General features: G+C 33.8%; 3 protein-coding genes across 3 annotated transcripts in view; 1 reads left to right on the top strand and 2 right to left on the bottom strand.

The window, feature by feature from the left end:
- Nucleotides 1-1903, bottom strand: part of LOC111985900 (transcription factor MYB119) — a 2380-nt gene extending 477 nt beyond the window's left edge. The window contains exons 1-3 of the mRNA XM_024017543.2: nucleotides 1446-1903; nucleotides 1197-1323; nucleotides 1-384 (exon numbers count right to left, since the gene is read on the bottom strand). The exon at nucleotides 1-384 is cut by the window's left edge and continues 477 nt beyond it. Coding sequence (XP_023873311.2) covers nucleotides 1-384; nucleotides 1197-1323; nucleotides 1446-1903 — 969 coding nt within the window. The remainder of the gene's footprint in view (nucleotides 385-1196; nucleotides 1324-1445) is intronic.
- Nucleotides 1904-23987: 22084 nt separating this feature from the next.
- On the bottom strand, nucleotides 23988-26979 carry LOC111985897 (uncharacterized). The gene is made up of 3 exons (XM_024017540.2): nucleotides 26758-26979; nucleotides 24983-26569; nucleotides 23988-24415 (listed from the first exon to the last, which is right to left on the bottom strand). The coding sequence occupies exons 2-3, from the start codon at nucleotides 26419-26421 to the stop codon at nucleotides 24163-24165; spliced, it is 1692 nt and encodes a 563-aa protein (XP_023873308.1). The 5' UTR covers nucleotides 26422-26569; nucleotides 26758-26979; the 3' UTR covers nucleotides 23988-24162.
- A 28032-nt stretch (nucleotides 26980-55011) lies between these two features.
- Nucleotides 55012-59323, top strand: LOC112026087 (binding partner of ACD11 1). Its single transcript, XM_065774938.1, has 4 exons — nucleotides 55012-55049; nucleotides 55653-55872; nucleotides 55991-56086; nucleotides 56723-59323. Exons 3-4 carry the CDS (start codon nucleotides 56075-56077, stop codon nucleotides 57197-57199), a joined length of 489 nt encoding a protein of 162 aa, XP_065631010.1. The 5' UTR covers nucleotides 55012-55049; nucleotides 55653-55872; nucleotides 55991-56074; the 3' UTR covers nucleotides 57200-59323.
- Nucleotides 59324-72089: the final 12766 nt, after the last annotated feature.

Raw genomic sequence — 72089 nt, 5'->3', positions numbered from 1 at the left:
TGAAGAGTCATCAGTGGTGGACTCGGAAGGTTCAGGAATGTAATAGTTCAAATGGTTTGATGGGTCTTCAGAGAGGGTAGAACTCGAGGTGTTGGCTGTGGTGGTGGTGCTTTGGGTGGGTGTGGTGGTGATCATGGAAGTGTTACTCATATTCTTGCTTTTGATGTAGTCTTGAAGCACAGATGAGTGAGGCTTTCCCTTTTGCCTATCTGACTGTTTGTTTTTTCTCCTTGAATTCTGCCTTCTTTTGGTGGCATTCCAATGGTTCTTTATTGAATTTTCAGTTCTTCCTGGAATGCACTTAGCGATCTCTGCCCATCTGTTCCCAACCTTTGTATGAGCTTCAACTAATATCCTCTCCTCCTCTTCACTCCAGCCATCCTTCTGAAATAAATTCACCAACCAGAACAATGGGCATTGAGCTCTATCATTGTCTAATCTAAAGAGAACCAAGCTAATCATGTTTATTCTAAAAATAAAATAAAATATTTTTATTAAAAAAAAAAAAAAAACAATAATTGAAAAGCCTATGTCACTTAATTTTCATATAAAGGCATGACCTTTTCGAATGATAACAATGCATTGTCCAGATCTAAAATCACATGAAAGTGAAGACTAGACTAAAGTGGTAGAAAAAATGTGAGGGTGCAATCCGACACTAGGACCTATGCATGTAAGATTACTGATATATGAACAACAAAATATGTACAGTTGTTAAATGTTAAGTATTTTTCTCACACAGATTTTTCTTTTATTAAGAAGAAAATAAAATGATAAAAATAAACAAATTTGGAAAGAGTATGTATACGGAACACGATCTTATATGAGCTTTATTTGTATGTCAGGGCGTTACCATATAAATCTAAACCTTAGGATTTTGATTATTTTCTGGTTAAAATTTTACTTGCCATGGATAATAAAAGAAAGATCTAAAAAGATAATCAAACAGATTTCTTACATAGATCCTTCACAATCGGAATTTAGTGTAGATTACAACGCAATCTATGGTTTTTTCTTGTCGAACTAGACATTATTTATGTTAAATCTGAGAATCTAAGACAGGTTTTCAGTTCTTAGATTACCATAATATTAAGACCTTAAGTTCCAAAATAACTACTATTTGTTAATCACAACATGAATGAAAGGTAAACTAAATATGCAAACCCCAATAAACTGCATAAGGAGAGGAAATTAACCTTGATATCAGGGCGCAAATGATTATGCCATCTCTCGCGACACTGCTTGCCAGCTCTTCCAACCAACTTCTCAGCTATCTGTGCCCATTTCCTCACTCCATATTGCTTTACCAGCTTAAGCAATTTCCTTCAAACCAAGAAAAAAAAAACCCTAAAGTATTTCAGTCTAAAGAAACAAGAAACAAACATGTATATACTGGTAAAAATTTAGGTAAAAGCAAAACATATATATCAAAATTTTTATTTGACCTGTCTTCTTCATCTGTCCATTGGCCCTTGATTAGAGTTGCAGAATTGGCTTTTTTAGCTTTCTTTCCCAAGCCTTTCGAACTCTTCACTACAACTTTCGATTCTTCGTTGAAACCCATGTTAGTGTTTCTCTCATACGTCCAATTGAGAGGCTCTCGATCCACAAAAAACTCGTCAACAGAGTTAACCTCTTGAACTCTCGGCCATGAAACCCCACCAACAATTGCACCCCTAGGTGGGGGAAAATTGCACAAACCGTTGTCCAAAACAAGTACATCTTTGTTCCTTGCAATATTGGTGTGAGTCTGTTGGTGAGAGAAATGGTTCTGACCATACAAGAACCTGTCTATGGCTGTTAAGGGTGGACCAAACCGACAAATGGGAGGGTTATTTTGTGAATTTGCATGCCGACAAACACCTCCACCATTAACACCACTAGCTTCTCCTCCTTCTGCCATGAGAGAAGCTTAAAAGAGATAGAAAACTAGAAGAGAAAGGTGTATTATAGGCTTGAAGTTTAGGAAAGTTTTGTGGGTCTTTCTCTTAGCTCGTAGGAAACTCCATAACTAGAGCTAGACAAGAAGCTTATAGTAAGCCTTGTAATGAGCCACATGCTATAATAACCGTTGATGATGGGGTATATCCAACGGCTGAGAATCAAACTTGAGTGTAACTCCTGAGCTTCCTCCCTAAGACAAAAGTGGAAAGAATGGGGAGAGATTAGTGGGGTGTTATTAAATCCATAATTATTGTTAATTCAATTATTAATATTTTTTTAATGAATATTTCAAATGGTGAGAAATTGGGATTATATTAACTCAAAGGCGGCGAATTGGGCACTCACAAAGTCCGATTATTGTTAATTTTGGCACCTGAATTTGAAATGACTAGTATGGCCTTTTTTAAAACTGTTTTGCTACTTATGAGTTAAGGATGATTTTGACATATCAATGCCATAATACTAGAAGGAATTTTTTTTACAACATAAAACAAAAGGAAAACGTGGCAGCTATTTTTATTTATGAAAATTAATTGTAATTTATTAGGGTGATGAAATTTGGGATAAGCAAGCTCCCTCAATTTTCTTCCCCATTAATCTTACACGTGGGTTTAAACATTTTTCTTTTTGGAAACAAGAAGGATATATAGGTTTAAACAGCTTAATTAGTTTTTTTTTTTTTAATAAAAAAAAATTAACAAATGCTCTAAGGACATTGATTTAGGAAATTTTTAAAAAACATTTTATGAGAAAAGAAAAAAATAACTGATTTTTCTTACTATTTTTTATATATCTCATGAAAATGATATAAAAAAAATTTTCTAAAATGATCCATTAACAAATATCCTAAAAACACCTATTAACCGAACTTTTTTTTTAATAATGTTTAAAAAATTATCCTAAATCTACCCCACCCCTACCCCCAGGTTTTGAACCACATACCCCCTCTTGGCAGCTTAATTAGTATGTTGACTCAAGGGAGTGGCCGGGTCAATATATTAGAATCAAAGAGATAACTAAGTTAATAGCAATAATGATTTATTTTACTCATATTCTTAAGCTTTTAAAGTGCCAACGAACATAAGTACACAACCGTTATTTTGACTAATATTCACTTATTTATATTTTTCCGGAATGACATGGTTTAAGGTGAGTGGGACTGAATTAGTAAGGGCCAATTAGATGCTACCTTTACCTGCCTAATCAAGAGGCAGTGCACAAAAGTCTTTTTCTTTTTTTTCTTCCTCCATCTCCTTTCATCTCAAGAACTTTTATTGAAAAGGGGAAAATAAATATTTTAGGCCTGTATATATAATATAATATAAACTTTCCCTAGCTACAACTATGCATGAAGCTTTTTATTTTTCATTTTTTTAACCATCTTATAGTTTTTTTTTATAATTCAATAGTTACAAACAAAAATTAGATATTTAAATTTTCGATGTCATGGACATACTAAAAGGTATCAACTAATTGAGCCATAAGGTTCTTAACTTAATTATTTAATAATTAAAGAAGAGAAGATTTCAATTCTAGACATCTTTGTTAAAAACACCAAAAAAAAAAAAAAATTGAGCTACAACACACTTTCGCTCAAAATGTTAACATCAATTTGTTGCCTCTTTGATCATAACTCATATATTATTTGATTCGAGCAAAACCTATGGTTAAACTATTAGAATTATAAACTAGTTGATATTCTAATAAAATCAAACAAACAATAATTTTATGGAAAAGAAACCAATCGAATGGGTGGATGTTTTTAAGAAAAATATTTATATAATAAAAAAACCATATTGGTTCAATCAAACTAAAATGATCCTTGAAAGAATTATGATGGTTGCCAAGATGTTTTGAACTTACAACCCATCAAGTGATGGTTTTAGAAGAATCCTAAAGAGAAAATCAACTCATTTACCGGATTGAAAAGATCCTTTAAAAAGTTATGTTTTTTTAACCATGATTATTTGAACTTATATCCAAAAAATTTATTGACCAATGGTATTATTTCTTTATTTTTATATACAAAAATAGAAATTCTACTCTAACCTAATCTAATTGTATGTGTACGAAGCTCCTTCCTTAAAATTTAAACCTCAGCCTTTGTCCTCTATGCCTCACAAAAACTTTGTAATTATGAAATGACTATTACACCAAGAGTGCATGCTGATACCAATTGTATTACTTTTGAACTCAAAAGATTCTTAATTTAAACATGTTATTTTTTTATATTTATTTCATTTAATTGTACTTATATTTGTAATTACTACTAGTATTTAATAAATATTGTCAACAGTTAACTATTGACCTAAGGATTGAATCCATCCTACTAGGAACCAATGACCATACGAGTCGATTCTTGATAAGGTTCAGATAATTATGGTTGGGAATACTTGCCTACAATTTTTCTCGCTCTTTAAAGGTTGTGCATGAGTTATATGTTTTTTTTATTTTATTCTTATAATTTGATAGTTACAATGGAAATGGGAGATTTAAATCTTAGATGTCATGGACATACCAAGTGCATAAGTTGTATGTTAAGATGACTAAGTAATTTTCAAATAAGGGAGACCCACCACCATTTGTACTTATTAATAAATTATGAAGTCAAAATGTACAAACTTTGAGCTCAAATTTTATTAAAACAAAGCTAAGCCCTTAATTTTGATCATATCTTAGGGGCCAAGAAGATTCAGAAAAGGAAATCTTTCCTACGTGTTATTAATTTTTTTTTTAAGAATACTAAGTATTTTTAACACACACACGGAGAGAGAAAATAAAATTTTTAAAAAAAACTTACAATAGTATATATCCTAAAAAGCCTTACTCTTGGATAATGTGGTCGACAAATATTAAGTAGTTTACATTTTAACATCCAAACTTCAAAGTAATAGAACCCCCAAAATATTAAAGATGATATCTAGAACAATATCTAAGAAAATGCAACTTTTTTTTTTTTTTTTTTTGAGTCAGAAAATGCTACTTTTTGAAATCATATAAAAGCTTCTTAACACGATGCTACAGCTATTTCGCTTCTTCAAAAACGATCTACTATTATGCCTTGTATTTATTTATTTTTTTTGGTTAATGATGAGGCCATATCGTGTTTATATAAGCATACATTTATTTACATATATGTACAGAATTGAGTTTTGCGGCTTGTTTTCAGGGATATCGGATAGGAATCCAGTGAGCTTAAACAAATTAAGAACTATGTTGAGTCCAAGTAAGCCCAAATTCGGTGCATCCCCTTCCATTTAGGCCCATATTGAGTCCAACTCTGATTATGCAACAGAAGTACGGCCCAGTTCCCCAAAATTCATCAGAGAGTCAGTCTAAAGAATCTTACAGCCCAATTCTCGCTTCCCTGCAATGAATATCTTAGGAAAATAGTTTACCTTCAAACGAATCTGGAAAAAAAATATTCCATTAATCTACTATGTGACAAATTAACAACTGATAAAGCTATGCACAAGTATTTTTAGTCATATATTTATTTAGTAAGTCATGTGACTTGTTTAAATATATAAGTTGAATAAATAGTCTTACAAGTGGCCACATAATAGGGTTGTACATGATTCTTAGTCCTTTAGTACGGCCCAGTTCCCCAAAATTCATCAGAGAGTCAGTCTAAAGAATCTTACAGCCCAATTCTCGCTTCCCTGCAATGAATATCTTAGGAAAATAGTTTACCTTCAAACGAATCTGGAAAAAAAATATTCCATTAATCTACTATGTGACAAATTAACAACTGATAAAGCTATGCACAAGTATTTTTAGTCATATATTTATTTAGTAAGTCATGTGACTTGTTTAAATATATAAGTTGAATAAATAGTCTTACAAGTGGCCACATAATAGGGTTGTACATGATTCTTAGTCCTTATCTTGAAATCAATTTTATCTTGGTATTTTGTTTTTAATTTTTGTGTCATGAGGACTGCATGGTTTTGTAAGTTTCTTTTCTTTTCTTTTCTTTTTTTATATAGAAAAAGTTACTTTATTTTATTTTTGTACTGAACACGGAATGGTGTTGTAAGTTATTAGCTCTAACTAGGAGTGTTCACCAAACCGCAAAAGCCACACCAAAATTGCCCGCAAAATGGCATAATCACACCACATCATAAGTAATAGTGCACCGCACTGCACCACACTGCATGGTGCAATGCGGTTTACGATTTTATAATAAGAAAACCGCACAAACCGCATCGCACCGCACCACACTCTCTCTATATATTAATATATTTATTTATTTTTAATATTAAATATATTATTAATAGTTTAATAACCCTAGTTTTCAAAAAAAAAAGTTTAATAACCCTATTAAGTGTTGACTAGAAAAGCTAACCCAAAATAAAGAAAAACTAGTTCAATAATTTAAAACTTGGCCCAAAAAAAGGGAAAAATTAGTTTTTGACTGAGTAGGAAAAGCCCAAAATTTGAAAAATATATCAACTTCAAACTGCATCTTATACATAGTATCGCACATGTGACCGCAAAAATAAGGTGCGGTGCGGTTATGATTTTGGCTAAACTTTAAACCGTAACATACCGCACCGCACCGCACATGTGACAGCAAAAATAAGGTGTGATGCAATTATGATTTTAAATAAACCGCACCGCAAAGTGCGGTACTAAAAATGGCCCAAAACTGCACCGCACTGCGGATACCCCTAGCTCTAACGATTACAATATTAGAGTTCAAGTGATACTATTATAACTTATTATTAATAATCTTTATGGTGCCTCGCGTTTATAGTTTGAATGTCATCTCTTCCTCTCCTACTATTAGTTTATTTGAAAACAAAAAAAAAAATTTTAAAAAAAACTCTCTCTCTCTCTCTCTCTCTCATGTATTAAAAAGAATATGTTCTTTGTATAAGTAGATGTATAAAAACACATTTTAAATATTTTAAATATAAAAAATAAAAATAAATAAAAAAATGATTGGGGGCCAAATTTCACACACACATATAAATGTATGTGTTTACTTAAAAAGTATATAAATTCACGCTTTATGAGAATGAGTAAACCAATACCATATGAAAATTCTAAATTAAATTTTTTTTTTTTAAATCTAGTTTCTTTTGAACTTCTTAATTTTATTTTATTTTTATAAGTAGCTTTCATAACGTTATGAGTTTTATTTAGATATCATTCTTTTATATTATATAATTAAGATTGTATAAAGTTTGATGGGAAATTTTCATACTAAATTGAAATTCGCCTCTCATGTTGCAAAAACCATAATATTGGGAAGTGGATTGCATTTCAAATTTGGAAAATTAAGAATTCTCAATCCATATAATTGGGAGTTTAGGGCGGTGGAGACACTGGCAGCTCTACTTGTATCTGAGGGTGGTCTACCCTCACTTGTCAAAAAAAAATTTATATATGCAAAATAAAAATTATATAAATAATTATTTTAAATTAATATGTTCCGGGACCACTTTGACTTGAAAATATTGCATATATATACTTTAAAAATATATATTATTTACTAGATTAACCTATTTTAACTACCCTAATAAAAATGTTGAACACTTTTACTTGAGACTCATAAGAATTTGAGTTCAATAAATATAAGAGTTTTTTTTTTTTTTGAGAGATAATTACAACATGCTACTAACCCTGCAGCTTGAACCCTTCCCCCCTAGAGTAATGCTACATCCACAATATTTTCACAATAAATCTTATGTGGTAAGCTATTACTAATTTTAATTCGGATTCAATATTGACATGTTTTACCCACCAATAACAAGCTAACAACTTGTTGCATAAGATTTGTTATGAAATTGTTGTGATCACTTTATTATTCTCATATTAGTATTTTCAATTTGAACTTTATCTTTTATTGGTCTATTTTTTTTCTTATTCTCATTGTTAATACAAAAAATTGTAATATTTCATGTATTTGTGTGTGTGTGTGTGTGTGTTGGGAGACATGGGAGATGGGAGTAGCTTGATAATTGATAACTGATACTGATAATCACTTTCTTCTCTTCACGTGAAAATCCGTCATTTTCTGCTTGGCCTAACTTTACCCAAACACCATGGCGGGATGCACGCGCTTAACACAAGTGTTTGTCAAAGCTCCCTACTCTCTTCAATCATGTACTATATATATTAATATCATAATTTGTATATTGAGTTGGGCTTGACTGATTGAGGTTTTGCCTTATTTATATAACTTCTTTGGCGCTATGAAATATTCCCGATCGAACAGCGAAAAGAACAACAAAAAAGAAGACAATTTCATATCAACTATTTTTGGAGGGACATTAATTGTAGTAATTGTTAGGGCATGTTCATGTGTGCATATACACGTCTATGTATGTCATGTCAACCTACTAAGTTGGTGACATAGGAGCTACTCAATTAATTACCAAGATTATCATTCTAGCCAAAATGGGCATTTGTCCATTTCGCCCAAAATAATTAGCAAAATGTCCCTGTTTTAAAACTATTTGCTATATGCTTTTATTTTAAACTCAATTTTCTAAAAATCGAGTTTCAATGAAAAACTTGATTTTAAAAAAAATCGAGTTATAGGCAAAAAACTTTTTTTAAAAAAATTACATGGAACTCGAGTTCCATGTAACATTTTGCAAGTAACTCGATTTTCATTAAATCGAGTTTCAAAACATTAGCATTTTGTTAAATAGTTTTAGAATATAGGCATTTTGCTACTTATTTTAAGCAAAATGGACAAATGCTCATTTTGGTCTTATCATTCTGGTATGAAAAAGATCGAGTAGTGCTTTTTAGAGCTCATGTACTGCAGCTTAATTCTGTGAGAGTTGATATATAGTGGATGTATATCATGGACATGGAGATCGATGCTTAATCCTTAATTATTTTCCAGTGATTTTTTTGGTAGGAAAAGGGATATGACAAAATCTATAAAACAAAGATTGTCTTAATATTTTAGTGACATGCCTTTGTTGAATCTTATAGGCCTTAATTTTTCTTTTTCTTTTTCTTTTTCGACTGGGAAGCAGGAAGGAGTGGGCCTTCTTTACAGCTAAGGTATCGTGCTAACAAAACAAGATCTATGAAACAAACTAGTGTCTTATGGTTTAATGATATCCATTCCTAAATTTGAGATTTAGTTCCGAGGTGGAATCCCTTTACTTACACTCACTTAGAAAATATATATATATATATATATAAAATAAAATAAAAACAAAAGGTAAAGCCATTATATATGTATCATGGACTCCAATCTTCAACCAGGATTGCTTTGTTTTGTTTCTGGTTGCGACATGAACTCCTGTACCCATTTAATGATGTATATATTACTAATTAGACGCTAATACACGCTATGCATGAAAACTTACTTAATCTACTTATTTGTGAGGTAAACTAAAATAATTTTATAAAATCTTAAATTGATTAAGAAACTACACAATTACATGATTTGCTCTTTTATAACTTCAATGTGTTACAATTTGATGAATAAGTCATTGCTTAAACGTGTAATGGCTTACAAAAAATTTAGCAGACAATTTCAGATACTGCAAAAAAATAACTCAAAAATTTGAATATTAAAACTTCTGAAAGACCAAATAATATTAAAGAATCAGATAATTCATTGCTTAAAAATTATTGAAACAAAACAAAATATATATGACTAAACAATAGAAAAATATAAGAAGAAAAATGGGTTACATTCAAAAGAGTAATTTCAATTATTGCAAGCTTTTTTATCTTGTAAAAAATGGCTAAAAACAATTTGGTGGTTTATGTACGAAAATTATTTTTTAAAAAATACATAAAAACCATAAATATATATATATATATATATTAACAAAGTAGAGGAGAAGAGAATAACATAAGAATAACTCATACCTCTACTCGACTTAAAAATAAATAAAAAAAATAAAATTTTGAGATTTGCATTGCTTTTATAGTGTTCATAATTAACCTCACAAAGTTTTTTTTTTTTTTTTTATCAACATTTGAATTTGAGTTTAAGTTAGACTTGTTAGAGAATTGTGGAAATTTCAGAGGTTTTAGTTTTATATATGTGTGTGTGTGTGTAGATTAATGCATTTTGGAGGGGTTAAAATACACTTTGCAACGCCAACAGCGTTGTAGCTAAACTAATACATAGTGTTTTCAATAGAGACATCTAATCAAATATCAAAACATGTAACTTACACCCTTGACAATTACAATGACGTCAATGTAATCATTTTCTTATTATTTGTGACATTTTTCGCATTAACAAACCAAAAAATGACGTTGTTGTTTATATTTCCTTTGTCAAAATGTCAATTTTGGGTAAATTAACGCAAAGTCCTATTGAATTTTGACAAAGAGATACATCATAAACTTTTACAATTAGAGAACCATCTTTGAAGTGAACTCTAACTTAATGGATATGTGTTTTCAATAGAGACATCTAATCAAATATCAAAACATGTAACTTACACCCTTGACAATTACAATGACGTCAATGTAATCATTTTCTTATTATTTGTGACATTTTTCGCATTAACAAACCAAAAAATGACGTTGTTGTTTATATTTCCTTTGTCAAAATGTCAATTTTGGGTAAATTAACGCAAAGTCCTATTGAATTTTGACAAAGAGATACATCATAAACTTTTACAATTAGAGAACCATCTTTGAAGTGAACTCTAACTTAATGGATATAAAGAATATTCTAGTCCTTTTTTTACCCTCCAAAATCTTAATGAATGCAAAATAATAAGAGATTATTTATTGCGACAAAGTAAGTCTCGACTAAATTCTAAAATTATAAGTGATGACAATCAAATTCTTCCATGTATATAAAATTTAACGAATGTCCTAAATGTATTAGTTTAAGAACTTTTTTTAGATAATTTTTATTGTAAAAAAGTTATTGTATTTTTTGACAGCGTTTTATATTTCATATAAAAAATAGTATACATTTTTTTTTTAAATTGCCAATTTACAAATATTCTAAGTGTATTCGTTAATCATGCCAAAAAAAATTGTAAAAATATTATGATATTTTGTCGTATTTGTGCTCCTAACATTCTTAAAAAGAGAATGTGCACCCTTAGTGCGGTGGTCACTCCACAAGTATAAATGCTTATAAGATATGGAGGACAAGGACCAGAGTTCAAGTTTTTAAGATAAAGTTTTACACATATATACGCAATCTAAATTAAAATAGAACGAATACTAAGAATAAAAGCATTCCTAAAAAGAAAATTGTTTATCAAAGACCAAAAAGAAAAAAGGGAGGAAAAAACCATTCGTGGGCCGTGGACTCGTGGGCTGTAAACCTCATCATTTGTATTCATTAATTGTAAACTTTTCCTCAAAATGTTGATTTTTTAAAGCTTGATAGCAGCTTTAACTGTGTTTTGCTTCGGAACCTTCTTCTTCGTTCTCCTACTCAAGTTTGGCTTTGAATCTCTCTCTCTCATCTGGTTGTTGTTGTCCTTTGCAAACTAGTTGTACTTTGTTTTATCCTCAGCAATAGTACGAGTTAAAGAAATCACATAACTATTCTAAGTAAAGATAATGAATGGCGGACATGACTGATTCATTATCTTTTTTAAGTCATGTCCGCCATTTTTTTTTTTTTTTTTTTTTTTGGGGGGGGGATTAATATAGATTTTAGCTTTTTAAAAAATGGCCAAAGAAATGGTGGACCTCTGTGCACTCCATTTTTGTTTTTTTTTTTAAAAGAAATTTTATCTTCTTATTTTCTTTATTGCTTTGGAAATATATATTTGGCATGGGTTTTTAGCGCAAAGAAAAAAATTAGCAAAGTATAGGTGGACCACCATCCACTCATTTCTTTGTTTTTTTTCAAATAAAATTTTATTTTTGTAGCTGTATATATATATATATACTGGTTGTTAACAAAAAAAATAATAATAGTTATGTGAAAAATTATTTGAATATCAAAAGGATTTTTTAGATAATTTGTTACTAGCCATGAACACAATATAATAAACAAAATTAAATGAAAATCTCACAAACAAATAAGAAAATTTTCAAAAAATGTTATAAAAAAAAATTTTAGATGAATAACTCACAGCTGAACAAGAATTCTTAAAAACACTAAAGATTTTTGCATCTAAACAAGTAGAAAAATAGATTTTTTCAACTAAAAAATATCATTTAATTAAATTTAAATATATAAAATGCCTTAATTAAGTTGTCGTCTTAACCCCCAAAATCACTTGGGCTGGCCAAGCTCATGTGTTGTATTCTCTTTTATAGTTTCTCTTCTTAATGTGGATAAAAAGACAAATTGTTCTATAATGTCATGATGTTTGGATGCAATAGTCGCCAATTAAAAATTTTCTTCCACCAAATTGGTTGTTCCATCACTAGTTTTCAACGCTATGATTGAAGGGGCTAGATTGTCATGACCTATCAAATCTATGGTTTAAAATGAAAAATAAAAATAAAAATAAAATTAGGGTTTAATATATCACAAATGACAACTCTAAGAGGTTTTTTTCTCGATTATGTGTCACTCCCAACTCCAATAATTTTTTTTTTTTTTGAAAATAATTTATAGGAAATAACTCATTTATAGAAAATCTCCCAAATGGGAAAATGCATCATAAATTTTGAATATACCAACAAAAAAAAAATCCCTAAGAAGCAACTGGTTTGAGCAAAGAAAGTCATTTGAAAGGGAGAAAAAGAGAAAATTTTCCTATTGAAGAGTTTCTTTATGGTATAGAGTTTATTTGTAATGATTTATTGTAATTGCAAATTCCGGAAAAACGTTTTCTTATTGTATTGACCATCCTATAACATATTTTTTATTGGCTCGCGTTTTTTATCCTATCGACACCCAAAAAATATAAAAACTCCGAATCGAATCAATTTGTATTTTCTTTCCAAGTCATAAATGCCACGTTTTTCTTATCAGACTTTTTAATTTTTTTCAGACTGTTTTCTTAGAAGGTTCTCATCAGACTCTTTTTTTTTTTGAGAAAGAGGTTCTCATCAGACTTGATTGAAAGGAAACCAAGTATGTTAAAAGAAAAAGTGTATAATTAAAGTTTTGCTTGCAAGTTTGCCAGCATATTTAGAAATCAATCTTAAGATTCAAATTTTTTTTTTTTTTTTTTTTTGAGATTCAATTATTGTATTCAGGACCGAATACAACGTGACTGATTCAGCCAAAAAGAAAGAATAAAACGTGACTGGAAAACTTCTACTTTCCCAGGAAAAAGAAAATTGATCAGAGTCTTTTGAACTTTGAAGCATCCTTTATTTATGAAGTATATATGAACAGATGCCTCCCCATGATAAACGAATGTATCCCACTGCACGTTTAAAGATAAACATCATAATTCCAATGAAAGAGAAATTTCTAGTTGCACACCACAGCCTACCCATATTTTAAAAATAATAAAACTTAAAACTTAGATACAGTACTTTATATGTTGTTCCTTAGGTTATTCTTTTAAATTTAACTATGTGACTACATAACTAAAAAATACATTTCTATTCTATGAGAAAAAATCCACATGACAGAATTTTAAAAGGAACCTAAAGAACAACACCTAAATACAATACCTAAGTCTTGCCCTTTAAAAAATAATCAAAAATTAGAGAAATTCGTACACAACGAGATGCTAGAAGGTTCCTTGCTATTAACTATTAAGGCTAAATATGCTTTTGGGGTGATTTCATGCCCGATAAACTTGTCTTGTTTGTTTTATTATTTTGATTAGAGTGCAAACTCATATATTTAAAGTTAATTGCTTATATAAAAATAAAATAAAAAAGTTTGGAATAATTTTGATTTCATCCCTGAATATTTTCGAAATTTTAATACTCTTCCTTAATATTAGTGTTCTTTTGAATTTGCTCCCTTCTATTTATGCACCATGACAAAATATCCTATTATGTGTCATGATCATGATCACAACTCACAACAACCTAGGATGACGTAGTATTAATACCCTAAAACTAGGCCAAAATGGGCACTTGCCCTCACCTAATTCAAGTTCTATTCTAACTACTAGCAATACTATAAATCATTAAATCGATTAATGACTTAATCAAATATTCAAATGTACATGGAACTCTATCTAGCAAATGCCCTATTTTAAAACTCAATTTTTAAAAAACGAGTTCAATGAAAAACTCAATTTAATAAAAATCAATTACTTGCAAAATTTACATGGAACTCGAGTTCCATGTAATTTATTTTTTTTATTTAAGTTTTTTGCGCTATAACTCGATTTCTAAAATCTAGATTTTTATTGAAACTTCGATTTTTAGAAAATCGAATTTAAAACAGTGGCATATTGCTAAATAATTTCAGAACATGGGTTATTTTGTTACTTGTTTTAGGCGAAATGGCAAATGTCCATTTTAGCCCTAAAACTATGTCATTTTGCCCAAGTCTAATTCTGGAATAACTAGGATTGATGACTAGGAAAGCTTTGGAAGTTTGAATGACTGACTTCGCTGAGAAATCTGAGAAACTGTGAAGTAAAGGAAAAACGTTTTCCTTCAAGGCTTTATATAGGGAGGTCAGACAATGAGTGGCAATTACCCGGCCCAAATTCTGAGGGAAAATGTTGTCCGTTGGATCGATGGCGCACCGGTGGATACCAAAGACATAGCGCCGCCCAGAGTAATTAATAGCGCTTCGTAAATACCGAAACATCAGTAGATAATGATGGAGCGCCTAAATCTATGCTCGCACATGTAAATTCAGGTACTTTTCATATTCTTAGCCATTATTTTCTGTGATAAGTCAAAATCCTACTTTTTCAACTTGGATGCGAGGAAAAAATTAAAATTTTGAAGGGCTATTGTGGGGGTAAAAGCCCAACTTTATATATTGGGCCTAGGGCCCTACTTAAAGACTACTGTGTGTCCGAAGAGAAGAAAGTAGTTGAGAAGGAATCTGTGTGGAAGAGATATACCTGAAAATGAACGAGGAATATAGTCCGAAGAGAGCACCAGTGGTCCGAAGAGTTCATTCTCCTCGGATACAAGAAGTCTTAATCAAGCAAGTATCTGGAAAGTTCGAGTGATCTTCCTAACTACTTCAATGAGAATGATAAGCTTTAGGCATGCTTTGAGATGATAAGAACAGAGAAATATCTAAAAGAAAAAGCTGCTACCACCGTGTTTAATGCACTGCAGCAACTTTCCTGACCACATTTATGTGGAGAAGACCCCTAAACAGTGTAATCTCAGCTACCACCACTCACGGAGAGCTAAAGAAGATACTTGACATGACATATACTCAAGTGAATACGTAGATGAAGAACAAGTGGACAATGGAGATTATGGGAAAGGATGCTATATAAATGGAAGAGGCCTTTAATAATATGGAATCGGAAAAAAGAGAATAAGAGAGGAAGAAAGATTTTACTGTAGCTCTAAGAACTGTTTTCACTGTTCAATCAATAATATTCCTCTTCGGACATCATTTTGTTTAGTTTAAGTGCGTTTTTATGTTGGTTCATTCCCGATGACTATAGTTAACAATTGCTAAATTCACAAATAACCCAGCTCTTTTCCACTCTCTACAAATTCATTGTTTTGGGTTTAGGCTACAAATCCTGACCCTACATTGGCGCCATCTGTGGAAGAGCTTGAGTGAAAGTGGAAGCAACAGTTGATAATGGCTGAACCAGGGCAACAACCAGCAGAATCTAGGGCATCCCAACACGTAAACCCTTTCTCATTTGGAACAGAGACAAGATCGTAAAGGTAGTGTGCATACTACGCATACTGATCGAAGCCAGCCACATGGTAGAAGTCACGTGTCTCATGCATAGAAAAACAGGATATACAACTTGAAATTGAAAGGCTAAAGAGGGAGTTGCGCCATGCAAAGAAGAAATGGATTTCTTCACATTCTGATGAAGATTCCGGTGGCGAACAGGGCGTCACTTACAAGCAGAGATCTCGGACACCATCAGTGAATCCTTTTCCTATGAAGAAGAGCATCATCGCAAGAGGCAACCTCGAAGCCCATCACGTGGAGGCGTAGGGAACATTGCTATGAGCAAGGCCTTGAATTAAATCTCTAGGTCACACTTTACGCACAGGATTGAAGAAGCGAGACTTTCTCAGCGTTTTAACCAGCCGACCTTTACCATCTATAATGGTAAAACAGACCCTATGAAACATATGAGTCACTTTAATCAAAGGATGGCTGTCTATTCTAGAGATGAAGCTCTGATGTGCAAAGTTTTCCCTCCAGTCTTGGACCGGTTACAATGAGATGGTTTGACAGCCTAGAAGCAGACTCCATCGACTCCTTCAGAGAGCTCACTCAAGCATTTGGTTCCTGTTTTGTCATATGCCAAAGAGTGGCTAGGCCCCTGTCTTCACTACTATCCTTGAGCATGCAAAAGGGTGAGACCTTGAAAACGTATTCAGATAGGTACTGGGAGATGTTTAATGATACAAGGGCAATTTTGATGGAATAGCCCTTAGCATGTTTAAGCTCAGCCTCCCCACTGACCATCGGTTAAGGAAGTCCTTAACTGGTAAGCCAGTTACTAACATGCGTCAGCTCATGGACCGTATCGAAAAATATAAAAGAGTTGAAGAAGATCAACAGTAAGGGAAGGGAAAGGATAAGGTTATTCCTCAAGAGATGAGGGATTTCAGGTTGGACCGTTACAATAACAACAAACCACGGAAAGATTTTGCTGGGCAGTCAGGATCAACAAACCTTCAAGCAGTTAACACTGTATTCAAAGAGCCAGTACACCAGGTTTTTGACAAGATTAAGAATGAGTTATTCTTTAAGTGGCCAAATAAGATGGTGGGGAACCCTGAAAGGCGTAATCATAATCTNTGTATAATTAAAGTTTTGCTTGCAAGTTTGCCAGCATATTTAGAAATCAATCTTAAGATTCAAATTTTTTTTTTTTTTTTTTTGAGATTCAATTATTGTATTCAGGACCGAATACAACGTGATGATTCAGCCAAAAAGAAAGAATAAAACGTGACTGGAAAACTTCTACTTTCCCAGGAAAAAGAAAATTGATCAGAGTCTTTTGAACTTTGAAGCATCCTTTATTTATGAAGTATATATGAACAGATGCCTCCCCATGATAAACGAATGTATCCCACTGCACGTTTAAAGATAAACATCATAATTCCAATGAAAGAGAAATTTCTAGTTGCACACCACAGCCTACCCATATTTTAAAATAATAAAACTTAAAACTTAGATACAGTACTTTATATGTTGTTCCTTAGGTTATTCTTTTAAATTTAACTATGTGACTACATAACTAAAAAATACATTTCTATTCTATGAGAAAAAATCCACATGACAGAATTTTAAAAGGAACCTAAAGAACAACACCTAAATACAATACCTAAGTCTTGCCCTTTAAAAAATAATCAAAATTAGAGAAATGTACACAACGAGATGCAAGAAGAGGTTCCTTGCTATTAACTATTAAGGCTTAAATATGCTTTTGGGGTGATTTCATGCCCGATAAACTTTTCTTGTTTGTTTTATTATTTTGATTAGAGTGCAAACTATATATTTAAAGTTAATTGCTTATATAAAAAATAAAATAAAAAAGTTTGGAATAATTTTGATTTCATCCCTGAAATTTTCGAAATTTTAATACTCTTCCTTAATATTAGTGTTCTTTTGAATTTGCTCCCTTCTATTTATGCACCATGACAAAATATCCATTATGTGTCATGACTCATGAGTCACAACTCACAACAACCTAGGATGACGTAGTATTAATACCCTAAAACTAGGCCAAAATGGGCACTTGCCCCTTTCACCTAAAACAAGTATCAAAATGTCTCTATTCTAAAACTATCTAGCAAAATGACCCTATTTTAAAACTCAATATTTTAAAAATCGAGTTTCAATGAAAAACTCAATTTAATAAAAATCAAATTACTTGCAAAATGTTACATGGAACTCTATCTAGCAAAATGGCCCTATTTTAAAACTCAATATTTTAAAAATCGAGTTTCAATGAAAAACTCAATTTAATAAAAATCAAATTACTTGCAAAATGTTACATGGAACTCGAGTTCCATGTAAATTTTTATTTTTTTTATTTAAGTTTTTTGCCTATAACTCGATTTTCTAAAAATCTAGTTTTTCATTGAAACTCGATTTTTAGAAAATCGAGTTTAAAACAGTGGCATATTGCTAAATAATTTCAGAACATGGGTTTTTTGTTACTTGTTTTGGGCGAAATGGGCAAATGTCCATTTTAGCCCTAAAACTATGTCATTTTACCCAAGTCCTAATTTTTTCTCTTTTTATTTTTCTGTTTTAATTTTTAATTTTTCCTTTTTCTTCATCTTATAAAATCACAATTTGCTTGGAAAACTAACACAGTAAAAAGCTAATTTACATCTCTCAACTTGATTCTCAATTGCAAAACCAAAGCAATATTCAAATATTTTGGTACTCAAACTTCATTCTATAAGTAATAAGTAAAAAATTTCATACGTAAACCTCATCCTCTCAATTTTCATATCCAACCTAAAACTTTTGGGGATTTCCTTTAAGATTCTACTCTTCATGCTTTGAATCTTTAGAATGATTCGTGTTGGTAGGAAGTATTGATTTTGTGTATGAGATATAGAGTTTTGTATTTGAAGAATGAGAGTTGGAAGTGACCTGTGGAGACAATGCTAGATGACCAAATTGCCCATGCCTAAGCTCAAACCCCAACCTTAGATAGCGTTGTTAAGCGCATCCAACGTCAACTAGCCCCTCCGACCCTATTAGAGACATTACAGAACCTTCTAGAGTCTCCTCGCCAATCTGATGATGATAGGCCTACATCAACAGCCGGGATTCTATAACATGGTATCATTTGGGGGAACGAGCGTGAGAGAAACAAGGAAAATGATTAGGATATTAGATTTTTGGATCAAAATGGTTTCTAACATTGATTTGAGACATTTGTGAGAAAAAAACGCTACGTGTTTCAGTTCAGTCTTTGCGTTTAATTGGAAGCTATTGTAGCAGTGGGTCCCACAGATATACAAACGCCAGACGCAAGATGTGATTCTGATGCGAACCCAATCGACACGCTTTGAGACCCAACAAAAATATTGGAATACTTGCTTAAGAAAACTAAAATTCAGATTTTTGATTGAAACTGACCCAACGTTTATAATTGAAACGCAAACCAAAGGTATAAGTGTAACACCTCGACCCAATGATTATAATTGAATCACAAACCAAAAGTATAAAGTTTGAACGCCACAAGGAAGAATCCCTGATAAGTTCACAGTTCTTGAAAACCAAAAAAAGAGTAAAGCCTCACATTTTCTGATTTTTATTCAATAATTATCTCTATTACAATGAATGCATGCTATTTATATGACATGAATGGAATAGAAAATATAAAAAACGTACTAAATAATAAAAGCCTAAAATTAAGGTAGATCTGGTCCAAAATTAGATGCTCTAAATTAGGAAAAATATCTATTAACTGATATGGAGCTTAAAAATCAATCAGTCATTAATCCACGCCATAAATCACGCCCAATTAAGTTAGATTAGCCCTCAATAGCTTGAATTAAATTTATTATGTCTTCATCTTCCTTTGGGCCAAGCTTGGAATGTCCTCTTTAGAATTAGCCTAAATCTTTTGAATCAGCCCATTAAGTGCTTCTTTGATTTTCTTGGATCTTGTTTTAGTAATAGACCCTATTGGAACATGCAATGGATCCTTGAATGCTTGTTGATTCTCATCAGACTCTGTAGACGCTATCCAAACGCATATTAAGTGACAGTAAGGACTTTCTCCGAAAAAAAGAAAAAGAAAAAGAGTGACGATAAGGATAACAATGAAATATAGTTCAAAAGAGCAAGGACTAAAGGAAAAAGACTAAATTGCAAATACACCCTAAAGTTTTGGATAATTTTGATTTTCCCTTCTAAAGTTTCAAAATTTTGACATGCTCTCCTACTGTTAGTATTTATTTGGATCTGCTTCCTTCCATCCATGAGCTGTGATGAGGTATCCGTTAAGTGGCAACTCTTGAAAGCCATGTAAGATATTATTTTGGAAAAAAAAAATCTATTATTTTATTTTGATTTTTACAATATTATTTTTTGCTTTTCTTTTAGGTTTTTTTCTCTCCTTCAGATCCACAGTCCGNTGGGTTGATCAGTAGTGGGTTTAATGGATTTGATATGGGAAGTTGGTGATCCTGGGTGAGGTTGAGATTGGTGATGGGTTTGATTTGCATTTGCTGGGTAGATCCGTTTGATAGGTTTGATTTGGTTTTGGTTTCATATGGATTTGATGGGTTTGATTTGGTTTTGGTTTCGTATGGGTTTGATGGGTTGATCGGTTTTGATTTTTTTTTCACATGGGTCTGATCGGTTTAATCTCAGATTGGTGGCTTTTATCTTGGTTTTGGTTTCACTATTTTGATCTTCTATTTTGATGGGTTTTCTTGGTTTTAAGAACATGAATAGTCATGTTCTTCCCATTTTTGGGAAGAACATGAAGAACACGAAGAACGGTATGTTGAAGGAAAAAAAAAACGCTACGTGTTTCAGTTCAGTCTTTGCGTTTAATTGGAAGCTATTGTAGCAGTGGGTCCCACAGATATACAAACGCCAGACGCAAGATGTGATTCTGATGCGAACCCAATCGACACGCTTTGAGACCCAACAAAAATATTGGAATACTTGCTTAAGAAAACTAAAATTCAGATTTTTGATTGAAACTGACCCAACCCATTAAACCCACTACTGATCAACCCATCAAACCCATCGCCGATCAACCCATCCACCACCACTGACTTCCCATATCAAACCCATTAAACCCACTACTGATCAACCCATCAAACCCACCACTGATCAACCCATCCACCACCACCGAGCTAAGGCTACTTCAGTTTCTCTTTCATGTGTGTCCCAGTTCCCAATTGTCATTCATTTCAGTTTCAAGGAGTACTGTCATGGGTGGGAGAGGAGTGAAATTGGGGAAGATGGTGAAATGGGTTTATGGAAGGAAGAGTACACTAGAGGGAACTCGATCTTCACCGGTGTCAGACTGGGTTATCTTCCTCAGCTCTACACTAGCATCAGACCAATGTAGGTCTTCCTCGTGGATTTCTCTGGTGGGTGTGGACCTCTCTTCTCGAAGACACAAGCGTTAGGGTGGGTGAGGAGTGAATAGAAGGGGGAAAAAAAAAGTTAAAAACGCGACCCTTAAATACTTTCAACTGAGCTACAGTACTTGGACACAAAAATAATCAGCTAGCATTTTTCACTTATTTGCTACAGTATTTTCAATTTTCAGTAAAATCAGGGATATCCAAATGGACCCTTAATTAATGGGTGTTGCTACCATAGTTAATGAAATGCTTATGTATCACTTAATTGCACCAAGAACAAAAAAAAACCATAAACAGATAAAAATAGCTAAGTGACTGTTCACATAAAATACCCATGTTAAATACCATATCTTTCTTCCTAAACTTCAAAGGAAAAAAATATCAAGAATAAAGATGAACTCAAATAACCTTTATTCTAGCATCTCTATTGATTGTTAATCTCTCAATCTTGTCTTCCTTCTTTCTCTAAGTACTCCATTCTCTCTTTTTTCTCATCTCGTCACATTACCAATCATAGAGTGGCCCATAACATGTGGGGGATTTTTGTAGTGGTAAAACTTAAGGTTTGAAAGCAACGACAACTTAAAAAGGCATGAGTTAAAGGATAAGGGTCGACATGAAGATTTTATGGTAAACTATTTGATTTTGATGAGCTATGAGAGGTTTATAGGGAATTTTTTTTTTTTTTTTTTTTTTAAAGAGGGTTTTAACCTATGGTGTTTACTCTTGATGATAGCTTTTTTTTTTTTCCATAAAATTAAAATACCAATCAGTTTTTGATGTGGACGAAAATTGAACCTTAAATCTCTTATTTAACTATAAAAAATTTTACTAGTAAAACTAACTGGAGCCCACTATAGTGAGATTATTGATAAAGAGAAAAAGAATACTAACATTTATATACATTTTTTTTTACCATTTAAGTTGTTGACATGATTTTTTTTCATCATTAGTAAGTGACAAATAAACACTCTATTAGCCATATCAACAACTTATTAGTTAACAAGGATAACAATAAAAACACATTTTTTAAAAAAAGGATTAAATTAAAACAAAACATTTTGTGAAAGCCAAAATGAAACCATTCCCAAAAGTTGAGGATCAAAACCATATTTAAGCTCTTTCTCCAAAAAAAAAAAAAAAAAAACCATATTTAAGCTTGCTAAAATTGACCATATTGCTCTTTTCTGTTTTTCTAATTTCAAATTGCATATATTAACAAGAGGGTAATTAGTAATGAAAAATGATATGTCTACAACATTTTCACAACATTTTTACAACAAATTCTAAATAGCATGTTGTTATTAGTTATTATTTGGGAAAAAAAAGTAATCTTAGTATTAGGTTCAAATTTAAACAAATAACAACTAACCACCTATGATTTGTTGTGAAAATATTGTAGATGTAACATCTCTCGTTAGTAATTACACTTTTCCAGGTGATTGTGGTTAGAGGTGTCAATTCGGGTTAACGTGTTGGGTTTGTGTCATGTCCAGGTAGGGGTATTCGACTAAATGACTCCACCCTAACCCGACCCATTTAATAATCGTGTTATAATCCTTCAACCCTAACCCGACCTGTTAATAAGGTGGATTGATTTGACCCAACCCATTTGACCCGCTTAATAAACGAGACATGTTGGGTTGACACAAATATAACACAACCCATTTCAACATGCATAATATTAAATATAAAATCCATCTAGAAATAATTTTTTTTACATCCCAAAAGCAATGCATACACTTCAAGTCTTCAATCCACATTCAAAATAATATAGTTCAATAAAAATATAACATTCATCTAGAAATAAGTTCTTTACACTCCAAAATAAATGCTTACACTTCAACCCAAATTCAAAATAACATAATTTAACAAAAATAAAATAACATAGTTTAATAAAAATATAATATCCTTAGAACTCGTCAAATGCTAAGTATCAATATTGAAAGAATTTGAGCAAATAGTAAGCTAATCCCGACTATAACTACAATCATCATCCATAAATACTAGTTTATAAACTATTTCAATAAACCCACTGCAGACGATGTCCAACACTAATACAAACACCAAAAAACACACACGGCACAAAACAAAAGCTATAACCATGGCTTTAATCAACAATTAATATATCTCATATATTAATAATAGCACATGGGTTCAAGGTATATAGAATAAAAACATTATACAGAAAAAATTACTGCAGAATTTTTGAAATATCAAGAAAACGGTTTTCTTTAATTCCAAAACTCACTAAACACATGTGAGAGAGAGAGAGAGAGAGAGAGAGAGAGAGAACCAATTTGAGAGTTTGAGTTTGAGAATTGGGTATGAAACTATAAGATAGTAGGGTGAATAGTATGGCTGAAATAAACAGGTTGTGTTAAGTGGGTCATTTCGAGTTGACACAAATAAATTGAAGTGTCAAAAGTATCTATTGTAGGTTATGCAGGTTGACTTGCTTATGACACGTTTCTTATCATGTCGCTTTTAGGTTGACCCGTTTATAACCCAAACTCATTAAAGCCCAACTCTAACCCGCAAAAATTCGTGTTGAGTTCATGTCGTGTTCACAAGTTGAGTTAAACTTTGACACCCCTGATTGTGGTGTCACCAAAAAGTTAAAAAATAATCTGTGCAAAAGAGAGCAAAAACCCGATGCAAGCAAGCATTCCCATTGGTCCAAGTTCCACCCATACCCCCCAAACACACTGCCATTGGTTCCGATTTGCAATGCATGTGCCCAATCCACTATTGGTCACGTGCACACACTCAATTGTAAATGGTAAACAATCACTTTCATATAAAATTACTACTAATACCACATATATATATATATATATATATACACTTCCAATCGCCACCGCTGATCACCAACCCAACCCCAAATCCCCATTCCAATCACCCAAGAATTCCCCTCACAAATAAATTAATAAAACAACAAAGAGAAAACGCCAAAGAAAGAAAAAAACATGAAATATTCTGTGTCATATTTTTTTTTCTTTTTTTTCTGTGCAGATTTTATTATTATATCCGAGTTAAGAGTTGGGAAACAAAACCGGGGTGGTGGAGGTGGTATAGTATCTGAGAAACTATCCCTCCTTCTCTCTTTTTTTTCATTTTTTTCTTTTTTCAAATTTAATCTTCTTGGGTGTTGTTGTCTAAGGAGCCAAGAGGGAAACAAGTGTCTTCAGCACCAGTGTTCCAAAGGAAGTGAGCATAATTAGCTGCATAGGAAGAGTTGTTTGGATCAGCATCGATGGCCTGTTGAAAGGTCTCCTCAGCAGCCCATAAGTCATTCTTCACTCTCCACAAAAAGGTTGCATACTTGTTGTATGCCTCTGCATCTCGTGGCTCAACCCCTACTGCCTTCTTGAAATACTCTTCCGCTCTGTTTTAACATTTAATAAACAAACAAAATCATAGTCAGCACACCAGCTAAGCCAAAAATCTCATGTGGGTCTACTTTTTGTAAGATTTCTCATGCTAATCTCATGATAATCTTATCATAGTCAGCACAGCAGTCAGCAGCTAAGCGCACTCGTGATAATCTCAGATTTCTCAAAAAAAAAAAAAAAAACACGCCAAACAAATCAAAGTCAACTTTTTGTAAGATTTTTATAATAATGCAAAAGAAGATCTTTCCTTGTGAGAAGCGCGTGACGAGGAACGTGTTTGAATTGAATAGTGATTATTTTCCTAGAAAGGGAAACTAGGACACCACATATTTCCATTGACAAATACAATACGAGGGCGACAAAAGTGAATCGAAAATGCCAGGTAGGTCTCTCTAAAGTCTAAACAGTAACTTAAGCATAGCTCTGTTCCAAAACTAAACATACATCGTCAAATCTTAATCACCCACCAACTTAACTAAAAACGGAGATTGCAACGCATGAACAACTTCTAATAAAGAGCATAAAAACATAAAATTAGTATAATGAAAAATTATATGTACCTGTCGTAATCATGGGCAACGACGTAGAGGAACTGAGCGTAATTAGCAAGAAGAAGAGGATTGTTGGGGTCTTGGGCCAGACCCACCTGATAAAGCAGCCCTGTTTTGAAATAATCAGCGTAATCATTATCTGCTTCAATCCGAGCAATCACAGGCGAAACGAATCGTTGCATAGTTTCTTGATCGAGAGCTTCGTGTCTCAACGAGGACTGCATTTCCGAAGCCTCTTCCACGACAGAATTCCAAAGGTTCGCCTCTTCTTCTCTGGTCTCTGACTCTGCCGCCTCTCTTGTGGTCCCATAAGAGGACAATTGAGACGAAGAAGAAGAAGAAGACCCATCTGGCAAAATCGTACGATACTGATTCGACACGTCAAACCCACCATCACCGTCGGTCCCACTAGCAATTGGCCGTACCTTCCCTCCACCGCCACTGTTTCCCCCAATCGAAGTCATTTTACCACTCGAAGACGAAGCTGAGAAAGTCTTAATCGTTGATGAATCAAATTTCTGGTCTTGAATTTCGACCATCGATTCCATTTGAGACCCAACTTGTGGTAGTGAAGCTGCAATCGCAGCGTTATGGCCCATGGAATGGACAGTGAAATTCGCTAATAGAATCATCACGTACATCATGAGAGTTGGTGTATGAGAAAACACTTGCTGAAATAGCCACACGAACGAAGCGTGCATCTCCTTCTGAACACGAACGATAATTTCTTGCAAGTCTTCGTAGAACAAAAACTCTCTCATCTGTAAAGTGTAGCTGTGAAGCTCTCTGATTATAAAAACCATCGACGAGAACGCTTTCTTCACCGAAGAATAAGCCGATTCTCCCACATCTCTAAACCCTTCCTGCCATTGCATCTTTCGCTTTATGATTCGAAGCGAGAGCGGAAGATCCACGCTGTTCGCTTTTCGCTCGATACTCGCCGGAATAATCTCGTCTCTTCCGACCCAATCCGGTGGAATTTCCGGCCACGGAGGGCTCTGATTCTCTAAAAAATTGACGCTACTACTGTCGATAATTTCATCGGGAACGATCTCAGATTCGGAATCCAGAGAGGTACTTTCATAATCGGAGAGTTGGAATCTGAGTGCTAATTCTTGAATCTTCTTCGAAAATTCTTCGTCCGAAAAGGCATCGAAGCTGGCACTGGCACTGGCACTGCAAGCTCTTTTCAAGGCCCGAAATTTCGGTTTCTGATACTCGCAGGACCGGGTCCGGTGCAGATTGGTGAGTCCGGTTCCGCACAGAGCCGATCGGTCCAATCTCTGCACGTACCGGCACACGAGAGCTCCACCATCGGCACGGTGGCTTCTTCGTCGTCTCGAAGGAGATGAAACTACGGAGGCTAGAGCTTGATAAGATGAGGATGGAGAATGAGGAACAATCGGTTGCGACCATTGCAAACAGGTCGTAGCTACTTCCACTACCATTTTAACCAGAGAGACTGGTTTTGATTTAACAAAAGGAATTGAAATCCTAGAATTTCACTTTCACGAATCTGAAACGTCGATAATTCTCTTCAATCCGATCAGAAAATTAACAACAACAACAAAAAAGCCTCCCTTTAAATTCACTGACCTGAAAAATCAATGAAACGAAAAAAATAAGTAAACTATTCAAGCAATTAACCCAAAGAAAACCCAGAATTTTAATTTACAAGCAAACATTTCCAGCTCTATAATATACTTATAAAAAAGCTCATTTCCATGTCCAATGATTATTTTCCATGAAAATCGGATCGGAAAACAAAACCCAAGACCACTCACGCTTTGTGTGAAAATCGATGAGAAAGTAAGATCCCAGTGTGAAAGCTTCCAAAAATTCTTCACCGGTTTCGATGAAATTTTTTTCCCGGCTAAGCTCCGTCAACGATTTCAGACGAAACCTCAGAGCCAAGGTACAACTCTCTCTCTCTCTCTCTCTCTCTCTCTCTCAGGCGCTATATATACAAAGCGAGTTAACTAGTGGCTAGTGTGGCTCTAACAGTAAAATATCAGGGGTGGTTCGGTTGGTTAAAACGTTGAAAAATCAAAGCGTGCTGTGAACCGTGAACTGGAAGTTCCGGTAACCAGTGAGTTCCTGGGACTACGAGCCAGTTTGCCAACATGTGAGGGATTTGAGGAACTACTTGGAGGATTTGATTCAGTACGACGCGGCTATTTTCTCGGGACTACTTTTCGATCTGATCTGAGCTTTGTGCATGTGCCACGTGTTACACCGACTCAAACTCTATTTAAAAATCCATGTGCAATTTGTGACGCCACCGACCTCTCCCATTTTATCGATTGGCACGTGTCCGTTTCATTACTGTTGTGGTAAAATGCGTTGCTTTGTTTTGGACGCACGCGTTTTGTGATATTTTTCACTAATGCCACGTAAGCAAACTTGGCCTTTTGGTGATGACCTTATCATAATGGGGACTTAATTGTGGTTAATAATAGACTGGAAAGAGAAAGTGCACTTAATTTCCTATTGAAATGACCACAATACCTTGCTCCATAAGACAAAACGTTGTCCTTTTTCCTTTCCTAAAAAAATACTAATTACTCAATCATCACTTATTTGTTTTTTGATTATAAAAAATAAAGTTCATGCGATCGAGGGCTCTTAAAACGCTAGTTAAGAATCAAGTTAAATAAAATTTTTATAGAAAAAAATAATTAATATTTTGATATTTTTTTTCATTTCTTATAAAAGTGATGTTAAAAAAATTTTTAACTGGATTCTTAATCAGTACCCTAAGAGCACTTGTTAGTATTTCTCAAAAATAAATAAAAAAATTGATTTGTTTTCTGGTTCTATTTTAGTTCAATCAATGAAGTCTTTTTTATTATTTCATAAGAAATTTGAGATTTAATCTTTTATTTATACTAAAATCTAATTTATATTTTAGTTTGATAATATAGAGCAATCCTTAATAAGAAGCATCATAGGTTCAAATTATCTTTCAAAAAATAAAAACATTTTAATTTGATTTGTTTATGGGCCTAGGCTTTTTCTTTTCTGTTTCTTAGATACCTTTATCCCTTCTAAAGATTAATTTATAAATCTTTGTAACTCAATATTGTATAGGCCTCTTTATGAAAAGAATTAGTGGGCAAATTTACCACCCTTACTTGTAACAATCATTAAAAAAAATTATTTTTTAGAAATTAATATAAAATGTGTTTGGTTGAACTTGTTTAAATTAGTATAATTTAATTAAAATATAATTATAACTAAAAAAAAAAGTGACTTTGTATATTATACACAAGTTGACGGTGAAAAAAACTTGAAATTTTAATTTGAAACAAACAAACTAATAGGTACTATTGACAGTGGAGCAACTGGTATTTCATCTTTGGGGGACCAAAACACCCCCAAAAAAATTATTAAACCGTTTAAGAAAGAGAATTATACAAATGTTCAACACAAATTTAATATATGGAAAAAAGTACTTACATCTATTCAATATTAATAATATATATATATATATATAAGTGAAAAGACATAATGATCACTTTTAAAATATATTGTAATTGATTCATTTACCAATATATAACTTAATATTCTTTTAAGGACAAAACTTAAATAAAATATTTTAGGTGTTGTTCCTTAATTTCCTCTTTTAAGATTTAACTATATGACTATTTAACTAAAAAATACACTTCCATCAAATGAGAAAAAATATACATGGCGGAATATTAAAAAAAAAAAAATCTAAAGAACAGCACCTAAGTACTGTATCTAAGTCTTGCTCTTCTTTTAAATCTTGAAAATCATCTTTAATTGATTATGCACTATCTTCTCAAAAATTATAGTTTAGGTACTAAATTTAGTACTCATAAAAAAGGAAAGCTAACCAGTATACATATAAATTTTATTGATAGTCACATTTTTTACTATTTTTTTAGAAAACATTTTGGACCAATATTGAAGGTCACATTTTTTTTTATATATATTTTTTTTTCTAGTGTTATATGTTATACATTTAATGTGAGAGGGAGGGATTTTTTTTTTTTTTTTTTTTTAAGAATATGAATTATTTTTAACACACACACAAATGGGGAGAAGGGAGAAGGGAGAAGGTCTTAAAGAAACTGAAAGTAGTATATATCCAAAAGAGCCTTAAAAGGGAGGGATTCGAAGCAATATTTTCGATGAAAATATGTTTAAAAATTTGTCATTTGACCTAGGGGGAAATTATTGTCATGTCAAGATAAGAGTATTTAAATACATAACTCAATCCTAACTCAACACATTTAATAATCATGTTAAAACCCTCAACTGTAATACAACTTGTTTATTAAATAGGTTGACATGACCTAACATGTTTCAATATGCTTAATAGACAATCTAAGAAAAAATCAAATTCAAATAACCTATAACAAGTATTCAACCATTAAAATTCTTTAATTTACTCAATTATATTTAAAATTCAAACTTTTGTTAAATAAAAAATGAAATTTATTTAGATGAATCGAGTCATTTTGATTTTGAATTTTGGATTGATGGTAGGTTAAGTAAGTCAAAGCAGATTTGACTATTTATTCATATTATGTGTATCGACCTTATTAGATAATTTGACACAAAAGTCATTAACACTAAATATAATCCACACAAAAATCATGTAATATTTGCAAATCATGTAAAACATTGCCACCCTAATTTTTACCTAAGGCTCAGCTTGGGAGGAGGGAATGGAATGAAATGGAAATGAATAAAAAGAATAATTTTAAAATATTATTCCCTTCTCTTGTTTGGGAGTTTTAATAGAGGGAATAGAAAGTCCATTCTTTTGTTTGAGAATTTAAGTGAGAGTGAATAGAATGGGTAGGAGGGAACACTTATTCCTCTCTATTCCTTTAAAACCTTAAATTTTCATTCCCCCCAAAATTGGGGGGAATGAGATGAAATAAAATTAGATTTAATATTTTTTTTCACTAAAACTCCCAAAATACCCCTGCATATTCAACCATTTATTTTAAAATAGGGGTCTAATAGTAATATTGTCATAAAATGATTCTATTCCATTCCCTCAATGTTGCTCCCAAACAAGATTACTTACATTCCATTCATTTTCATTCATTTCCATTCCTTCATTTTAAAACATCCAATCAAGGTCACTAAATTTCATTCCATTCCATTCTTTTCCATTAATTTCCCTTACTTAAATACATTCTATTCATTTCCATTCCCTTATGATCATCTCATTCCATTCCATTTCATTCCTTTATGAACTCCAAGCAGAGCCTAAAGGTTATGGGGGTATTGTGGGACTAATTTCGACTTTACCAGTTTTTTTTTTTTTTTTTTTTTTTTGAGAATGTCGATTTTATCAGTTGAGCTAACTAAAACTCACTATTTCAAGCCACTTTGTATAATATAAACTTGTTGAATATTTTTTGTGTTGGATTATAAAATCATTACTCAGGGATTATTTTTATTTTACTTGTTTGAGGCAAATAACGACATTTGCTATATTTGTTAGGGTCCGTTTGGATAGCACTTATTGTTGCTGAAAGTTGATAAAAACTGATTGTTACTGAAAATACTGTAGCAAAATAATTTTTAAATGTGTGAATAGTGCCATGGGACCCACTTTTAATATTAAATATTGCGTGAACAGTGCGTGAACAGTACATAAACAGTATATGCACAGTACACGCACAGTAAATTTTGTCCCAAAGTCAGAAAAACCGGGCTAAAAAAAAAGAAAAAACGCAACTTAACTTTAAGCAGAAAAAAGTGCTATCCAAACCTTGCCGTAGTCAATTGTTAATTGAGTTTTTCTTATGTGACACTGGCATAGATGGTGGCCCTCGTGCTTCCATTGCCGTATGTTATTTATTTATAATATCTTCACTTTCTATTCTGAGAAACAATAATAATAATATTATTATATTATAATATCTTCATTTAATAAACAATAATAAATATCTTTCCTTTAGTTTATGCCCTCATCGTTTTTATTCCTATGTATATTTCTAGTCATTGTCTTTGTGATTTTGTAATTTGCTTGGTCCTCGAAAGCTGACAGAAAATTCAGAAAAACAAAATAAATATCTAGTTGAGGTGAGGAACTGACGGTCCAAAATGAAAGTTCAAGAGGTAAGCTGTGAAAAGCCAAATTAATGCCAACTTGCTCTCAATGGTGCCAGTGTCATTACAATGAAAGAAGGCGACTGGTGATGGTGACAACCGGGGACGATCGATCAAACGGCTGCCATTCTATGATTGAGATATTTTTGACGGCTCAGATTGATTGGTTAAAAATACTGTTTCTCATTTCTCAATTTAATATTAAATTTTCTTTTTCTCATTTCTCAATTTAATATTAAATTCTTGTACCTAAATTGTACCAAATCGCATCGGATTGATTACAATAAAGTTTAGACTAGTTTATGGAGTTACTATGTATGCGTGTCACGTCTGCTAAGGAAAAACTAGAATATATTGCTCATAGTCCCATACCTGAATATGACATATTTGCAGATCCATAAATAAAAAATAAAGGAAAAACCGTATTTGCAGTGAGTGAGGCAGAGAATTCGACGGTTCAGGTGCATGGAGCTTGTGTCCAGTGTACCAGACACATTAACATATGAACATGTTTAGACACATATTCGATGTATTGGATATAAAGTTAACTTCAAAAAATTATAAAGCCCGTTTGGTCAGATATTTGTAGTATTATTATTTAAGTGTTGTAAAAATATATGTGAATTAAAAAGTATTATGAAAATATGTGTGAGTTAAAAAATGTTGTAAAAATACATATTAAAAAATCTTATTTAAATAACTCTACCAAACACCTCCCATAATTGTTAGTGTAGAACGTTTGTTTGAACCGTTTCAAGTTCAAAAAGTAATTTCAGGCGCTAGCTTATTCACTTTGGTTAAAAGTAATTTTGGACCAATTTATAATTTGACAAAAAAAATTCACTCTTCACAAAAATGTCAATTTAATACTTTTTATTAAAATAATCTTTTGGAATCTAAATTCATAAGAACAAACAAATAGACCCAAATATTTGGATCCAAGTTTTCGATTAAAACTATTGGCCGAAAGTGTTTTGCCCGAATGACATTAATTAGGCAACATACTAGTTGAGGTTAAGGTAATTTCATGAGTCCTTTTTTGGTTTTAGCTTTCTTTCATGTCAATGTCAATGGTGACAAGTGAAAAACAGCTTAGCCTATGGAGCCTGGCATTCGGTGATAGACATCCATTTCCATTGTTTCAGCATTTAGCTAGGGAAGGCATATACTGGTTTTTATTTTATTTTAATTTATATTATTTAATAATTACAATAAGAGAGTGGGAATTTGAACTGTAAAATATCAAGAAGTAACAACCGTTTAAACTGCAAGACTCTTGATATATATTGGAATTTAGTATTAGAGTTTTTACTTTCATTCTCTCTTAATGAAAGTATCCATTGATAATTATATTATCATCTATAAGATTATTACTTGTTGAATTTATTGGACTATCTAATTTTATGAGGTAGCTACAGCCTACAGTAGTAGAATCCGAAAGCCACACCCATCATTTTTAGGTGGCATGACATAGATTAATAATGTTATAGATTATGATAGTTTCTTTGAAGAATTTATTCACTTGTTAATTACACTAGTTATACAGGATGGGCCAAATATAAGCAACAAAACAGACTCCATTCTGAGAGCTAGGTTTCACACATTGGCAAAAAGAATTAATATCCAAAGGAAATCAAATGCAAACTCAACTCCTCCACTTAAGTGCACCTTAACTTTCATTGAGCATATATAGGTTGAAAGGAATGAGAATATATATGAGACATACAACTGGTGCAAATTCTTGTACATAAAATTTTTCATTCTTGGTATTTCTTAACCAGGTTTGCTATTAGAATGTACGCCCAGCCTCACAATTTTTATTTTTATTTTTATTCTTTTAGAATCAACCTGACAAATTAATTGGTTTTTGCTTTGATTCCGTTCATGCTTGATAGGGTTTGGCTCGTTAGCATTGTACAATGTTTGAGGCGAGTACATGCACGCCATGTGATGTGGCTTTTGGCGTCCACAATATAGACAAGCTGGTACCTCCGAAAAGCTGGTACCCCCGAAAGCATGATGTAGTTACTTTTTTTTTTTTTTTTTTTTTATAATTAATATATATAAAAAGATTTGTGTCTATAATTCCAGCCTATTTGATCCTGACAAATTGCACGGTTTGAGACCACACGAGCAATATTGGGGTATGCCACTAATTGTACCCATAATTCTAAAACTCATAAATATGATGAGATACAAGAGTTTCTTGCCATTAAGCCATGCCTTCCGCTTTGAATAATGCATAATGTTGTTACTTGTTATTTGTTACTCAGTGATCATATATTTATACCTTTGAATCGGTTTAATTGGTTCCCATAACGAACTACAACTGGCGGCTATATATGCCAAACTAAGGATAAGCTTTAATTGACTTGTTATAAACTGTTTCCCCGTATGTTTTTCATCCCGACTTTTGGTAGATCATTTTAGGCTTTTTTTTTTTCTTCATCTTATCCAAGAATAGTTGAGGCACTACATGATATACTATAATAATATAATATAATTCATAGTTAGGTTAAAAGTCATGACTGTATTTGTCTAGCTTTGAATTATTGCAACTCGAAGTTTATAGTCCGACATATGTTATGATTTGTCAATTGAGTAATTAGAATTTTGTGGAGATCGTGAGAGGTATCCTTTGAAGAATGAGAAGGACAATTGTACATCAACCCTCTATTTACTGTATCATTTGTTTTTATTTATCCATGGAAAGTTTATTGATTATATGAGTTATTGTATTAAGTAATAGGAGATGCCATCTTGCATCAATTAAAACTGTGAAGACTTCAGTATTCATTTTGTCTAAAATATGTGATACAACAAGAAATTAACAACTTTACTAACTGTGTCAATTGACACTTCCAACATATTTCATTTATACAAGTTAGTCTAGTGTGTATATATATTTATCTTTCATTTTTATTGTTGATTTTATAAATCTCTTCTTTACTTCCTTATTTAAGTTGTCTTGCAATTTGACTTTTATACAGTAACATTTTTTTTTGTTGGATGGACAATTAGTCTCACTAAGAAAATATGAACATGTAAAAGGGTCAAACCTAAAATGTGAAAATATATAGCTCTAGCACCATATTTTCGCTCCTAAAAATAAAAAATAAATTTTTAAAAAAAAACACTGTATTTTCGCTGTTCCAGATCCAGACGCATTCCTACCAAGAAAAACATAATTGGCCTTCTTGGCTTGAGGACCTTCCGATAATAGTGCAGATGATACATGGATATCAACAGTGACAATGCAGACATCCTGACCAATTTGAATCTCAACCAAAGGGATTGTCGTGGAGGCTAGGAAATGTATGGTAAATCAGAGTGTCAAGGAACAGCAAAGAACAATGATAATGTAGGAAGAGAGCATCAAACAAACAAAACTGCAAAAAAGAATATGCCAATTTATACGCTGATTGGAGACATATATAATCAGAAGAAGGAATCAATTTTGAATGAAATCACAAATAAGAAACGACCATTTTTTTTCTATATATTCAACTAAAACACACAAACAAAGGAACATGCCAATGGTATAGTACAAGAGGCGCTAGTAAAAAAAAAAAAAAAAAAAAAAGAATGAAAATGCAAACACAACCATGAAACGCATACTAAATAATTGTGACAAGCAGCGGCAGTTTCTTAAGAATGATTATGCATTAGTGTTAAGTATATTCTAATTAAGTAGTTAAACGATTAAATTCATTACTAATCTCTTCACACCTGTTATGCACGTGATTACGGACTCTTTTTTTTTTTAATATAAAAAATATAGTATTTTAAGTTATAACTGGAAGTAACTAGTTCTTAATTTTTTGAAGTTGTGTGGGGTTTTTTTTTTTTGGGTAAAATAGCACACAAGCCCAAGTTAGAAAGCAAGGATCTTAGGCCTGATGCTTTATGCTTTAAGGGGCTGAGCTTGGTTCACCGCAGCTAAATTGGGCTAATTTCGAACCAAGTAGTGCACAAAGTGCGGAACCTACAACACATACATACTAATATACAACAAGCATATACGTATTGAACAGCAAGGAAAAGTAAAGAACGAAATAAAGAAATAAAAAATAATGTAAAAGACGTTAGGGGGTCCTTGAAATAACGTGAAATATTTCATTATTTTCTTAATTTTCATGATACATCATGCTCACTAGGACGTGTTACAAGGTTCAAAAATCACAAAGTTGGATAACTCTTCAGGCCTCTAAGATTTGTGAAGTTTGAATCCCCTTGAATCCAAGTGTGTTCTCTAGTGGCTATTTGAGGATCCCGAACACTGTTTTCCCTCTCTTTCTCTCCTTTTTGAATTCTGACAGAGTTTTCTCAAGTATCTTTACTCTAATGCACTATTGTTGAATGTTTTTCACTGTTGGCTGCTTACCCTTTTATAATGCCACCATAGGGTTCCTGGGATACTATTGATTCCCTCCATTTACTCCCCTGGGTACCAAAACTAATGTTGTGCCAGCAACATTGGTGGTTGGTCCCTTCCTCATTCCTCATTATTTTCTTCTTTTAAGGTTCCTTCTTCAAAAGCATCTAGTTGACTTTCCCATTCTAGGGGGTTCTAAAAGGCTAACCTTTGGTCTTTCCTTCTCCAAGGCTTTTAGATTCCATTTTTTCAGACCCAACTTTTGGCTGCTTTCCCTTTTTGTCATTTTTTCCAAGTGAGCTGATTCATTTCTGCCATACTGAAAGACCTCCGGCCACCTTCCTTAGTGGTTTTTCTTCCTAGGTTCCCCGAGGTACCAGACCCTTACTCATGGGTTGTTAGTTCCCAAGTTTTCTGATTCCTTTTCTGCATCATTGGGTAGCTAATAGGGACATATCTATTCTGGTTCCTTGTGTTTCTTAGCATGCCCCCTTGAACTGTCTTAATCCCAGTCTGGCCTTGCTACATGTCCCGAGGATCCCAGGCTCTTGGGAATCCCTAGGTATCCTGGCCTAGTTCCTTTCCTAGGCTCTCAACAATTTTTCTGACCTTTTGAGTGCTGGGCTGGGCCTTTTCTTTCCTTTGTTTTTATGAGGTCTGAGACTTGCCCATTCATGGATTTGGGTCCCTCCTTATGGACCCTTAACGGGTTTGGACCTCTTCTCATTTTTCTTTATTGGAAGCCCTAATGTTTTACTTTCATGGATTTCAATCCTTTGCATTGCTTTGGGCCTTGGTGCAATATTATGATTTTTTGGACCTCAACAAAAGTTTAAATATAGGGAAAATTACACTTAACCACTCTAAACTATACTTCAAATTACACTTTGCACCCTAAACTATTCGAATGCACAATTTGCACCATAAACTATGATCCTTATTACATTTTACACCCCTATGTTAGTTTTACAGCTAAGTTTGATGGAAATATGAATCATGTGACTTTCACACGTGCATTACTTAAGTGGCACAAATTTAAAAGACCAAAAATCCCTTCTTCCTAATCAATTAAAAACAAAAAAAAAAAAAAAAAAAAAAAAAATTTCCAGGTTTCTCATGTGCATGTGCCTGTGCGTATCAAATCCTCTCCCCTAAATCAAAATCCTTGCAACCCTAAATCCCCAAATCAAAATCATCTTTGACACCACTACCACTCCACTATCGTTATTCCTAGAAGCATCAGTCTCTGGACTTCATGTTTTAGATAACCTTCTGGAAAAAAAAAAAAAAATGATCTAGATTTCCATGCTCGTTGCAGCTTTGTATTTTTTTGCTGTTCTTATATATATAGTTGGTAGTGTGCTTCAAGGATGGGAAGTGTGTAGATATGGATGGCATTTGGGACGAAATGGCTAAATAACCATAAAATCCTAACAATATAATTAGTTGTCAACGTTTTCAAACTATTTTTTTTTTTAGCACCTCGAGTCTCAGAAAATCGAGTTATGCGCTCATACCTCGAGTCTTTGATGCTCGATTTTTATAGTTTGACCTGGCCTAGTTCCACGTGGCATCCCACGTGGAACTCGAGTCTCAGAGACTCGAGGTCTAAGCCAATATTTACCCCATTTCCCCCCAGAAAGAAATCAGAGCATGAAGAAAAAAAAAAAACCTGAAGAAGAAGAAAGAAGCCGAAAGCCAGAAGAAAAAAAAAGGAAAAACCCAGAAACAGGCGCGACCCAGAAATCAGAGCATCCGAAAGCCAGAAGAAAAAAAAAAAAAAAAAAAAAAANTGAACACATATATATGGTATTTCAGCATCTTTTTGTAGATTGTTTCTCTCTCTCTGTGATCTGATTTTTTTTTTTTTTTTGGTATTTTGGTTTGTGGATGAGAGAGTTGGATGCTGAAAATATTTTGAAATTTTTTTGATTTGGACCTCGAGTCTCTGAGACTCGAGTTCCACGTGGGATGCCACGTGGAACTAGGCCAGGTCAAACTATAAAAATCGAGCATCAAAGACTCGAGGTATGAGCGCATAATTCGATTTTCTGAGACTCGAGGTGCTAAAAAAAAAAATAGTTTGAAAACGTTGACAACTAATTATATTGTTAGGATTTTATGGTTATTTAGCCATTTCGTCCTGGCATTTGACATTCTTCGATCTTGATGCCTAGGTAAGGACAAGAAGATACTATTACGCGGTATTAATAATTGGATTATGTACAAAGCTTTCAACTGAATTTTGCTGTCGTCATTTGCTGTTCTTTGTGTTTGTGCACATATTTAGTTTTTTACAGCAATCTAGGAAACTAGCATGGAGGTTTATTCTAAAAACCATTACTCATTGCTCCACCGAACAGCTTTTCCTTCAAAACCATTCAGGAATTTTCACTTGCTATGCTACAAAATCATCGGCTTATCTGAAAGTTGATAAATAAAATGTGTTGCTCCACAATTAAGAGTGGTGTCACGGTGGTGGAGCAATGGCGTAGTGCTAAAGATGATTTTGATTTGGGGATTTATGACTGCAGGGATTTTTGATTTGGGGAGAGGGGCTGGTACGCATGAGAGGGCTGGGGAAAAAATTTAATTGATTGAGAAGATGGGGGGTTTTTGGTCTTTTAAGCAAGGAAGTCAATACCGTACCGGAGGCTGTACCGGTTTGGTCAGCGGTACGATATATTTCGAATACCGGTTAATACCGGTGTACCGTTTCGGAATTACCGCTAAATATATATATTCTTTTAAAAATTTTATATATTCTCATAAAAATATAAAATAATTTAAAGTCTAACCAATAATAATAATTTTTTAAAATATTAATAATTATGGTTGTAGTATAACTTTTTATTTTAAGAAGAGTTGTAGTTTAATAATACATGTGCAAACTAAATGCACTAATGAAAAAACAAAAGAAATGAGTAAAATGATTCCCCTAAAAAAAAAAAAAAATCAATCAATGAGTAAAAGTTAAAACTAGAACACGTGGTGTTGGAGATAAGTTTGAAATTTTGAAAGCCTTTGACTCATTAATGACTTCAGTACATTCACGTGGTAGTGGGACTCTAGTGTCCAAAACAAAACAAGATGTACAGGTGACCAGGCGTTCAAAACTAGGAAAACCAAAGAACAGAAAAGCTGAAGAGTGGAAGAAAAACAGAGAACGGAGAAGTGAAGAGGCGAGGAAGAAGAAGCTGAAGCAGGTGGGGAGACTGCAATTGACAAAATGGAAGTGGCTGGAGGCATGGGATAATTTTGAAAGCCTTTGACTCATTAATGACTTCAGTACATTCACGTGGTAGTGGGACTCTAGTGTCCAAAACAAAACAAGATGTACAGGTGACCAGGCGTTCAAAACTAGGAAAACCAAAGAACAGAAAAGCTGAAGAGTGGAAGAAAAACAGAGAACGGAGAAGTGAAGAGGCGAGGAAGAAGAAGCTGAAGCAGGTGGGGAGACTGCAATTGACAAAATGGAAGTGGCTGGAGGCATGGGAGTGACCGGCAACGTGGTGGTGAATGGCTGTGATGACAAAAACAGGTGATTTTTGGGTTTTTTTTTTTTTTTTTGGGTACCGGCCCGGTTTAGATTTACCGGCCGAAACATCTAATTTTCGCCGGTAAGGCCGAAACAGTCCGGTATGGGCCGGTACTCAGAACGGTACGAATCAAGGGGGGTTTCGGTAACGGTCAGTTCACCGGTACAGAAAAAACCGGCCTACCGGCCGGTACGGTACGGTATTAACTTCATTGCTTTTAAGTTTGTGTTACTTAAATAATACACATGTGTAAGTCACATATTTTATATTTCTGTCAAACTTAACAGTAAAACTAACGTTAGGGTGCAAAGTATAACAATGGTAATAGTTTAGGGTGTAAACTGTGTGTTCGAATAGTTTAAGATGTAAAGTGTAATCTGGGGCATAATTTAGAGCGGTAAAGCGTAATTTCCCCTTAAATATAAATGTTAAATTTATCAATTTACTTTTAAATCCTTAATTTTCCTTCTTGTATATTTTTCAATTAGATAATAGGGAGGGTTATCCATATTTCTCTTTGAAGTTAAATATTTCCTTCTAAAAAAGAAAAGTTAAATATTTCACCTACTAGTCAATCAATCTAAGTCTTTAACAAGAAATTCGCTTACATAAGCCAATAGAACCAACCAATTTAGCTATAGGAATACCAATTTACCACCAAATTCTTGTTCTTATTAAGAAAACGCAAGGCAACAATAAATGCAATTTTACTTTAAATGGGCAAGTTAAAAGGATTCCAAACATAAAAAATAAAAAATAAAAAAATAAAAAGAAGGAGGGACTTAATTATTTTGCATTTTTATGTCTGTTAGAGGAGTTGTTGGAAGATTGTGAGAGACAGAAAGAAAAAGAGAATAAATCATATTGAAGAAAAAATGTTGTCAAGCATAATGAAGAAATATTGTTGTTCGACCTATCACCAACGTTTACAATAAAAAAACACAAAGCAATTACATCTTTACTATAAAAATAAAAAAAATAAAAATTGTGCGCGCGCTACAATTAACAGTGTGGGTTATATAAATGGTATAGCTAATCCTATAATTGTAGCATTTACACTGTATGTTACAGTTAACTCAATGTAGAGTATATATACATGGTAGCTAATCCTATGGTTGTATTACTCACACTACTGGTAGGATGGTGATTAAGATGATGGTTTTATAAGTACATCTTACAATAAGTTTGGCCCACTTCAATATACTTCATTAACACCCCTTCAAGCTCAAACTCAAACTTAAAATGAAATTTTGAGTTTGGAATGTAAAAATAAAATGACAACATCGAGCAACAATTGTAACAATTTTCTGACATCAAAAATCAAATATGCTCTTCCACCCTAACAAACACCTCCCTTCTTTTTTATTTTTTGACTAGTAATGAATACTTTTAATTTTTATTCTTTTTTCCTAACTAGTAGTAACTCCTTCCTCGAACACTCTGTCGATCAATGCGAATCATGGCTGTACAAAACAACGTTAACGTTGTATGATGGCAGTAGCTAGCTTTCATCGTCACCAGAGAACTTCATGGTGATTGTGGTCACACACATAATGGTTCATGCTTCCATATATGTTATGCCAATTATTCCTTAGGTCACGTTTGGTGGGGGTACGAACTGTGGGTCAAGCCGCAATTCCTTCTTAGTTATACATGTGTATCACGAGTAATTAATATGAATAATTTTAAACATGTTCTTTATAAATAATAATTAAAAAAAGCACAGTATATAGTACTTGAGATGAATAATGTCCCATTAGGTATAAGGACTGCATGATACGAAAGGAAAAACAAAAAAAAAAACAAAACAAAACAAAAAAGGGACTACATGGTACCCCTACCATACATGCCCCTTTTTTGTTAGGTTAGATTCATCTTCTTCGCTATTTACTTTTCCAGCTAGAGAGCGCACTGCATGTGCTACGTACACCAAAGAATATATGCCTCCAGACTTTGTGGGAATTTAACGAAGACATGCATCATGCATGGTGTCACTCCACCATAATTTGGGGCCTTATATAATTAAATACCAATTAAATAAATTGATTTGATATGAGTGAAACTAAGTTTAATTTAATGGTTAAACTAATAATTTAATGAATTGTCGTGAGCTTTGTAACTCAACTAGTTAGTGTCTAAGAGAGAAATTTAGGGTTCAAATTCATCCTCTTGTACATTTAACTATCAAGAAGAAATATTAATGGAGGCAAGTCATTGGTGCATGGCTTTGTGCTTGTAATTCCATGAAGATTTTTTGGTTCTGAAAATCGTGTAAACCATGCACAAAATGTGGTTGTGAAATCAACATTGTTGAAATAAAACCAAACACGCCCCAGCTAGTAGCAAGCATATTTGATATTTGAAGGATCGATGTTAAACCGTTTAACTTGAACGATATAAGTTAGTGAACATGTGGAAAGGATATGTGGTGATGCCATTCTGATGAAATTTAGCATGATAATGAGGTGTATGATGGAGACTCTAATTTGCATGTTTAGGATGAGAAAAAGAGAGATATATAGGGAGGATTTTGCAAGAGACGTGATTGACTGATTGTTGTTTGGCATTAAATGGATATCAAACAGAGAGAAAACGCCGAGAGGGGCCTTCAATTCACATGGGTTCATAAGGGAACAGAAACATGTAGACGCCAATGCCACGCCAATCTTCTTATCTTCTCATCTATCTTCAATTTATTCTTCTCTCTACTGTCTCTCCCACCCAAAAATTAAAAAAGCCTTGACAGTTTCACCTCTCGCTCTCATTGTTTTTGTTTCAATTCACAGTTCAATGTCCAAAATGCCTTATCATCGTGTGTGTCTTAATTACTTGACCACATCCAGAGAAAGGAAAAGCAAATTAATACATGTTGATTATGTACATGTATATATAAACCTCACTTATGGACTTTAAGAATATTATTTATTTAATTAAAAGTAACATATATGGATATGGATTATGAGCATGGTTGTCAAAATCCTGATCTGGATCCTACGATTTTACGATCTCACCTGCTTAAAACGATCTAAATCTTTCAAGGATCTTAGCGATCGTTCAGGATCGTACGATTCTGACGATTTCAAACAATTTTGGTATCTTGTAATCTTCTTTAACTTAACAAAAGGTTCAATTGAACCCAAATGGAAAATAATATTTTAATAGATCAAGTTTTGCTATTCTAATGTAGCGAGATAGAGTGTTAGTTGAAAACAAACAAAAAATAACATCCCAATAGAGTGTTATGTTTTAAAATTTTTGACATCTTAAATGATGTTTACAAATAGATGTAATGATGTGTGGTAATTACATCAAATGGATGCAAATTTTTGATTTTTTATGAATGTATAATTTATGTGATTATTTAACATACCAATTTTTTTTTCTCAAATAATGTAGGATCTTACGATTCACGATCCAATCCTACGATCTACAATCTCACCTACCTCCTACGATCTTACGTACGATCCTGATTTTGACAACCATGATTACGAGGTATATGATACTTTATTTTTCTTGGTTTGAATTGTTGGGGTTGCACTCGATTAAAAGCAACATATATTGATGGATTATACAATAATTCTAATTATTTTCTTAGTTGAAGAGTTGTGCGGTTGGTGTTGAGGGAGAGATATTGTGAGGTTGATTATTTGCATAAATGGTGATGGTGTTATGTGCAGGGATATTTTGGTAATGTAAATGGAGAGTGAAAATATATAAGTGGCCGGCGTGTCGTTTTCGACATGCAAGTGGTCACTATCGCCGACGATGTCGTTTTAGAGGGGCCAGGAAGTGTGGAAACTTTGAAGTGATCCCACGGCACTGAGTCCGAGCACCTTGGCCATTCAAGTCCATACAAAGTATATATCACAAAGTCATCATGGAAGAAGTTCATAAGTGTGAAAGTTATTCGTTGATGTATATGCACATTTTTGTTATGATTTCATAACCATTATATGTACGGTCTACATTCACAGAAAGCTGAAATGGTTTGGAATTAGACAACCACTTAAAATGAACTAGTATCTAATTAATTTGTTCAAGTTTCTGAATTGTTATATTCGACTTTGCAATGAGAACATATGTGATGACCACTTATTTAGTTTCCAATTGAGAGCAAAGGCACAAGTAGTCAAGTAGAGCCCACTTCCTTATAAAGGGCTACATGTACACATCAAACAAGTGAAGGTTAATCTGTTTAAAGAATATTGAGAAAAATTATTGTCACTTTGAATGGGATGTGAAACTTGTTTGCATTATTTCATTTATCTTGTTTACATATGGTAGCTGATGTAACGGTACCAAAGAACAATTCTAACAGCTTCATGATGATGGAAAGGTTGCAATTCTACTCTCTATTACTACTAAGGCTAATAGGTAGCAGTTCAGGAGTTTCTAGATTATGATATAATAAATGTATATTGGGGGTTCAAGTGATAATATAGAAATAATAATACTTTTGTTGGTGCTTCATATTAATTCGTGGTTTGAAACCATTTTTCCCTTTCCCACTAAAACAAAATGTATATTTTGTTGGCACATATATATGTTGAGATCAAATTGTCAATGGCTAAATATATATCACCAGTCAGACTTTAGGTGGATTGGTGTCTCCCTAAATATTAGTGTGTTTGAGATTAGGGGAGGTCACGGGTTCAAAGTTCAAACTACGGGCCGGGGCAACAATTGGTAAATAACTGGATTTATACAAACAAGGCTTTTATTTGTTTGGACAATACATAAGTTAAGTTCTTTATATCAAGTGTGTTGAATTTGTTTAAGAAAATTGTCAAATCAATTAGATGTGAAGGTTGCTAATTAAAAAAATCAATTTATTTTAATGATTTTTTAAAATTTGATTCAAAATATATGATTTATAATTATAATGACATCTTAACTAGTTTTAAATTGTTCATGATATATAATAAAGTTTCATTAAGTTTGAATATTATTATTACTAACTTGTAATCCCATATATATGCATAGATACACTTAAAGATATACAATAAAATGCATAGTATAATTCACACACACACACACACACACACACACACATATACATATATAAAATTTAAATACTAGTGATTGTCATTCTTATATTTTGTTAACTCTTTAAAAATCCTTGTAAGAATATTATTAAGTATAAAATGTAAACTATTCATAGTTTTTTTTGTTTTTTATTACTTCTTAATTTTTATTATTGTGAAGCACTTTTCTTTTCTTTTTTACAATTCATTTATTCTAGACTTTTTGTTTTTTTGTACTCAATAACTTTCTTGTATGAATATTTATGATGTGGTTCCACATTTAAATCTAAAATTAGGAAATAAAAATCTCTCTAAAAACAATAATTTAGGACACATAGCGCAAAATTTGACTCTAATTTAAAATTTTAATTAGACTTTCTCTAAGTTTTACCTACTTATATATATATATATATATATTTGTATTTTTTTTTTTTGAAACTTATATATTCGTATTTTTACAAAATTTAAGTCTTGGTCCTTTTTTTTTTTTTTTTTTCTTTTCTTCCTTGCAGTTCTAATTATTTCTATCATTTCTTTCCTCTCTTTCCCCACCCCCCCAGCCCCCCGCGGGTGGAAGATCGCATGAGTGTTTGGAGGGATTTGATCATGGACCTTCACGAAATGCCATATCAAAGTTAGATTTCGAGTTTTAAATGAGCTTAGATAAGTAACTTTTTTTTTCCTTATGAATGGGCTTTGAGAAGCACTTTGTAATAATAAAAGGCCTTTCACAGTTTTCCCTCTTCTCGACCCAAAAAAAAAAAAAAAGAAGAGAAAGTATTCCCATTTCCCATGTTAAAAACGGTTATTTAGCAGGCAATAATATTCAATAGAACCATGGCATTTTCAGAATCATCAGGGCCCGGCCCCAGACATTTTGGGCTTAAGGCTAACGCGACAACTAAGATGAAACGTTTTTTTTTTTTTTTTAAATGTATTAATTAAATTAATATTTATATAATATTTTTAGAGATGATTTCAAATTAAACCCAGTGTAACTCTACAAAAGTTACATATTTTTTAAACTATAGATTTCTAAGAAATCTAATGATTAGAAAATCACTCTAATCAATATCATCTTTAAAATTAATTGCTTTCTATATGAGCTAACCTAATTAATTTGAAAGAATATTATATTATACTCTTTTTAACTTTTTTTCTCTCTCCTAATCAATTCTTCCCTAGCCTTACACAAAAGTATATTTTCAACGTTCTTGAGTATGAAAATGTGCACTGGATTGAAATGGTTGTCTAAACTCAGCCAATTAATTCTTCGTCCAGGCTTGCCTGCTATACAACTGAGATCAAGCTAGGTTCAAAATTTAGTAGCCAGAAGATTCATGCCTGAGCAGGTTTTTACTTGATTAGCCTTAGGGGTCTAAACATGCAGGGTTAAGCCAAATGGATTCTACATACTCGTGTTCTTGTAAATACTTTCTAAAAACTATCATCTGATTGTGAAACATGCCCAATCATTTGCGTGAAGAAGTTGTTTAGAAGAAAGTATACTTTGGGGTGAGCTGGCTTTTATTTTTTATGAACACAATCCTTGTTTCCCAATATTATGAGATTTAACTAAATTTTATATTATCAATCTGCCTGGTTTTCGTTAGAAATTTGTGGAGAATGTTAATCAGCAATGCCATAGACGTCACACTGGTGGTGCTTAGCTGTAGTTCTGACCATTGCATTGTTGCAAGATTTTCTGTAATTTAAGCCTAGCATTGGAGCTATTAGTGATGTAGCCCTAGGTGATTGTGAATGATAAAGGTTTGATTTTTTTGCACTTGATGAAGTCGTTCAATATATAAATTTGGTGAAAAATCCTCAGTGTCCTTGCTCTCAAGTGGATTTAGCGATGTGACATTCAAAAGCTATAATGGGTATGTTGACAAAGATTCCCAGCAAAAGTATTTGTTAATTTTGATAAATCAAGAGAGCAATAATTAATGCAAGGGTTTTGTTTGAATATGCAGACTTGGTCATTACACAATACCTGATCAATGGCTTCTTTAACAATTGAAAGTCCAGCACAACTGCCTCCATGCCCAAGAAAGTTGAAAATATGCATTTATGTAAGGTTATGGGTGAATTGATTAGGAGAGAAAAAGAAAGTTAAAAAGAGAATAATATAATATTCTTTCAAATTAATTAGATTAACTAATATGGAAAGTAATTAATTTTAAAGATGACATTGATTATAGTGATTTTCTAACCATTAGATTTCTTAGAAATTTACGTTTTAAAAAATGTGTAACTTTTGTAGAGTTACATCATGTGTAACTTGAACCTACTCTAATATATATATATATATATATATTATATATATTGTTTTGTAGGATCCAAGAAAGAAAGAGTTTAAGATGCTTGCTGTGTTATTCTCTTAAATTTTTATAGCATGAACAACTTGCAGTATTGAAGTAATTACTGAATATTTGATATCAATAGTTATTTGTTAACAGGTGTTTGACAACTTTAGAATATGAAAAGTTTTAGGTTAAATGGGTAACAACTTTAATTTTGTTAATTTTTGCTTTCTAAATTACTAATAGTGATTTATCATGTTAAATTGGTAGTTTATTTGTATATTAATCAGCTACAATGTTGTAATTTTATTTATTTTTTCTTTCTAATTTGCGAGGTTTAATTCAAATAATTTTGAATAAGTCCTCTGAAATCAAATTCAATACAAAAAAAAAAAAAAAAATGTTAGGTACTTTGTAAGGCTAAGGGGAGCTTGAAGATAATATAAGTTTTGGTCTCATATAATATACTTATATTGTGAGTTTCAGTTGCTACAAGTAATATTGTAATAACTTAGATATGAAACTCTAGATGTAACACAAACAGTTAAGGATAACAACATTCACTAATATTTGTCTTTTAATTTAAATGGTATTTTGCATAATTGTTTTGCATTCATTAGATTTCATTTCCAGTAATTTTCCTGTGCATTGCATGGGTTAGCGACTAATTTTAGTTATAACTACGTTCTAGCTTTAGAATAAATTTTCAATTCATGTTTCTATCATCATTGCCATTGCCAACATTTTAATAAGGCCAAACTTACGTCCTTACACCCAAATATACTAGTGTCAATTGTATTCACATGCCTCTTTAAAATATAAAGAGGTGAAAATTGCTAAAGATAAAGGCCACAATTCAATGAACATTATAGAAATCCATAACGAGAAGTGGGAACATTTAAAGTGCAGACATCTCAAATGATTTGCCCAAAAGCTGTTAAATTTATTCAATACAAAATCCATTCGTCGTGATGTATTACAAGTGATGAGTCATTTCACAAGCTTGTACATGAATAACCATTCTATGCTATGATAACATATCATTTATTAACTAAAAAAAAAAAATCATATACAAAAGATCTACTCTAAAAGGGAAAAAGCTTTCCAACAATATCCTTCTTAATGTCATCAAGCTATGTTAAACAAATAGACTTTAAACATTCAATGATAGCTTTTGAGCAACTAGAACTTTAGCCTTAGTCCACAAAATTGTAGTTTTTGCTAACAGTGCAATCATAACATGAAGGTCCGCGTTTGAAGTTGGATGCCAATCTTGCAAGTACCCTACACAATAGTAAACAACATTGAAAGTTTAACAATCAAAACAGAATAATTTTCAGAATCCAAAATCTCAAAACTAAGGTTGAAAAAAAAAAGAAAAAAGAAAAAAAGACTTTAGTGAGGTCAGTTTTGAGTAAAACTAAATCACTTGCAATGCTAAACTTCAACCATGATTCCAAGATCAAGTTCTTTCTATTAAGTCCAAAATGGTACACACTGGTTCAACCCAAAATTGAAGGAAGAAATTATAGGTGAGATTTGGGGCTGCTAACATTTTTGGAATTGACGAGATAGTCGTTCACGGAAAAACACCTAGAGAAAACTAGAGCCATCTTGCTTAAAATTAATGGGGGTTGAAATGTTAGCTTTCATATGGATGGATTTAGATGATAAAAACAATGACTGAGGAGAATGCCCCCCCCCCCCCCCCCCAAACAAAAGACCAAAAAAAAAAATTCCAATTAAGTGAATTCACGTTACTTTTTCAACTTTTCTAGTAGTAGTAGACTTCTACTTCTAATACAATTCTATATATAAAATTAATAGATCCCACTTAGTAAACTTGATAGACTAGACAAAGCCACCTGTAGAATTTTTTTTATGTGTCAATTTTCTTTCTTGGATAGCCAACTTGAGACATTAATCCATGACATGCAGTCTACTGAAGAGTTTTCAGCAATTAAAAGAATTGGATAGCTTGCTAAAAAGATGGTAGAAATAAAAAAAGAATGTTTCATATCCATTGGTTTACTCATTTGTGACTTTAGTATTGATCTTACTAGTTACAATAGCTACTGTTGAAAGAGCTTTTTCAGTAATGAACATAATTAAAAATCAATTACGCAATCGAATAGAAGATCAGTGATGAATGATTGCTTAGTCACATATATTGAGAAAGATATATTCAAGACTATTGAGTGTGAATAAATCATGCAGCGGTTTCAAAATATAAAAAATCGCCAAGGGCAATTGAGTAAAATAAGCTAGATGTGAAAAAATAAATTTAAGTTTACATTTTATGTTAGATTCTGTATAACAATTACGTTATCATATAGTTGTTTACTTATTTTGTTATTAATATTGATTAATTTTTTTTAGATTAAGTTTTTACTTCCAATCTTGTCTTTTAATCTTGCCCCCCCTGACCTAAATTCCTGGCTCCGCCACTGATTTAAAGTGCAGACATCTCAAATGATTTGCCCAAAAGCTGTTAAATTTATTCAATACAAAATCCATTCGTCATGATGTATTACAAGTGATGAGTCATTTCACAAGCTTGTACATGAATAACCATTCTATGCTATCATAACATATCATTTATTAACTCTAAAAAAAAAAAAAAAAAATCATATACAAAAGATCTACTCTAAAAGGGAAAAAGCTTTCCCACAATATCCTTCTTAATGTCATCAAGCTATGTTAAACAAATAGACTTTAAACATTCAATGATAGCTTTTGAGCAACTAGAACTTTAGCCTTAGTCCACAAAATTGTAGTTTTTGCTAACAGTGCAATCATAACATGAAGGTCCGCGTTTGAAGTTGGATGCCAATCTTGCAAGTACCCTACACAATAGTAGACAACATTGAAAGTTTAACAATCAAAACAGAATAATTTTCAGAATCCAAAATTTCAAAACTAAGGTTGAAAAAAAAAGAAAAAAAAAAGACTTTAGTGAGGTCAGTTTTGAGTAAAACTAAATCACTTGCAATGCTAAACTTCAACCATGATTCCAAGATCAAATTATTTCTATTAAGTCCAAAATGGTACACACTGGTTCAACCCAAAATTGAAGGAAGAAATTATAGGTGAGATTAATGTCTATAGTGTAGGATTAAAGGGTGATATGTTTATTATATAATTTTTGGAGAGGATGTCTACATCATATATTTTATTGAAAATATGCTTGAATGCAAGGAAGCACTATCTGTCTTCAAAATTACAGCTCATTGGTAAGTAGTATTTGTTTTCCAAGCGCACCCAACTAAAGCAATTTTATGTCTTATTGTATTTTCTCTTTATTCTGAGTGTGAAATTTGAATGAATTTGTGACTAAGACAACAACTTTGTGTTTCTCCTTAAATCTTATGACATAGCAAGAGACAGACATAATATTGTAACCCAAATAACGTCAAACTTAACCAATCCAAACTCACATAAACCAGAAAAAAGAAAGAGTTGCCTCCGGCCATCCGCCGGTCCTTGGTTATTGACACACGCACACCCATCTGGGTTTCTACCCATTATAAAAAATCTTAAAATGTTTAAAAATGGTAAAATCAAACATGTTTCTATTTGCCCAAAAAAATGAGCATTGAAGTAATTCTTTGCAGTAATCCTTGTGATGTTCTAGCAATACCTCAAGGTCACACTGAAAGCTCTTACATGGGAACACAAGAGACTTCATGCATATTTTTGAGTCATTATCAATAATTACTTGTTGTAAGCCGAATCTTGCTTAGCCAACCTTACTGCCTTAGCTCAGTGATTTGGATTCTTTTGCTATCACAGGTTTCTAGTACTTATCCACATCCAAGTTTTGAATAGTCTGTCTCGCTAGTCACCAACCCAAACTCACAAAATCCATAAAAAAGAAAGAGTTGCCTCCGGCCACCAGCCGGTTCTTGGTCAGACCGACGCACACCTAACTGGGCTTCATACCCATTATCAAAAATCTTAAAATGTTTAACAATACTATAATCAAAATCACGAAATGAAGCAAATTGGGAGAGTTGGGCGGGCTACTGAAATTTGTGAGGGTATTATGGTCTTTAAGGTGGTACACATGTCCTATTTTGAATGGGAAGACTCACCAAACAAGATGTCGACGTGGAAAAAGTGTCTCATAAGATACTTTCTCGGTGTTAATCTGTCTTTAACTATTTCTTATCTAAATTTTCCTCTCCTGATGCAGTGTGCGCGGTTTTTGTTTTATTTCATTATCTCGTGGGTGGACAATAAAAGTGTGTTTGGTTGGAAGTGAAATAGAGAGAATGAAAAAAAAAAAAAAAAAAAAAAAAAAGGAAATGAAAATAAGAGAGAAAATTGTTAGGAGAGGTGTTTGGTTAGAAGGTAGAAGAGGAGGGAATTTTTGTGGGGCCTTGGAGTTTTCTCTCCTTGCCCACCAAAACGAGTCCAAATCCTCTGTCTCATCAATTGTGCTCCACTTCATGCTCCACCAATAAAATTTGAACAACTAACCTTTTTCATTAAATGAGATATCTCATTAAATGAAACAATTAGCCTCTCTTATAAAAGTCAAAGTTATTTCATTTAATGAGACAAGCTAGTTGTCCAAGTTTTATTGGTGGAGCATGAAGTGGAGCACAATTGATGAGATAGAAGATTGTTGTTTATAGTTTTTTGAAATACGTGTGAAAATTGTTGTTTATAGTTTTTTGAAATACGTGTGAGTGAAAAAGTATGTTGAAATGCGTGAAATGCTGTTTAAAAACTAAAAAATGTTGTTTGAAATGGCAAACCAAACGGGGCCTTAGACTCCACCAAAACACTATCTCCCCAAATTGGAGAGAAATTGCGAGAGAAAATTGTTCAAAGCTTTTTGGACAAAAATGCCCATTCAAGCCGAGTCATTTGGGTAAATATTGCTTTTTTTTTTTACTAATTTGCGTTATAGTTACTGTTAGAAGTTATTTAGGAAAGTGAGGAGAGAGATTGAATTTCGGCAACGGTGTTGCCGAAATTCAAGAAAAAGTAGGAGAGAGAATGAGAATATCGGAGGAGAGAGAAAAATTTGAATTACGGCAATGGTATTGCCGTAATTCCTCTGCCCAATTTGCCCAGGTTTGTGCGTGTGAGAAGTTCAATGTGTGAGTGCCCAAAAAAAAAAAAATCCCACAATTTCGGCAATACCATTGCCGAAATTGTGGGGAAATTTTTTTTTATTTTTATTTTTATTTGTGGCAATGGTATTTCGGCAATACCATTGCCACAATTGTGGGAAATTTTTTTGTTTTTTTTTTTTATTTGTGGCAATGGTATTTCGGCAATACCATTGCCACAATTGTGGGAATTTATTTATTTATTTATGCAATTGTGGGGAATTTTTTTTTTTTCAATTGTGGCAATACCATTACCGAAATTGTGAAGAAAAACAATTTCGGTAATACCATTGCCACAATTGTGAGAAAATTTTTTTTTTTCAATTGTGGCAATACCATTACCGAAATTGTGGGGGAAAAAACAATTTCGACAATAACATTGCCACAATTGTGGGAATTTTTTTTTTTTTTTCAATTATGGCAATACCATTGCCAAAATTGTGGGGGAAATTTTTTTTCCCCACAATTTCGGCAATGCCATTGCCACAATTGTGGGAATTTTTTTTTTTTTCAATTGTGGTAATGGTATTTCGGCAATACCATTGCCACAATCGGGAAATTTTTTTTTTTCAATTGTGGCAATAGTATTTCGGCAATATCATTGCCATAATTGGGAAATTCACAATTTCGACAATTCCATTGCCATAATTGGGAAATTTTTTTTTTTTTCAATTGTGGCAATGGTATTGCCGAAATACCATTGCCACAAATAAAATATATATAAAAAAAAAAATTCCCCACAATTGTGGCAATGGTATTGCCAAAATACCATTGCCACAAATTAAAAAAAAAAAAAAAAAAATTTTCCCCACAATTGTGGCAATGGTATTGCCGAAATACCATTGCCACAAAAAAAAAAAAAAAAAAAAAATTCCCCACAATTGTGGCAATGGTATTGCCAAAATACCATTGCCACAAATTAAAAAAAAAAAAAAAATTTCCCCACAATTGTGGCAATGGTATTGCCGAAATACCATTGCCACAAATAAAATAAAATAAAAATTTCCCCACAATTTCGGCAATGGTATTGCCGAAATTGTGGGATTTTTTTTTTTGGGCACTCACACATTGCACTCCTCACACGCACAAACCCGGGCAGATTGGGTAGAAGAATTACGGCAATACCATTGTCGTAATTCGAGTTTTTCTCTCTCCTCCAATTTTCTCATTCTCTCTCCTACTTTTTCTTGAATTTCGGCAACACTGTTGCCAAAATTCAATCTCTCCCTCACACTCTTAAATAACTTCTAACAGTAACTATAACGCAAATTAGTTTTAAAAAAAACAATATTTACCCAAATGACTCCATTCAAGCCCCCGTGCCTGCCTTTGTTTCCTATTCCTTAAAAAAAAATATATATATATATATATATTTCTAACTGGACGTGGGCGAGGCCTTTGTTTCTAACTGCCGTGCTGCCTTTTTTTTTTTTTTTTTTTTCTTTCTTTTATGTCCAATTCGTTTCTTTTTTCTTTTCTTTTTTAATCTGGGCATGATTTTTTTTTTTTTTTTTTGTGTAGTTGTTTTGCTTTTTTGTTTTTTAAGTGAGCATGATTGGTTTTTTTTTTTCCTTGGTTGAGTTTTTTATTTTCTTTTCTTTTTCTGCATGATCCTTGTTTCTAATAAACTTAGTGTGATTGTTGTTTCATTTATTTATTGTTTTTTTTTTTAACTAGATAATTTTTTAATAAGGGCATATGAGTCAATTCATATAAATTATATTTTCTATCATTTCACTTTTCTTCTCAATCAAACAAAAAAAATTTCAATCCCTCCACTTTTCCACCCTTCCAATCAAACACAAATGAGAGAAAATAAAATATTTTCTATCATCCTATTTTTTTATCCACTCTTCATCTTTTATCATCCTACTTTTTTATCCTCCCAACCAAACGGACCCTATGACTAGTGGTTATGGGCTTACTTTTGGGTCTTGTGGAGTTTTATTTTTTAATATTATTTTTTTAAATCTTGCGTTTTTATATTATTTTTGGTTAGAGAGAGTATCAATTTTGTAACTTTTGTTGTCCATTAGTAGAATAGTAGTACTATACTATAGTGTCACAAACTACACTTAGACTAAATTAACTAACGGCACCTATTACAGTTGCTTCTATAGAAAGAAAATTTCAAAATTAAAATTAATAAAATTATATTTAAGATCGACAATGTCCCAAAAAAAAAATAAGTGGATTAACTATATTATCAATTAAAAAAGAGATGTTAGAAGAACTTAAATACAAAAATTTAATTAGTCAATTTGCATATCAAAAAGTAAGAAAAATATATTTTAAATGAAATATATTATAATATAAAAATATGAGATGAGTTCAAGTTACACCTGGTGTAACTCTATAAGATTTACACATTTTTTAAGTTATAGATTTCTAAGAGATCTAACGGTTAAAAAAACATAATTAAATGTTAACACTTTCCACCTTATTACCTAATTAATACTAGGGTTTGTTTTCTCTCACCTTATTTATTGCTTTCCACATGAATGGAGGGCACTACCATTTTCAATAACCTGCAAACATTACATATACTAGTAGCCCACCATAGCCAACCTCCCACATCTCTGCAAATAAGCTCTTTTTTTCTTTTCTTTTTTCTTTTTTTTTCTTCTTGAGAGAAATCTCTGCAAAGAAGCTATTGAACGGTACATTAGAAATATTTGGTTGGACTTTCTGCTTTACATTCCCATTAATAAAGAGCTGGTCCTGGTGCAAATAGCAAAGACTTCATGTGAAACATACTATGGGAAAAAAAAGTATTGCATACCCATTTGGAATAGGAGCAAATTGCTATATTGACTATTGATTTGCAATATCCTGTAATGACATTTTGACTAGCTCTTAAGGAGCTTCAACTTGGAGGTGCTAGAGATATATGACCCACATTTAGGTGATATAGGAATTATTCATTTAGCATAATATTTAATTGCTATATTGCTCCTGTGCCGAAAGGGGAGATTTGGCTATGGTGAGGTGCTCCTTAGTAGATTAGTATGTTTGGCAGGTTATTGAAAATGAAGGGTACACAATAAATAAGGAAAGAGAAAAAAAAATGCTGGTATTAATTAGGTAATAAGGTGGAAAGTATTAATATTTAATGATATTTTTTCAACCATTAGATCTTTTAGAAATTTATGACTTAAAAAAAGTGTAACACTAGATGTAACTTGAACCCATCTCTTTATATATATATATATATATAAAGAGATGGGTTCAAGTTACACCTGATATAACTCTAAAGAGTTACAGCTTTTTTAAACCACTGATGTTTTTATTATTATTTTTAATGATGAGATAAACCACTAAATTTAAATAGATTTAATGGTTTAAAAAAACCCTCATTATTTCAAATATTTTTATTAAAATCTCATTAATTACATTCATTTGCTACCTTCTAAACCTATCTCTAATTTCAACAAACGTCTGAATCTCTCTCTCTCTCTCTCTCTCTCTCTCTCTCCTCCACCATTGTTCCACCTCCACTGGTTGCCGGCAGGAAAAAAAAAAACCAAGCCGAACTGTTTCTATTGGTGAGTACTCTGTTTCTATTTTTCCTTAAAAAAAAAAAAAAAACCAAGCCGAACTGTTTCTATTGGTGAGTACTCTGTTTCTATTTTTCCTTTCTTTTCTGTCGTGAATGCTCTGTTTGTTTTTCCTGGTCTGACTCTCTCCAGAACTCTACGTTTCTTTTCTGGTATGTTCTTTTCTGGTCTTACATTTTTCTTTGGTGATGGTTGTTTTTTTTTTCAAAGACTCTAGCATCTATAGTTGAAGTGCCTATGCTTTTCATAGGCTTTGCAGTTTTGTTTTTCTGGTACTAACTGTTGACTGTCATCATATGCAGTATATATTTTGTTTAATTTATGCTAGTTCCAATATATTCGACCATATTGAATAGAGCAACTTGAGCTTTGGTAGCTTATGCCGAATCATTCATTTATCTAAGTAGTCTATTCATTGGTCTATTGGTTGGTTGTTACTTGTTAGTGCTTCGTTTTCTATTACTTGATTCATTCATTTTTCTTTGGTGATGGTTGTTTTTTTTATTAAAAAAAATGCGTTCTATGTGTATGACCAAAAGCGGCTTAGAAGTTCTAATCTTTCTTTTCCTATACTAATGTTGTATTCCATATGGGTTTTCTACATGTTTTTATGTAGTGTCTCTAATGAAGCTATGCTGCTCTACTTGGGTTTACAGGTCCTTTATCCGCAATTGGATCCATACTCACAGGAATTGACTACATAGGTCTAGACCATGTGATGGTGTTTTCTAATGGGGATTTCTCCCAAGCTTTGGAAGAATTATCAAGAGAGCAGTAAGGTTGGAGACACAAAAAGGCAGTTACGGGGTTGCAGTGGGAGTGGTGTTTACAGAGGTTGATGACAATGATATATTGATATTGATGATTTAGCATAAAGTGAGTTTTTTCATTACATTTTTCGAGTTTTTTTTTTTTTTTTTTTAAGAATTTTTTATTGTAATAATATATATCTCATGTTTCAAATTTACTTATACCTTTTTTTGTTCTACTTTAGGTACATGTGGTTGAAAAGAATCACAAAATGAGCATTCCTTGGTGGAATTTATATACATATTGAGTCCAAGTAGTTGAAGGAACTATGTCTAAGGACGTATGTTGTTAATCATCATGAAATAGTTTTATTTGGTTTTTTGTTTTGTTTTTTTAAAGACCTATGTTGGAATACTGTTTTTGCTTCAATTTAATGTCATTAACGGTGTGTTTTTAAGGGCCTATGCTGGAATACTGTTATTTAAGGACATATGCCTCATTTTTTCAGATTTTCTACTGCTCACCTCTTGTTTTGAGGGGGTACATGCAGTTTTGTGTTTACTTTTTATATAACAGTTTCTTAGGGATGATCTATCTTTGTTTGTGGTTCTAAATAATAGGTAGTATAGCTGCTTTAAGTTACTGCATTAGTGGTTCTGCACTATTTACTGCACTGTTTATTGCACTTTACTGCGCTGTTCTGTTTACTGCACTTTACTGCACTGCATTGCTATAGCTGCACTGCATTGCACTTTACTGCCTCTGAATCCTCTTATGTTAGGAAATGCAAGATAATGTCTGGTCATGGAGTTCCAAGATAGTTTACTACCTGATTGAGTTATAATATTTACATATTGTAGGTATATTGTCCATAATGCCAGATTATGAAATAAAAATTCTTTAAATACACATACAATTTATTGTTTGAATTTGCATTTTTAACTTTATTGTTTTGTTTGAGCTAACACTTTAGCAGGTTATTCACATAGGACAATGTGTCTCCACCTCCGAAGAAGCTGTAACAGTATCTCAGGAAGTTGTCAAAACAATACTAGCAAAGGGATATGTTCTAGGCAAAGACGCATTAATCAAGGCCAAAGCTTTTGATGAGTACCATGGAGTCTCAGCTACTGCAGCAGCCAAGATTGCTGAGGTTAGCGATAGAATTGGACTCACTGATAAATTTCATGTTGGCATGGAAACTGTTAAGTCTGTGGATGAAAAATTCCATGTTCCAAAAATCACCAAGTCAGCTGCAAGAGTCACTGGGACAGCAGCTGTAGTAGCGGCAATGGTTACAGGAAAAGCAGCTGTTGCAGTTGGTCATGCTGTAGTCAACAGCACTTACTTTGCCAAAGGAGCACTTTGGGTTTCAGGCACATTGAATCATGCAGCTAAAGCTGTAACTGATTTTGGTAGCCATGGTACTGATGGTAGTAAACAAATAGATTGATACTATAGCAACTCTTATAGTTGGCTTTACCCTTGATATTGTATATGTTAACGTGTATAATATATTGTGGGCTTTAGGCCCAGTTAGGTTACTTGTATAGCACACATATTTACTTGTACTCCACACATATGCCTCATATATAAAGGCACCTATGTACATTCTTTCATTAGGAAATACAATACAATTACATTCAGTATTTCTAACATTGTATCAAAGCTACTGCTCTAATTTTCTTGTGTCTTGCAGTCTTGTTTTGTCGGTATTTTCCGCTGCCTCAACTTCTGTGGTCAGTAAACCCTTTCAGTGCCCTCTCCTGACTACTCCCCGTCATCAGAGGTCCTTAGGGTTGAATCTCCACCACCAGAAGCGGCTCCTCCACTGCCAAAACCACTGCCATCATCGGATCTGTCACCTCCGACCTCCGATTAGGACATAAGACATATCACCGTGTAGCTATTCACTTGATCTACACATTGCTGCCAGAAACATCCACATCTGACCATCCACGCGCCGCCACGCGCCGGTCAACATTTCGGCCAATTCATCCACGCACTCCACGCGCCACCAGGGCTGCTTCAATCTTGTTTCCGTCGACACCATTAGAATCGTCCTTCCCCGATCTGCATCTTCGGCAAAGAATCACCTTCATTGGCTAGCTCACACGCTTTCACGCGCCGCCAAGATCATCGGCGTAGCTGACCCACGCGCCTCACGTGCTACACGCGCCACTGGGACACCTGCTGACGTCATCACCGCCACGTCAGCCCTAGCTGACGTCACCTGCTTACATCAGTAACACATCATCTGCTGACGTCATCACCAGCCAGCCTGCTGACGTCATCCGTTGACTGTTGCTAAAAGGTTGACTTTGACCAGATTTGACCGTTGACTTTAGGCCAGAGTTGACTTTTTGCAGTCCAGGTTCTCCTTACCCAGTTTTTTGCGTAGATTTCATTTTTGCAGTCCATTTTTGCATATTTTGCTTCTAAATGAAGAATAAGGGCAGGTCTTCTTCTTATTGAAACAATCGTTGCTGCCAATCCATCAAACATCTTTGCAAATTTTGCAAACGTTTTGGCCACAATATTGAGACTTGCTATCATTGCAACAAATCAGCTGTTTCAATTTCTGCTGCTACTATTGCTAACACTGAGAGTGTCCAACCAATGGCTCCTATCTTTGCACAGTCTAAGTCTTCTGGATCCACTTTCTCCATATCCAGAGATGACCTTATAAATATTATCGCCAATGTCATTCGTATTGTTGGTAATGCATCTTATTCCTCTTCTCTCTCAGCTTTATCTGGTATGTCTCCTACCTCTTAGGATTCTGCTTGTTGCAATCACATGACACCTCACTCGTCCTTATTTTCTGATCTTAAACTTGCACCGCACCCTCTTAATATTCGCACAGCAAATAGTTCCACAATGTCTGGTCATAATATAGGTTCAGTTTCAACCTCCAACCTCTCAGTTCCTGGAGTCTTTAATGTTCCTGACATTTCTTATAATTTATTTTCTGTGGGACAATTAGCTGAGTTGGGTTATCGCATTACCTTTGATTATTCTGGGTGCATTGTGCAGGATCCTAAAACGGGACAAGAGCTTGGAACCGGTCCCAGAGTTGGGCGTATGTTTCCCGTGGACAACCTTCGTCTTCCACTTGTTGCTCCTGTATCTGTTGCTGCAGTTGCTGCAGTTTCTTCCACTCCTTCTCTTGCACTTTGGCATGCTCGACTTGGTCATGCATCTTCCTCTCGGGTACAACAATTGGCCTCTAAAGGTTTGTTAGGTTCAGTGTCTACAGAAAATTTTGATTGTGTTTCATGTCAGTTAGGAAAACAACCAGCTTTGCCTTTCAATACTAGTGAATCAATATCCACTGATATCTTTGACCTTATTCATTCTAATGTTTGGGGGCCGTCCTCTGTCTCTAGTATTGGTGGGTCTAGATATTTTGTTGTCTTTGTTGATGATTACTCTCGCTATAGCTGGATTTTTAATATGAAACATCGTTTTGAATTATTGGAAGTATATTCTAATTTTGCAAAAATGGTTGAAACTCAGTTTTCCAGACGCATCAAAATTTTTCGATCTGATAATGCTCTTGAATATACGCAATATGCTTTTCAAGCTATTTTGCATTCCTATGGCACTGTTCATCAACTAACTTGTCCAAGTACCTCTCAGCAAAATGGTAGAGCCAAACAAAAACTTCGTCATATTCTTAACACTATTTGTGCTCTCCTTCTCTTTGCCAAAGTTCCTGCTCCTTTTTGGGGTGAAGCTGCTCTTCATGCTGTTCATACTATTTGTTGGAAATTTAGACCCCTTAACACACAACCAGATTGAGTAACCTAGTTAATTAGCCAAGTTGTTACTTAGTCAAATTAAGCAATACTAGGTTAAAACAATCAAACAATCATGTCAAGAAAATATAGCAGCGGAATAATAAATAACACAATATATGATCACCCAGGAAAACCAAACCGGTAAAAAACCTGGGGAGGATTTTACCCACCGATCCTCAAGGCAAAACTGAATTCACTATAAAAGAATTGAAGTTCATACAAAAGGACTTACAGGCTCCCCGCTCGACTTCCTAATGCTACCTACCAGTAGAACTTACTGACACGACTCCATGCAAGCTCCGAATCCACAGACTCCTTCTTTCTTGAATTCTTCAATCAACTACAAGCACCCACGCTTGATATTCTTTAAGCTTCAATGGTAGCAACCTTGTTGATCATCAAGATGTAAATAATATCTCTACCTTGAAAATCCTAAGTTTATGTGAAGGAAAGCTTCTAAAGATTCCATAAGAGATTCACATAAACAGCAATATGAGCAACAAAGACTTACAGAGGTTTGGGTACAAAACCCTAAAAATAAAAGGAGGCACAAGAGGCACTCTAATCTCTCTCTCCAAAAAGTCCCAAAAACGTTCTAGGGTTTTCCTTATAAATATGAGTGTTTTACTTGATCTCCAAGACGTTTAAATAGAGTTTGGGCTGAACTGGAACTCTGCAGAATAAATCTGTACGTGGTTCGATCGATCGAGTCTAATTTTCGATTGATCGAGCCTTACAAATTTAGTCCAATAAATCTGCAATCACTCGATTCTAGTTTTACAAATAAACATACTTTGAGCAAGCCTAAACAAGACTAAACATATTGTTTTGATCATGGTTTGCCAACATTACACATTAGAGTTCTAAATACATAAAATTCTAAATCTTTAGAACCTAACACTATTAATCGCATTCCGAGTCCTGTTATCCAAAATCAAACTCCATATGAGCGCCTTTTTGGGTCACCTCCAGACTATCACCACCTTCGCTCCTTCGGGTCTGCTTGTTTCGTTCTTTTTCAGCCACATGAACATAACAAATTTGAGCCTCGGTCAAGGCTTTGTTGTTTTCTTGGCTATGGCGAAACTCAAAAGGGGTATAGGTGTTATGATCCTGTCTCTCATCGTCTTCGTGTCTCCCGCAATATTGTCTTTTGGGAACATCGCATTTTTGTCGAGCTCTCTCATTTTAGTGCTGCCTTGTCTTCCTTTTCTGTCTTAGATCTTTTTCCAGATGAGGCACATACTCCTTCTGTAGCTGCTCCTGATCCTCCTGTAGTTGCTCCTGATTCTGTTGTTGTAGACTTCTCTGTCCAACCACCAGATATCACTAATCCTTTTCCTAGTTCACCATTTAATGAACAGGTGGAAGATGAACAGGTTGAAGACGAGCTACCCAACCCCAATTCTGAGCTTGGGTCTCCTGTTCCTGCTCTACCTGAAGATCTTGTACAAGACATTCCACCTCCTCATTCAACTCGGGTAAGATCTATTCCTACACATTTACTTGACTATCATTGTTACACTGCCCTTGCTACACTACACGAGCCTCACACCTATCGTGAGGCTTCCACTGACCCTTTATGGCAGATTGCAATGAAAGAGGAACTTGATGCATTATCTAAAAACCATACTTGGGATTTGGTGACACTTCCTCCTGGGAAATCTGTGGTTGGTTGTAAGTGGATCTACAAGATTAAGACTCGCTCTGATGGGTCCATTGAGCGCTACAAAGCTCGTCTTGTTGCAAAAGGTTTTACACAAGAGTAACTCGGGTAAGATCTATTCCTACACATTTACTTGACTATCATTGTTACACTGCCCTTGCTACACTACACGAGCCTCACACCTATCGTGAGGCTTCCACTGACCCTTTATGGCAGATTGCAATGAAAGAGGAACTTGATGCATTATCTAAAAACCATACTTGGGATTTGGTGACACTTCCTCCTGGGAAATCTGTGGTTGGTTGTAAGTGGATCTACAAGATTAAGACTCGCTCTGATGGGTCCATTGAGCGCTACAAAGCTCGTCTTGTTGCAAAAGGTTTTACACAAGAGTATGGAATTGATTATGAAGAGACCTTTGCTCCGGTTGCTCATATCTCATCTGTTCGTGCCCTCTTAGCTATTGCTGCTGCCGTAAATGGGATCTTTTTCAGATGGATGTCAAAAATGCATTCCTTAATGGGGATTTAAGTGAAGAAGTGTATATGCAACCTCCTCCTAGTCTCTCTGTTGACTCAAACAAGATTTGTCATCTTCGACGTGCACTTTATGGCCTTAAACAAGCTTCACGAGCTTGGTTTGCCAAATTTAGCTCTACCATCTCTCGCTTGGGTTACATGACCAGTCATTATGATTTAGCCTTATTTCTTCGTCACACTGACAACGGCACTATTTTACCTCTCCTATATGTGGATGATATGATCATAACTAGTGATGACCTCAGTGGCATTCAAGAACTCAAGGCTTTTCTCAGTCAGCAGTTTGAGATGAAAGATCTTGGACATCTTAGCTATTTCTTGGGTCTTGAAATCACTCATTCTACAGATGGACTTTATATTACTCAAGCCAAGTATGCCTCTGAACTCTTGTCTCGAGCTGGACTCACTGATAGCAAGACTGTTGACACTCCAGTTGAGCTTAATGCGCATCTGACTCCCTCAGGGGGGAAACCATTGTCTAATCACTCTCTTTATAGACGCTTGATTGGCAGCTTAGTTTATCTCACTGTCACTCGTCCAGACATTTCTTATGCTGTACACCAGGTGAGCCAGTATCTATCTGCACCACGATCGACTCACTATGCTGCTGTTCTACGCATTTTTCGATACCTAAAGGGCACTCTCTTCCATGGTCTTTTCTACTCTGCTCAGTCGCCTCTTATTCTCCGTGCATTTTCTGATGCTGATTGGGCAGGAGATCCCACTGATCGTAGGTCCATCACTTGTTATTGCTTTCTTCTTGGTTCTTCTCTGATTTCTTGGCGAAGTAAGAAACAAACTCATGTGGCCCGCTCCAGTACTGAAGCAGAATATCGTGCCCTTGCTGATACCACATCTGAGCTCCTTTGGCTACGATAGCTTCTCAAAGACTTAGGTGCATCTACATCCTCTGCTACTCTTCTTTATTGTGACAACCAGAGTGCTATTCATATTGCTTGCAATGATGTCTTCCATGAATGGACTAAACACATCGAGATCGATTGTCATTTTATCCATTTTCATCTTGTCCATGGTGCTCTTAAGCTGATCTCAGTCTCCTCTAAAGATCAACTTGCAGATATCTTCACCAAGTCACATCCTAAGGGACGCCTTCGTACTTTGGTTGACAACCTCAAGCTGGTCTCACATCCACCTTGAGTTTGAGGGGGGCTGTTAACGTGTATAATATATTGTGGGCTTTAGGCCCAGTTAGGTTACTTGTATAGCACACATATTTACTTGTACTACACACATATGCCTCCTATATAAAGGCATTTATGTACATTTTTTCATTAGGAAATACAATACAATTACATTCAGTATTTCTAACAGTATACAAATAAATAGTTTTATTTTTTTGGCATAAGTAACAACCTTTCTTATTGGTTGTCTTGTTATGGAAACAGTTCAGTTTTAGATTGAATCTTTTTGGATTAGTCAATACAAATCACAATATCTTGTGATTTAATGTACCAGACCAACACATTGTTCTTCTTAAAAAGTTTCAAATTCTTCATCCTATGTTTTAGAGGAAATGAAATATTAGATTATTGATTGATTAGACTCCCCATGGCTAGGATGAACAGTTGTGGATTGGTTTCTTCAAATTTTTGTTAAAGGGTTGTATCAATTTGTCATAGCTCATATGCTATAGTGTTACCCCCTGCCTCAGGCAAACATAGACTTGGTTTATAGTGGTTCTATTGTGTTTCAATGAAATTCATCTTGATTTAAAAAAAAAAAAAAAAAACTATGTTGAGGATTAGCATGGAACCAGACACAATCACCACCACAGAAAGTTGTTTGACAATCATAGAAAGTCATTACAAGAAATTAAAGTATAACAAATCAACAATGTCCATAGCCTTACATTCATCATATGGTAACATCAAAGGGGTATTTAATTTTCCAGGAGAAACATTTCAATTTCATACCTGCTCAATAAGATTGGCAGCTAATAGGAGAAAAAAGTTGTTCATTGAAATCCATTTTAATTTTTTTTTTCCTCTCTAAATGTGAAATATGTTTGAATCATACGATGCCAAGTAAATGGACAATCAAAGGAAAACTTCAAATCTTATTTTATTTGTTCTTTCTATAAAGAGGGGGGGGGGGGTGGAATAATGTCATTATCCATGAGCACTACAGGAATCCTCTCATCTCTTGGCATACTTTTGAGAAACATTTCCTTTATAACAGCCCCTTTGCACTAAATCTCTCCTGCAATTTTTTAGGGGTGCCTAGCACAAGTGTTAAGCTCAAATGTTGAAAGATGATTGTGCTAACCACATCAACATATGCAACTGCAACCCCGTAATTGCCTTTTTGTGTCTCCAACCTTACTACTTTCTTGATAATTCTTCCAAAGCTTGGGAGTAATCCCCCATTAGCAAACACCATCACATGGTCTAGAACTATGTAGTCAATTCCCGTGAGTATGGATCCAATTGTGGATAAAGGACCTATAAACCCAATAAGAGCAGCATAGCTTCATTAGAGACACTACATAAAAACATGTAGAAAACCCATATGGAATACAACATTAGTATACGAAAAGAAAGATAAGAACTTCTAAGCGACATTTGATCATACATATAGAACACATTTTTTTTTATTATAAAAAAAAAAAAACAACCATCACCAAAGAAAAATGAATGAATCAAGTAATAGAAAACGAAGCACTAACAACCAACCAATAAACCAATGAATAGACTACTTAAATAAATGAATGATTTAGCATAAGCTACCAAAATTATTCAACTATCCAGGTCAAGTTGCTCTATTCAATAAGGTCGAATATATTGGAACTAGCATAAATTAAACAAAATATATACTGTATATGATGACAATCAACAGTTAGTACCGGAAAAAAAAAAATGTAAGACTAGAAAAGAAAGTACCAGAAAAGAAACGTAGAGTTCTGGAGAGAGTCAGACTAGAAAAGAAAAAAAAACAGAGCACTCACAACAGAAAAGAAAGGAAAAATAGAAACAGAGTACTCACAAATAGAAACAGTTCAGCTTGAGGAGGAGATTGAGAGAGAGAAACGGAGAGACTAACGGCTTAAACACCAAACGTAGAGAGAGAGAGAGAGTCACATTTTGTTTTGTTGGGTTTAGAAGGGAATAAATAAGGGTAATTAATGAGATTTTAATAAAAATACTTGTAATAATGGAAGTCTTTTTTTAATCGTTGGATCTATTTAAATTCAATGGTTTAAAAAAGGTGTAACTCTTTAGAGTTACACCAGGTGTAATTTGAAATCATCTCATATATAAATATAGCGATGAAGACAGAACATGCCATTAAAGAGACAACCAATTACGATAGTGCTGGAGGCAAAGTAAAATATTAAAAAAATTGAAGAAGCAAGTGGTTTGGCTAGCATACCGACTAGTTAATTTATATCAAAATACATAAAAATCTTACAATCAAATAGAATCCATAAGTAAATAAATACACATGGTACAATTAGATAAATAAAAGGTTTGTCAAGATGATCAAGTTTGGCAATGAAGAAGACGTTGCAGCTATTGATGAGGGTAATTTCTATCTTAAACTTGTGATAATGATGAAGATGCAACAACTACTAATTATGCAAATCTAGCATAATCTTATTTTGATTCAACTACAACAAAAATGACGATAATTACCATAAAAAGATTATATCAAAAAACAATCTTTTATGATATAGCCAAGAGTACAACCAAAGCGAAGAGAAGGAATTTTAAATCGATTTCAATGATGAAGGAAGGATTCACTTAAATGAGGAGACCAAGAAAAAAGAAGTATCATGTTTTGAGTGTAGTATTGAATTTTAAACTCTATAATTCAATTTGCTAACTACTAAAATACCTTAGCAAATTGAATTTCTGCAAGCACAGATACTACTAAAACTCTATCATTCAATTTTCTAACTCCTAAAACTCTATCACATGGATTACACAATATAAACCAATAATGTTATTGTCTCAAACATTTTACACCAAAAAAAAAAAAACAAATCAGTTTTAAACATAGAAACAAACAATCATATATAAGTACAAATACCCAACCTAAATACATAAAAACTCATATATGACCTACAACACAAAAGAGGTAGTAATAAAATTAAAAAGAAAAAAACAACAGCAATAAAAAAGAACAACACTATTAATCTAATCCTTACATTGAATTATTATGCAGGCGGTCACAAGAATAGAGATCAAGAGCAACTGGGATTTAGAAATACCTAAACTGAATCATCCAACTTTTCAGTATTAATATAGTGTGAGGAGAGGAAGATATGAAGGAGTTAGAAAACCAAAGTCTGGCGTTAGAAAGCTGAAGGGTTGTCGTTTGAGATTGTAACCTTAGAACACAAAGAGTTGCTGTTTAAAATTGTAATCATAAAACACAAAGGGTTGCCATCTAAAATTGTAACCAAGGAACCCAAAGGGTTAAGGATTATTTTCTTTTTATTAGTATTTTTAAATTTAAGAAAACTAATTTTAAATTGCAGGACAAATTCAGAAAAAAGAATGGTTATGACATGGCAACTGATGTGACTCAACCTAAGCGTAGCAATATTAAATTATATGTTTCAACTTTTAGTAATATATAGATTCTTTAGTTCAAATATCCTATTTTGGCAACCAATAAGTATCAATCTCCAAGGAAATGTTAAATGAATTTTTGAGAATGATTTGTTATAACTAGCACTTGTGAACTTTGAACTTTGATTGCTAAACCTTTTAACATGTTTGAATAGTTCATAAGTCCATTACAAATGGTCCAATACTATTTAATACAATCAAATTACACATGAAGGAAAAAAGTGATAAATAAAACCATAAAGACTTTAGTGAAAAAAAATTTCATTCTCACATATATGATAAGTGTTTAGCAAGCAACTATAAGTTGGAATAGTTATATATGTCAACTACAAATATTGGACAAAAAGCTACTACAAATTGTGCATAGTGCTATCTAAGAAAAGTGGCTAGAAGCTGTGCATAAAGCTATCCAAAAAGCGGTTACAAGTTGTAAAAGAAATTTGAACTTTGATTGCTAAACCTTTTAACATGTTTGAATAGTTCATGTGTCCATTACAAATGGTCCAATACTATTCGATACAATCAAATTACACATGAAGAAAAAAAGTGGTAAATAAAACCATAAAGACTTTAGTGAAAGAAATTTTTATTATCACATATATGATAAGTGTTTAGCAAACAACTATAAGTTTGAATAGTTTTATAAGTCAACTACAAATATTGGACAAAAAGCTACTACAAATTGTGCATAATGCTATCTAAAAAAAAGCGGCTAGAAGCTGTGTATAAAGCTATCCAAAAAATGGTTACAAGTTGTGCATCAAGCCATCCAAAAAGATGTTTGTCTAGGAAAAAAAAAAAAAAAAAACTATCCAAAAAGTTGTCATAGAAGCTATCCAAGATTCTTCAAAGTCTTGTATCATCCTTTGATGTGTTAAAGTCCTACATAAAAAAAAAAAAATCATAATAATAAATAAATAAATAAATAAAAGCATATGATAAAGTTATGTTATAGAAACTTGATTTAATTGTGGCAAAAAGAAGCTTTCTTGAAACATTCTTGAAGAGCTAACCATAGGGTAATCACGACACATCTCAGGCGGAAAAAACAAGACTTTAGATTCTTCTTAGAAAAAGAGGAATAGAAATAGAATTAAAATTAATTAATAAAACTAAGGAAATCAATATTTCAAATAATAGAATTGAAATTACCATACACCATTAAGCTAGCTTGTGGAGTTTGAAAGGTTGTTACACCTTTAACTCTTTATTTCTTTCCCTTTTCCAATTGACTTTTACTCTTTTGTTGGTTATCCCATTTTTTCTCACATGTGGTGGATTAAGAATTGGTTTATCACCAACTAAGCAAGTTTGCAAACTATCATCATTTGTAAGATCTTTTTGATGACTTTCTTAACCAACATTTTCTTCATAGCCTTAATCATCTATTCGGCCTTCCATGTCACTTCACTCATCTTCTTTTTGACAAATTTGGTCACCTCATTATATGAAGCAACTTTATCAAAAAGATTATACTCCATATGACTTAACTCACTCATACGCAATGTATGAGTAGATTACTCATTTAATTCACATGAATTATCATGATTCAACCACTTCTTTGCAACTCTTCTCTATTTACTTGATATATATTTATCTGGTATCATGTTCACATTTTTCACAAGAAACACCCTTAAAGTATGGCAACACAACAAATAGTCAAATTAGATAAGTTAAAATGCATAATATGCACCTTTTTACTATCACCACTAGCTAGTGAAAAAGTAAATTCATTATCATGATAATTAGTTTCAACACAACTCAATCATGTACCTAAAGAACATGGTTTCTAGACCCAAACTAGACCGTATGGTCCAACCTGATTAACAGGAAACCTCTAACTAATATGGTTCTTTTAACCTTAGGAACCGTTCTATGAAGGAAAAGCATAAAACTGTTTGAATCACGGTCAAATCGCCCGATTTTGAAAATCGTGGACGGTTCTCATAGTTCAATTTCAGAAATTTTTTTGAAAAAGAAAATGGTATTTGTATTATAGTTAACAAGACTCCGGAGAGTCAATTTCATACCTTAAATTGTAGATTCGTAGATCTTTCTGCTTACTCTCTTTCAGTCTTTGCATTTTTTTTCTCCTTCATCTCTTAGATCTTTCATTTTGTTTTTCTCCGCAACTTACAAAGCTTCTCTTTTTCTCTTAATTCTTTCTCCTCGAGTTGATTTAAATAACTCTGAAGCTCATTTAACTCCTACTATGGTGACTTTTTCCTCGAGCGAACAAACCAAGTTGGAAAGCAAAATTTACAGTATCAATTACAACTTCCAATAAGTTTTGCCAGAAGTAAAATGCAACTAAAATAATTTTCCATCTATCAAATGTTTAATCTCTTCTATTTTTTATTATATTTTTAGCTCCTAAGGACTAACACATGTGATTGGAATTGTAATTTTTTTTATTTTCCTAGATAGGTGTTGTAAGGACACAAGTTGAGTTCTAGGCCCAAATAGGAAGTGGATTTATGCCCAATACAATGAATTTGTAGAAAATGGGATGGAAAACTAGGCTATAATGAGTTGGGTAATAACTATAATGGATCCAGAAGACAATAAAGCAAAAATGGACTGGATTTATCTAAGGAAAATTATATTCAGCACAGTCCGAGGAGATCAATCCTTATATATATATTACTTGAAGTTGGTTACAAATATAGTTTTAATTGCTATAGTGCTCCTGTCTTAATTCTTCGATCCCCTTCTCTTAGGGCCTTCCCTCTAATTTATACCATTTCTCCCTTCTCATCTCCACCGTCTACGTGGACAGTAGATCGTTTGTGTTGATTCTTGTCCCATCAGCACCCTCTTAAAGTCTTTGGGCGGTAGCTATAAGGCTGAAAAGCACTGTTCAAATATTACTTCCTCATTAATGTGGCCAGAGAGTTAACTGCAGAGCATTCAATGCGGTGGTAGCAACTTTCTCTTGGATATTTCTTAGCTCCCATCTGTCCTATACGTTCACAATGCACATCCTTATCAATAGAACTTCCTCAAACGTCATCCTGGATGATAGGACACACATTTTGATCTTTGCTTCGTTTAGCTGAGGGGATATTCCTCCTCAGCCTACCTTCCCTAACCATCTCATCTGTAGCTTACTCATTGGGTTTTGAGTCTTACATCTTCAATATTGTTTATATGTCATCGGACCACTCAACGTCCTCAGCCAAGGCCCAAGGCCCAATATATATATATATATATATACTTTTAGGCCCTTTATCCCTACAATATCCCCTAAAAACTCTAGTTTTTCCCTCTTATTCGAGGAGAAAAAAGGGGTTTTAACTGTGGGAAATTAAATCCATTTATTTCTCTGATTTATACACGTGAGAATATCAATTGGCGTGCCCTGTAACTGTTCCTGACATTTTGGAGCCCGCGATGTCTCATTAAATGCTCTAGGCGATACTTTGTTCCCTACATCCTACGGTGGGATGATGATCCAACGGCTAGTATTTCTCCTTGAATTTTGAGAGGGATAACTCCCACTTAACTCCGCCTCCTATATAAGGCTCCTAGTGGGTTCACTTTTTTCTTTACCTTCACAAATCTACAAACTTCTAAGACCTTTCAAACTCTTAAGTTCTCAAGACTTCCCAAATCTCCCAAATCTCAAGAAGCTCCTGAAGTGTCACTTGTTTTCATTTTCTAAGTCTCTACATTCTTTAAGCTCTTTTCTTACCCAACCTCCTCAGCCTTCTAATCCTCAGTTCCTTTTCAAAAGCATTTCCCTTCCTTCCCCTTAATTTACTTAGATGGGTAGATTCAAACACCTCATAGATTCTCTCGCCGGTATGGAGGGCTTCAAGGCCAAATATCACATTCCACAGGGAGTTGCCTTGTGGTATTGTGCTCAAGATCAGGTGGTTTCACATAGAAATGAAGGGGAAGTTGTCATTCCTATGGTCGCCTTCATGGCAAGAGGAATGACACTTCCCATGGGTAAGGTAACCCGAGACTACCTACTTAACCATAGGTTGTGTCCTCACTAATGCGCGCCCTACCTATTTAGAGTTTTAGGTAGCGTCAATGCTCTCAAGGAGTAAATGGGTTTGAGACTCACCTGGCATGACGTCATCCATATGTACGAGTGTCATTCCCTTGCTGACTTAGGGTATTACCTCAAGTCCAGGTCTAACATTGTTAGGCTCATATCGTGTCTTCCTAAGTCCAATAAGGGCATGAAGGACGACTACTTAATCGCCTCTAGAAAGTGGCATGACGATCTTCATTGCCCAACTTAGGAGGAAGAGCCAAGTGGGGCACCCTAAGATTAGGTCCCTTGGCATGGGATTTAGTTCTTATAGCTTCGCTGCTCATCCCTTTAACATTTCTTTTTCTTTTGATGATGGGTTTTATTGGTCTGACCTTAATTTGCTCCTCGGCTATTTTTGCAGATAAAAGGCACGTAGCACCCCGCCTCAACTTAGTCAACGTTGCGAACCTTAACAGAGTTCTCAGGTTTGAGGTGTTTATGAGTAAGGATAGGCAGTTGAGTGCGGTCCACCTATTTTGGACTTTGAACCTATCTCGACAACTTCCAAGTAGTGGGCCAGGCAATCAGGGCAGGTGACCCTAGGCTCCGCATGATAGACGTCTTTGTTCTTGGATTCCTAGCCCATGAAGATATACCGCCAATAAAACTGTTCCTCCACCGTGCTCTCCCTGAAGCAATAGCCCCGAGGGAAGAGATTGCTTCCTCACATCTATCATTTGAGGAGGAAATAGACCAATTCCAACTCGATGAAGAAAAGGAGGAACAGGGAGCTCCTGTCATCACCATATCTGACGCCGAGGACAAATTCAATAGATTTTCAGGTGTTCGCACCCTAGGCCTCGTGGTAGCACGTGTAGTTGATAGCTTCGAAGAGGAAGAAGAAGAAATGGCCCTAAACCCAAGGAAAGGTTTGAGAGACCTTATGGCTGGGGGGAACAAAGGGTCATTATCCAAGGAGGTCCCTAAATCTCAAGCTTCTAATAATCTCCCCCCTCCCCCTCTTCCTCCTACAACCATACTTGACTTGCTTCTAATCCCCAACCTGAAGAAGAAGAGGAAGGAGCAAGAAGTGGAGGAGGGTGAGATAGTCCCTCAGAACGAGGCCAAGCAGCAAAAGACTGCCAAAGACAAATGGGCCTCCTCTATGGATAGTAAGGAGGACCTAAGTGGGGTCGAGATGCGCCAACAGCAACACACTTGGGCTTCTCAACTGGAGCTGGATGGCATTGCCATCCCATGGAACTCCTCTATCAGGGAGTTCCAGAGAGGGCATTCTGCCTATGTTGCTAAAGCCCTAGAGTAGCCTCTCCTCCTACCCAAAGACATGGAGGCTTTAAGGCACATGAGGCAACTAGACCTCTTCATATCCCTAAAAAGGAATCTTGCCATGGTAAGTTCACAATCATATCTTTTAATTAAATGCTAAGGTGCCCTTTCCATTCTCTCTTTTTTTTCTTTTTTTTTACATGGGATTCCTTTGTCATTTTTGTGCAGGTTGTCCAAGAGATTTTTGTAGCTGAGGAATGGGTCAAGGACATCTGGAACGAGGCCAAGGCTGAGGCCAGCCTCCACGCCGAGGCCAACAAGTCCTTGGGAGCCATGAAGTAAGAAAACCAAGAGCTGGCCACCAAGCTGACTACTAAGGAGAGGGTGAGGAGGAACATTGAGGCTTGGCTGAAGAATGTCCAAGACCGAGTTGACGATCAGCGCAAAAAGCTCTATCTCACTGAG

The sequence above is a fragment of the Quercus suber genome, unplaced genomic scaffold, assembly GCF_002906115.3.
Source record: "Quercus suber isolate HL8 unplaced genomic scaffold, Cork oak 2.0 scaffold_102, whole genome shotgun sequence".
NCBI lineage: Eukaryota > Viridiplantae > Streptophyta > Magnoliopsida > Fagales > Fagaceae > Quercus > Quercus suber.
The sequence above is the reverse complement of the archived record's forward strand: the minus strand, read 5'-3'. Positions and strand labels throughout refer to the sequence as shown.

What these genes read in the sequence shown, in the direction of transcription:
- LOC111985897 (XM_024017540.2), bottom strand. Translation starts at nt 26,421, where the DNA reads ATGGTAGTGGAAGTAGCTACGACCTGTTTGCAATGGTCGCAACCGATT. An exon ending in GTTGCCCATGATTACGACAG is followed by an intron (nt 24,416 to 24,982) that starts GTACATATAATT and finishes ATGTTAAAACAG; the next exon opens with AGCGGAAGAGTATTTCAAGA.